The 72,089-nt window shown below is 40.4% G+C and overlaps 4 protein-coding genes across 4 annotated transcripts; 2 read left to right on the forward strand and 2 right to left on the reverse strand.

Annotated features, from left to right (window-relative positions):
- Positions 1 to 4,850: 4,850 nt before the first annotated feature.
- Positions 4,851 to 13,743, reverse strand: LOC129724458 (putative odorant receptor 92a). Its single transcript, XM_055679388.1, has 8 exons — positions 13,508 to 13,743; positions 13,376 to 13,450; positions 12,991 to 13,322; positions 7,141 to 7,446; positions 6,469 to 7,080; positions 6,328 to 6,417; positions 5,049 to 5,201; positions 4,851 to 4,980 (listed from the first exon to the last, which is right to left on the reverse strand). Exons 4-8 carry the CDS (start codon positions 7,420 to 7,422, stop codon positions 4,927 to 4,929), a joined length of 1,191 nt encoding a protein of 396 aa, XP_055535363.1. The 5' UTR covers positions 7,423 to 7,446; positions 12,991 to 13,322; positions 13,376 to 13,450; positions 13,508 to 13,743; the 3' UTR covers positions 4,851 to 4,926.
- Positions 13,744 to 17,471: 3,728 nt separating this feature from the next.
- Positions 17,472 to 18,973, forward strand: LOC129726031 (probable chitinase 10). Its single transcript, XM_055682590.1, has one exon. It carries the CDS (start codon positions 17,481 to 17,483, stop codon positions 18,702 to 18,704), a length of 1,224 nt encoding a protein of 407 aa, XP_055538565.1. The 5' UTR covers positions 17,472 to 17,480; the 3' UTR covers positions 18,705 to 18,973.
- Positions 18,974 to 23,851: 4,878 nt separating this feature from the next.
- LOC129726033 (uncharacterized) lies at positions 23,852 to 24,865 on the reverse strand. The gene has a single exon (XM_055682593.1). The coding sequence runs from the start codon at positions 24,803 to 24,805 to the stop codon at positions 23,948 to 23,950; it is 858 nt and encodes a 285-aa protein (XP_055538568.1). The 5' UTR covers positions 24,806 to 24,865; the 3' UTR covers positions 23,852 to 23,947.
- A 9,930-nt stretch (positions 24,866 to 34,795) lies between these two features.
- On the forward strand, positions 34,796 to 35,975 carry LOC129726032 (uncharacterized). Its single transcript, XM_055682591.1, has 2 exons — positions 34,796 to 35,129; positions 35,190 to 35,975. Exons 1-2 carry the CDS (start codon positions 34,812 to 34,814, stop codon positions 35,904 to 35,906), a joined length of 1,035 nt encoding a protein of 344 aa, XP_055538566.1. The 5' UTR covers positions 34,796 to 34,811; the 3' UTR covers positions 35,907 to 35,975.
- The last annotated feature ends 36,114 nt before the right edge of the window (positions 35,976 to 72,089 follow it).

Consider the following 72,089-nt stretch of genomic DNA (forward strand, 5'->3'; position numbering starts at 1 on the left):
AGGTGTAGATGGGACCATTTTGGCTACCGGTAGAACCCCCTTAATTGAAATGGCTGTACAAATCAATCAATTTGTTTACCAAAAGCTTTTAACCAACACAGTGGCACCTTGGGCACGAGTACATTTCGGTAAAACTAAATGGACATTACAACAAGATTTAGCTCCATCGCATGGAGCGATAAAAACACTGGAACTCTGTAGCAGACTTTTTCCGAGAAATTTAACTAAAGATGAATGGCCTTCAAACTCTCCTGATTTTAATCCAATGGACTATTCCGTTTGGCCTATTCTTGAATCCAGAGCCTGTACTAAATCACACAAATCATTGGAAGCTAGTCTAACCAAAGCCTGGAATGCCATATCTGTGGAAGAACTATCGTTCATCGTCGATAATTTCGCTAAACAATTGAAGGCGTGCGTTACGTTGACGCTAAGGGTGGACATTTCGAGTCCGTGATGTAAATATTACAAACCATGCTAATGTATCTACATTTTGTATAAATATGTTGTTGTTTAATATTGAAAGAATAAAGTTATGACTAAAACATTGCACACGGATAATTTTTCCTCACCCTGTATACTGCCGTCCATCGTGCATAATGTTTGAAGAGAACATCCCGATGCTTGTCCATCGGGAAAACGACAGTACCGATAACAGTAAGGCTCCAATAATGGCAACTGGTCGCAAAGTTAAGGGTATGAGTCGATAAACGTTCCTATACCACAACGTGAGGCTGTCACCTGCACCGAGCTCTCTTGGCAAAGTCGTATGACAACGGCTTCAAATGGCGAGGTGACAAACGGATGCAGAAGGCTCCGTCCCGTAAAACCTGGCAGGCCTTTCAGAACATTCCGCGTTCATTGCCTGATGGGAATCAGACAGGAGAAGGATCAGGTAATGAAAAATTAATCCTAGGACCAGACTCCCTTTTCTGACTTACGCCAGTGCGGGGGCGACCCACCCTAGCCATGACTTCACTGCTTCGGCACAGGCCACCATGGGGCCACATAGGCGACTATTTCGCCATAGACAAGGAAAGCGGCTGGGAGAGGAATCCAATCAAATAAAGTGAATATAACAACAGGAGAAAAGGAATTGATGGGAGAGGCTGCTGGGCTGCTTAACCCTTTGCCACGGTCTCCATCGAGACCATTAGATGCAGAGAAGGTTGGCGCGAAGTTTGGTACGCCTAACGCGGCATCAACCAGAAACGGTAAAGTAGGTGCAAACGCCAAACGCCTAGGGTGACAGCTCAATGGCCGTCGTTCCCGTAGCAGTGAGATGATCCTGGAGCTCCGCAAAGAGGCAAAGGGAAAGGGCTCTTCCTATAGTAGCCCAAAAGGTGCTTGATGACGGCGCTCACCCAAGAGGTGACTCGCCAGCTTAAGAACCTGGACGAGATTATCGAAGAGTGCGACATTGTCCTAGTCTTCGACAAGCAGTGTGGAGTGCTGGTTACCATCGAGGCAATGCGCCTATGTTAGTACCCAGCAGAAAGCTCCCACAAGAAGAGGGAAACAAATCCTTGAAGATGGCCAGACTAAAGGTCGGCTGGTCGGTATACCCCCTAAGTTACTTTCAGCAGGCTGACGTCTGCTTCAGGTGCTTTGAGAGCGGCGATAGGTTCTGGTTGTGCAAAGGGCCCGACCAGTCTGAGCTTTGCAGAAGATGCGGTGGTACAAGCCATGTGGCGAGAGGTTGGGGCTTCCCAAGTGTTTTGACAAACACACCACGAGGGGCCCAGGTGCCCGGCAAACAACCCGGATACTAAACCGCAGGCGTGAGGGTGATTCAACCAAACCTGAATCACTGCTATGCGGCACAATAGCTGCTATATCAAGCAGCATGCGAGTCGCAGTCCGACATTGCCATCGTATCGAACCCGTACCGCGTCCCATCCGTAAACGGTAACTGGGTATCGAAAAACTCTGGTAAGGCGGTCATATGGACGATAGACAGGTTTCCAGTGCTGGAAATTGTGTCTATCTCGTATGAACAGTACGTAGTTGTTAAAGTATACGGAGCATTCTAGCAACTGCAGTGCTCCGCCGCGTTGGTCTATGGAAAGGTTCACCCAGTTGGTCGGCCAAGTGTCAATGGAAGTGACGGGCCGAACGCTGTCGGTTGTCGCAGGTGACTTTAACGCTTGGGCTGTCGAGTGGGGAAGTCGCTGTACAAATCCGACCGGCAGTGATCACGAACTGGAGGGTAGACGACGGTCACACTAATAGCGACCACAAGTCGATGCGCTATAATGTGGATCACAACGTGAGGCAGCCACGATCCAAGTCCCTGGCCTCCGGTTGTTGAACCACAAACTGTGAGTGACGGCAGCCGCGCAGAGATCGAGGAGGCGGTAAGGATTACGAGCGATCATGCAGAAATGCTTAAATGATTGCCTCTTTCCGGATAAGTAGAAGCGACAGAGACTGGTCCTGCTGCCGAAGACCGAGAAACCACCAGGTGACCCATCGACATATAGGTCAATCTGTCTGCTAGACATGGCCGGCAAGGTGCTTGGGAGGATTATCCTCAATAGACTGGTGAGATACACGGAAGGTGAAAACAGTCTATCAAGCAATCAGTTTGGTTTCCACAAAGGTAGGTCTGCGGTGGATGCTATTCTCTCTGTCACCAAGACAGTCGAGATAACACTTCAACGTAAACGGAGGGGCATCCGCTATTGCGCAATCGTCACGCTTGACGTGAAAAACTCGTTTAAGAGCGCCAGTTGGAACTCTATATCTATATTTCTTGAAAACTGCTACCAGAAACGTATTCTCGTTTACAACACAGACGAGGACCAGAAATGCGTCCCAGTCACCGCAAGACTACTGCATGGTTCTATCCTGGGTCCGATGCTGTGGAATACCATGTATGACGGTGTGTCGAAACTTAAGTTTCCTTCCGGAGTGATGATTGCTAGTTTTGCGGACATCATAACCTTGGAAGTCTATGGCGATGCCATAAAAGAGATCGAGTTGGAAGCTGTACTTTCAATTAAAATCGTAGTAGACTGGATGCGATCCATGAAGCTTGCGCACTAAAAAGCGGAGATTTGGTTGATAGAATGTGCGCGGACGAAGCCATCTGGAGAGCGGTCAGCGCGACTGCTTCCCGGATAGTTCAAGCACTACCAGACACCAATCGACGAGTGAACATCGAAGTGCCAGAGTAAGCTAACTTCGTGTCTCGTAGTAGTTAAACGAATCTAAAAAGAGAGTGCATCAAGTACAAAAGCCGGTTCCCTTGAGTAATACCTAACGGTAGTGCCAGGGAGCATATAATCTTCGGGTTGGAGACTGGGGCCACCCCCATAATAAATTTCTAACCACCTTGAAAAAAATACAAGTTCCTCTGGAAACTTCGGGATGCAAAATAGCCATATCTCGAAGAGTTCTTTATCGGTTCTTGATCTTGATGAACCATACCGTTCAGGGACGGTTTTCCATATATCCCATTTATATCAGGCAGCCCATTTCCAAGTCCACCAAAAATTTACCTGGTTCGTCCTGCCTGTAAAAACTTTTCTCTAAATCCTGTGACACAATATTAGGCAAAGTTACTGCATTTTAAAGCTGATCAAAATTGCATATCCTGCAGGGTGTTCAATAAGCTCGAACACAACTTTTCATAGTTGTATAGGTGTGGACCAAGTGCATTCTGTGTATTGGTATAGCATATCCTAGAGGGTGTTCAATAAGTTCGAACACAACTTTTCATAGTTGTATAGGTGTGGACCATGTGCATTCTGGGTATTGGTATTGGTGTCAGGTTTAGCCTGATAGATTGGTTAACCGACGCGCATGGTGTCTTTTGACTCGCTGTCATTTGTTGTTTGTTTACCTCGCACTATGAAGCGGTACCGCCACGTCGTAGTAAAGTTGTTTGCAAGAGGTGAGTGACCCGATGACTTAGGGTAACGAAATTGCATCTATACCACCATCCGTCAGTACCGAAAGACATGCTAGGCCAAAGACCGTGCAAGATCCGGGCGGCCGCGTTCAACAAGGACACCAGCAGTCATCAAGGTGGTGAGGGAGTGGGTTTATCGAAAAATTCACAAGTCGTTCAAGAAACGCAGATTTCACGGGGTAATGGAAACTACAACGGAACAGAAGTTGAACAGAGTCCAACTGATACTTTCGCAGCACGCAGATCGGGAGTTTGTGTTTCCTGATGAGAAACTATTTGTATTACAACAGCACAATGACCACAATGACCAAAATGATCGGCAGTGGACATCGACGTTGCCCAGAATTCCCCCGTCCCACATGAATATTCCGCGGCTGGTTTGAAGGCCGAATCAGACGCGGAAAGCTCCCACTAGTGTTTATTGAGAAACGTCGCGTACTATAAGACCGAGGTTCTGAAGAAGATTGTAGCCCCGGCACTTCGGGGACTTTTTGTATATTCGTGTATGCAGGCCAAGCAAAGCGAACATAAAATGAACACTATGGAGCAATTTAAGACGCAGTTTTCCAAGTACCGCGTGCAGTTTTTTGAGAAACGTCTAGAGTTTGTCATTCAGGGGATTGGGGGAAGGGGGGAGGGTATAGCTACCAGCTTATGCGTCGTAAAGGTTCTCAGTAAGCACTGTATGTATTTTTTGTGTAATACTTCTCTTCACTATGACTAAGATGGTTTCCATCAACTCTACAGTCAACAGTATTTGTCTGTTTGGTCGCAGGGATTGATTGAAAATTTTTCGGATATGATTGCATTTTGGTATGCGATGAGGAGAGTAAAAAAGATATGGGAAGAATAAGAAGAATGAATTTTTGTCGGATAATTTATCTTGCAAACGAACAACGATTCAATAATCTGTGATACAAAATGCAAACGTGATACAAACAAATACTACTAAAATGTGAATTGAGGTGACATGGAAAACGGTTTATAATATTTATATTATTAGTGTCATTTTAAACTTTTACTTGCAGAAGAAACATCCAAAATGAATAAACGGTTTTGTGAATCTAAAAATACAAAAAAGAGAATGGTTATAAAACCATATGAGCTACTCTAATTATTGCTATAGGATTACCTTTAAATATGTTTCCACGTTAAGTATATCCATTACAGCCGATAGTGTGACTGGTGTCTGGGTAGCAGCGAGAAGCAATACAGCTCGTTTCTGATCGTGTACATTAAGTGCGTACCAGGCAAAAGAACCCACCTCAAGCATCAGCTGTTCGTTCTGGAAATGAAACAGAACCGATGTGAAAACATTACATAGACAGTCCTAAAAATTGAAGCGAAACTGTGTAGGAGTCACAATTGGCAGACTTCAAATTTTCAAAGGCGCCGTATGGGAACTTTAAAAATTGGTCGCAAAAATACAGTTCCACCGATCGTTCTGAAAAGTCACACAGGTGTTATAAGACCCATAAGGAACACGTCACAACTGTATGGGTAAGTGCATGGAAGCTAACATTTATTTTTTATCCCACCCTAATTCGCATCCCTTAAGGTACACTATGGTCGCTTTTTACGCGGTTTTTTTATGCGGGTTTTTTCACGTGGCTTTTTTACGCGGATTTCGGAATTTACGCGTTTTTTTACGTGGATTCCGGAGTTTACGCGGATTCCAGATTTTACGCGGTATTTTTTTTTCTGCGGATTTCGGTTTCCCAGAACCAGAATTATTGCGGTTTTTTACGCGGATTCCGGGATTTATGCGGTTTTCACGCAGATTCCGGAATTTACGCGGTTTTTACGCGGATTCCGCAATTTACACGTTTTTTTACGCGGATTCCGGAATTTACGCGGTTTTTTTTTACGTGGCATGTATCCCCCGCGTAAAAAGCGACTTTAGTGTACCATTTGTCAAAAGCAACGTTTAGTTCATGAACACGTGTAATTGACAATATCCGCTCTAGTTATATGCTTTCTTCGCACGTTTGTGTTTTCATAGGGCAAGTTGAAAAAGCACAAAGCTTCGAGTACAGAGAGCTTTATGGTTTCATGCAGAAAGTTTTTTTAATGGGTTTGCATCAGCGAACGTAAAACTTATTCGACAACCTGGTATAAAATAGTTGGTAGTCGTGATTTTTTTTCATAAAATTTAAATCGTACCTAATTTTAAGGCAACGGCAAAAATTCACAAGCTCTATCATTCGTTCAAAGAAGTCTCCTCCTTGGTCATATTATCAATAGATACAATGATGCTCTAGAAAACACGAATATGCAACTAATGCATACAATAGAGAAGCGAGTTTCAAAGCAACAGAATGAGAAAAATTGAAATTTACTTCACCAATTTTTCATTTTTTTTTTAAATTAAAGCTAATTGAGTGATTAGTTTGATACGGATGATTACTTACCTTTGATTCTAAATGAGTTCCCAAAAAGCACATGTAGAAAATCTGTGCTGAAGAAAAACAGAACACTGCCAGACCAATGTACCAATTTATCTGTAAGCACAAATCCTTACTTTAAAACTTATCCTGAAAGTAACACCTTACCAATGTAAAAGCAGCCAGGCTCAAGGACATACAAAAACAGAGCATTGCAATTGCAATCAGGAAGTAGCAGTCAAACACATTTTCCAGCTTTCTTATGTACTGCTGATGATGCTGGTGAAGACGAAGAATTTTTGTTAACTGATCAGAAAGTAGTTGTTCCGGCATATTGCTTCTTGCCATAAGATTCAGTTCTGCTAATAGAGCCAAAATTGCATCAATTTGTTCGCAGGCAGTAAACACATTCAATATGAATAGGGCATCAGAGCTGGACGAAACAAGCCCCGTAAAGTAGGTACAACTCAACTGAAAACCATAGTTGATCCAAAAGGCCGTCCAAGATGTTGAATGGATCACTTCGAACCCGAAAGGAAGTAAAACTTCACCCATCATAAAACCGAGTATAACAGGTACCGTGGCGATCAGAATTACCAGAACTAAGTAGCCTACCAACGTCATCTTGATTAATATATGAGACAAAATAGCACTCTTTCTAATGGCAAGTTGTATAGCAGGATCCTGAATTACATCGAAATTCAAGTACTCCAAGTTCATCTCATGAATATCCACAATTCGCTTTCTTTTAAAAGCATATGTGTATTGTTTGGAGACCATCTGTGAAACCGGGAAAAGAAACTAGTTTATCGTATAAAGAATTAAATTCAATCTATTCACCTGCACTGCAAATCCTACAGTTGTGACGCTCATCAGAATATTTTCAACATTATCTCGATAGTAATAAGTGGTCTCACAAACAAAGTAGAAAAAAACGGTCAATGTGGCGGCTCCGTACAGATAACGAAAATTGATCAAATTCACATACTTCTCAAACATGGAAATGCCAATGAACGCGTTGAACCAATCTATACGTGCCATCGCATCTCGGTACACAGGCTCTGCGTTGGGATCCTTGGGACGAAATATGCGATATCGTTCAAGTCTGCCGACTACCTCCATTCCGATGGTTAGCTTGCACAGATACTTGTGAAATGCAGAGTTTTTCTGAACTATTATTATGGCCAAATTTAATGTATAATTTAAATTAAAATGCAAAACAGCATAGAACATTCCCAGAGATCAAACGCACATAGGTTTATACTAAATAATTAAATCACTTTGGATTAAAGATTCGCTGCTGGCAAGTATTGAAAATGCGTTCTTTGTGCTCTACTGAAATAACAGTAACGACTGTTTGCGATGAATTAGTCATTGCTATACGGTGTTGGTCTGTTACAAACAGTATTGTTTCGTTACATATTTAAAATAGAATAAACTAATGCGATGTACCTTGTGAATAATAGAATCATGGTAAATTTACGCACTATATACGTATCTAAACTTTCCGATTACGAAGTTCGCGTGTACCAACCTAAATCCTGTTTCGCCAGCAATCATTAGATCAAGTTCCCACAGGCAAATATTCTGTTTGGTAAGTAATTGGAAAAATTTCAGTACCATTCATTTTCAACAGTGGTATCCGTACTTATTGACTTTAGTCGAAATAAATAACAATGAATTACTATTAAAATTTACTCTAATTTCCAAGATTTGGATGCAAAAATAGAGGTTCTACGTAAACCACTCGGACGTGTCTTTGGGGAAACCTTAGTGTTTCTCGCATGTGCAAATTCTCTTTTTCTTTACCTTCTTAGAATGTTTTTTCTGGTTCTTAGAATGAATTCTTTGGCGGTAAAAGAAATGCTACGCCAACCCGAGCGTTTTTCACACCAAGAAGGTGTGGCTCGAAACAGCGTTTGTTCTCCATGTCAGGAGGGACTGATTAACGTCCTGCTAGCAGCTTGGAGTTCATAACAGAGCTGACATGATGGTCCTCCGGCGAGACAAAACGATGAAAAAGGCCCAGCAAGCCGCTTTGGAAAACAATATGTTAAAAAATAACGTTAGACAATACTAATTAGAACAATCGGCATGTACCTATGAAACTTACTAAACTCGATACAGATTACTGCAAATCGCTCTGCTTTCCGGGATACGACTGGATATTTTACGATAAGCTATGCGGTGGCGACCGATCCTTTAACTACAACATCATCAAGGTACACTGCTCACATAATGGGAATTCCGGCGACTAGAAAGAAGCGTTCTCCGCGCAGCTGGAGTAAGACGGAAGGCCATGTACTTACTTACTTTACTTACTTTGTTGGCTAACGGACCGTTACCGGTCTAGGGCCGAACGAATTAGAGATGTCCAGCTTCTTATGTCTTGGGCAGCCGTTCTCCAGTCTCCTCGTACACCAGCAAATCGTGCATTTTCTTCCACCGCGTGCGAGGCCTACCACGGAGTCGACGGCCTCTTCCTGGTTTTCTGCTGAAGATAGTTTTTGCGGCTCTCACGTCAGACATGCTGGCTACATGTCCAGCCCACTGAAGCCTGCTCAGCTGTGTTACATTCACTATATCAGCATGTTTGTATACCTGGTACAACTCGTGATTCACGCGTCTGCGCCCTTACTTCGTTTTGGTAGAGGTAATAACAAGTCTCAATCCCCAATCGTCCCTCTTAAAAGGTACGAAGGCCTCCTCCACGGCTCTACGGTCGATACCGATGATATCAATGTGAGATTTCGTGATGATCGTAGCGCATCCCCTTGCTTTGGTCCATCCAACGTTACGAACGCAGCTGTTGTCTCGCCAGCTATCCGCACGCATGACTTCGATCCCTCCAGCGTCATACGACTCAGCTTAATTAGTTTCGTCGGGAAACCGTGTTCCAGTATTATCTGCCACAGCTCGTTTCTTTTCACTGAGTCGTATGCCGCCTTGAAATCCACAAACAGATAGTGCATCTGCAGGTTATACTCCCGGAACTTATCAAGTATCTGTCGCAGGGTGAAGATTTGAACCGTCGTGGAGCGCTCCTGTCCAGCCTGGTATTCGCCAACAAAGGATTCCGATAACGGCCGCAATCTATAAAACAGGATACGGGAGAGAACTTTGTATGCGGCGTTGAGCAACGTAATGCCTCGATAGTTGCCACAATCCAATCGATAACCCTATTTATAGATAGGGCATATAAGGCCTTTCAACCAGTCGTTCGGCATTTGTTCATCCGCTCAGATTCTTAGTATTATCTGCTGCATCGCATAGTACAGCCGCTCGCTTCCCGCTTTTAGAAGTTCGGCCGGGATACCGTTCTTTCTGATTTTCAGCTCACTAATCGCCTTTTTCACCTCCTCCTGTGCTGGTGGCTCTACAGCTTATTCGTCACTCATAATCGTCATCCTGTTCCTGCTCTGCTCATCCGGCTCCTAACCGCTCAATAGCACCTGAAAATGTTCCTTATACCAAACTCCCTGTTCGGGTGACTATGTACAGATCGATAATTGGACCAGATATCCTGCACGCCGTGTCTAATAAAAACGGCCATCGCATCGGTGCGTGAGCTTTGCAGCCTCCTATGGTATGTTAGTCCAAATTACCTTCATTCCCCGCAAAGATAACTACAAAACCATCTAGTGATCATCTGACCAACAGACAGAGAATCAAATCGACCACGTTCTAATCGACGGCAGGTCTTCCTCTGATTTCATCAACGTTCAATATAAACCTATGGCAGTTTGTCGACGCACTTCTCAACAAGCTTTCACAGCTTGGTTACGAGGTCATTGGATACGCCGATGACATCGTCCTCATCGTCAGAGGTAAAGATGACGCAACTCTGTCGAACCGAATGCAAACGGCTCTGAATACCACCATGTCATGGTGTTTACAGGAGGGTCTAAACATAAACCCCTTAAAAACAGTCCTAATTCCATTCGGCAGACGAAGGAAGATCTCCATCACTCCTCCAATACTGAATGGAGTGAGACTGGGCTTTAGCAATGAAGTCAAATACCTCGGAATTATTCTGGACAAGAAACTGAACTGGTCTGCACAACTGGATTATGCCGCTAAGAAAGCGATCTCAGCGATCTGGGCCTGCAGAACTCTGTTCGGTAAAACCTGGGGACTGAAACCAGACTTGGCACTCTGGTCTTACAAGACCATTGCCCGACCAAGAATCACCTATGCTGCCCTAGTGTGGTGGCATAAGGTGAACGAAGTGACTGCGCAAGCCAAACCCAAAAAAGTTCAAAGACTTGCATGTCTTTCGGTTGCCAGTGCTATGCGAACAACTCCAACTGCAGCCATGGAAGCAATGCTCTGCCTACTGCCTCTACATCTTCATGTGAAAAAGGAAGCAGAGCTTGGCGCTCTAAGGTTGCAAAGGAGGAAAACTATACTCGAAGGGGACCAAATCGGCCACCTTCGCATACTTAGGGAGTTTAAACTAACTCCGCTATTAACTACAGTCTCCGACTGGATGGACGTTAGGACCAAAATGGATATTCCGTATAGAGTGATTGAAACAAACCGCTCTATGTGGAACAATGGAGGGCCTAATCTTCCACCTGGCATCGTCGGTTTTTATACGGATGGCTCGAAAATGGGATCCCTAACGGGATCTGGTATATACGGACCCGGTATCAGGGAAACGTTTTCCCTGGGAAAATGGCCCACCGTATTTCAAGCAGAGATGCCATATATATCTGCGCAAAAATATGTCTGCAACGCAACTACGGACATGCGAAAATCGGTATATTCTCGGACAGTCAAGCAGCACTACTAGCACTTAAGTCCGTCAAATGCGCTTCCAAACTTGTTTGGGAATGCATTGAAACTCTACGGGAACTTTCCCGACAGAATTCAGTTTTTCTGTTTTGGGTGCCCGGACACCGCAGAGTCGAGGGTAATGAACACGCTGACTACCTAGCAAGACAGGGATCAGCTCAGCGGTTTTTTTGGTCCCGAGCCGTTTCTGGGTACGTCCATTTCCGCTATCAAAAGCGAACTACTAACTTGGGAAAGGCTAGAAATTGTATCCCAATGACAACAGGCACAGGGTTGTAGACAAGCTAAACAGTTTATCTATCCGAACCCTGGAACCGCCAGAAAGCTACTTAGTCTAAATCGTAGTGACCTACGGATAATCAACGGACTCCTTACCGGACACTGTCCCGCTTTTTATCATTTAAAGAAAATCGGTGTAGTGTTGAACGACACCTGCCGATTCTGCAAATCTGAACCAGAGAGTTCAGAGCATTTGCTTTGCTCTTGCGAAGCTCTTGCTTCCTCTAGGTACAACTTCTTAGGAAGTTACCTTTTAACTCCATACCAAGTGTGGTTCTAATCCCAAACAGGTAATTAGTTTCATCAACTATGTTGTACCTAATTGGGATACAGGTTTACAACAAAACAGCTCTACTCCATCAAAGAGTACGAGCAATCCGTAACCTGTGCACAGCAATCGGGCCCGCCACAAAAGACAATCACGAGAATGTCGCAGTGGCATTTCAGTACCCAGTGCCCTTCAGGCATACATTAGTATGGCAATTTGAGTATAGATTCGGACCCTTACCTAGTAGCTGGATGCATGCGCTCAAAACTCTCGATGGCTTATAATACCCGCCGAAATCAATCAATTCGACCAAATATTGACCAATTACGGGTAGCCAGGGTTGTACAGGAATACAGAATGTTTAAACAGAAATAATTCCATGGGTGGAAAGTTGTAGCGATTTGGAAATGATACTATTAGATTCCCAGCTGGTTTCGAGGTATGATGCTGGTCTAACAAGCCAGTCGTCGTAGGCTCGAGCTTTGGCTCAGGAGAGACTGTTAGTGTCAGTGGAACAATTACACCGCATCAATACATCCAACATTAAAAGAACCGCGTGAATGAACTACAAAAATAAAACAACTTAAACCAACATTAGCATACCTACATACCCAGTCAACCACAAATCGTATATCAATGTGTGAAAATTATCGCAAATATATCTTGACGAAGTAGAAATCGTATACCACGCTTGTTATCATGCGCAGAAATACAGTTTTGATTGCATATCATGCTGGAGTCTAACCGATTTACGATTGTAAGCTTAGAATTGTACTAAAGTGTGAAACAAATCACTTTCAATCGGAAACTATCGTATATAAATACGTATATCAATAAAGTGCATACCATTATTCCTCAGTACGTATATCGCCTCCAAAATAGTACGCATATGCTGTTTTTGTGCATCAAATGCGAGTTTGTATGATATATATGGGTGCGGATATTGGAATTGAAACATTATTGTACGTATGAAAATGTTGACTGGGTATTGTAGCTGGCCCACAACACAACAACAACGACATAAAACTACACGTACGCGAATGTGAGAATTCTCCTAGACAAGATTTACCTGTTTGGGAAGCATAAAATCGAGCATAGTATATAGTATTTACAACGATTTACATTATTGCATGAAGCGGGATTTACTTAAGTCTAACGGGTTAGTGGCGTGTACAGTCAATTATCACATTTTTATTTCCTCGTTTCTGTGTGCTTCCCTACTTTACTCCTACAGTGCGATCAAAAGAACTCGTCCAACAGACGGCTGGACGGCGAAAGCTTTCTATCAAGAAGGGTTTTTTTGTGTGTCTTTATCGGGCCCGGCTCATAGAGCTATTTTTACTCACGGTAGATAAAGAAGTCCCGTCGGTGCTATTAATAGCCCTACCGTCGATGACTTGTTGCGTTCGCTGCTGTTCTGATTGGCGTCGTTGGCGTCGATCGATGAGCTGCGATGGCGTCACTCGATGATAGCGATGGCGTCGATCGGTGTGGAGCGATGGCGTCGCTCGAACTACTTCGACAGCGTCGTTTGCCGGCTGATCGCAAGTGCCGACGTTTAACCAAAGCAGCAACTTCCAATCCCGTCGTGGGTCAGCAGCGTGAGGGCGGCAGCGTCGCGCCAGTGCAGCGGCTAGTAAAGGGCGAAAAGAAAGCCCAAAAAAGAAGCCGACAACGGCTGATTTGGGTTTTCAGCATTTTTCGTCGTACACACATTTAAACTTCTCTTACCTTCTTTTTTCTACAATAACACACGAAAAAGCGTCCGTAGACCGCACTCCTATATTTTACCGCACTAGCTAAACCCTAACGAAACGGAAAAACTTAACTAAAAAGAACACTCACATTTAACAAAAGACTTACTATAAAACGCACGCGAAATAAACTAATCACACTACTGCCTCGTTCACGATCAGAATTGAAATGGACGAGTAGTAGTTCCGAAAACCCTCAGATAAGTTGCGCGGTATTCGGTTTCCGCGATCGGAAGTAATGAACCACTTCAACACGATCATTTATGGCTTAAGCGTGAATGATTTTATCTCCTTCTTTCTTCCGTTCTTCCAATCGCAGATTTGCTTCCCCACCCGCTTCGGTATTTAGTGAGACGGAAAATACTAAGAAAAGTGAATTTGAAACTGCTGAATTCAATATAGTGGAGTATTTGTATACAAGCGTCTGATTTTCAATTCTATCATGCAATATTGAACAGTGAAACTAAGTGAAATTGAGTGATTTGAATTCGTATAACAGTGACCATGCTACAATATCAGTAATGTCCTAGATTATTGCATGCGTTTGTCAAATCCGATAATTATTGAACCAAGCACATTTTAGCAAATGCACAAAGTATACAGAGCCGTATTTTCCGGTGCGAAGAAAATGCAAAAGAGCGAATGGGGAGAAGAGAACCCGATCAGTCAAAAATATCAGGATTATAATAAATCTCAATATTTTGTTACGAACTTTTTGTATCAACTTGTGTTCTAAACTTGGGCTCGTTAATAGATAAAATATCAAAATTTCTATCAAAATAACTTACTGATTATTACAAATTATAGCAAGTTTCGTAAGATTTTTGGCAGAAAACAGATCAGAATTAGTTAGAATGTTCAATATTTTGTTAATTGAATAACAAATTTTGTTATAAATGTGCTTTAAAAACACACTGAAACATTCAAATGTATGATAACAAATTTTGATATAATTCTGTACTTTTATCATTCTGGCTTATCAAGCATATTACAGGCTTTGTTATTTCTATCAAGTTCAGATATATCTGTGGTACCCGTTTGTTATAATCGTATGATGGAGAACACAAAAGAAATATCGCGAGTGGCACACACGGTTTGATGGCAAATGTGTTGTGTACAAATTTGTGTGGCTCTGTCTGCACTGAGGTGATTTCCAGTCCTGCTAATGAACATTAAAATAATTTACATCTGGTTTGGAAAGACTTGTGAAAAGGACCAGAAGCTAGTTTTAGAATATACCATGTTAGAACGGCTAACTCAGCCGGGCTGAGTCCCATAAGGTCGATTTTCGGTCATAAATTTTTTTTCGAGATAACACTAGATCTCGACGTTTTTTGCATTTTTAAGTTATCTGGCATCGAAAAAAAAGTTTCGATGATGAACTTTTTTCCATATAGTCATTGCCACCCTATACACAGCCTCCATGCTGCCAGTGAGTGATGAGAATGACCCGCAATTTTTGAATTTCGCCGCCGACAGAAAAAAATTAATCTCTTGCACATATTTTGCAATACCCTAATGGCGAAGCCCATATTCTTATTCACGGATGGCATTTCTCAATCGTCATCGATGTGCGGGTCCTCCAAGGCTCATCCGTCGATTAAGACTCGCATGGCTGGCGAACGTTGATCTCTTCGAGGAATATAAGGCTGAACATTGAGCGGTTGCAACTGACGGAGTTGCTACACTCAGTAGGTTTACGGCGTAAACTTTGCGCTACACTCAGAAAGCTTACGAACGGTTTGGAGCTAAAAAGCCACAAAGCAACTGGAAAAAAGCCACCCCAGCCGAACTATACTTATTCGAGAGTGAGCAGCTTTTGCATTGCCGCAAACAAAGACTTTCAAAGAAGCTTCTCTCATTGATTCAAGAATGAAGGTGCTCCGTATATGATTGATTTAAATAAGTGTTCCGTCAAGTGAAAGACATGGAAATCTTACAGAATCTGTTAATACGTTTTTTTTTATTTTTGTCAAACATACCGCACGTTATTATCCGATAGGATATCCGGATTTTCGGATAGTCGGATATCCGGATTCTATATCCGCACATAGTTTAATGAAACTTATTTACATAAATAGTTACGAAGGGGTGGGAGGTTGTGGAAAATGCCATTTTCGCGTAACATTTTATATAAATGGCCTTCAAAAGACAGAAAAAAAATCGGATATCCGGTATCCGGGTATCCGACTATTCGATTATCCGTATCCGAATATCCGGACACCCGTATTCATTATCCTATCCATGATCCGAGCTTCGGGTAACCGGATCACGAATATATCCGCTTAAAAGTCCCAGCACTAAATACTACCAGTGATGATAATGGGCTGAGGTTGGTAAACTTCACCGCAGCCAGAGGTAAGATAATCTTTAGCATATATTTTGCAAGAAAAGATATCCGGAAACACCAATGGCAACACGCTTTTGACGTAGCTTGCTCTCAGGTTTTATTCTCGCTTATTTTGCATCGGTCTAGTTCCGCCACTGTTGCTGTGCCAATCACTCGCCCGGGGAGGCGACTCCACCCAGGACCCTAACTTACGACCCGTTGATTAACGGACCAGCGTCAACGGCTTCATTTCCTCATGCGAAGGAAGGCGTGATTCCAGAGATTTTTCGTCTCGGTGTCGGCTAGGATTGAATCGAGACCAGTTGGGTTGGTTGTAATTGGATCACGCCACCCCACAACCATCGACACCTATGTCGACGTTGGAATTCAAACCCAGCAAACCGCTTAGACGTTATCAACCACGCTAGGCCCCCGCCTGTTTGATGGACGGCATTTCTCAAACGTCATCAATGTGCGGTCCATCCGAGACACATAACATTGCTGTAAATAGAATCTTCTACAGAAGCTTCTCTCAGCGATTCAAAAAGGCAGGTGCTTCACCAAATATTTCTCATTTTTTTTCCACCGAGTGAAAAATGTAAAGAGCTGATATCTGTTTGAACATCTGATATCTGAAAATCTGTTTTTTGCTGTTGGTTTTTCGGGGCATTTGTAAATGCTTCCCGGAGCATCAAGTGTTGCGCGGAGCACGATTGAGAAACCCCTTATAGTTTTTATGCCACAAAATATGAACCTTATCTATTTTTTTGCACAATAACTGGTTGTAACTTGAGTCCGGCATCGCAAAAAAAAGATCTTCACACTTCATACCCTTTTGAAATAGCTGCAAGCCTATTTTTTTGTGTTTTGACAATGGAAAAGATAATGCTATCAGAGTAAATCTTGTACACAGTTTCAAATGCTTGCTTGCTATTTCGAGCGACCAGTTGCTATCTCTTTTTTTAAAGTTACACGTTCTCGTACTTAACTATCAAAGCACAGCAGACTACATATATGACAATGGCGACAATCTTCGTTTTTTGTTTCTCATCAATGAATTATTTCTTTTGTACTTTAACAAGAAAAATTTAACTTAATCCACCTAGCGGTGCCATCTGGCCTTTTCCATCCATAATCGATTATTTTTCAAAAGATTAGCACATACACTTTGATTCTCAGAGGAAAAACAATTCCATAAAAACAAAGCGTATTTCTTAAACCCGGTTGTCCCGGTTACAGTCAACTAGCTTATAACAAAATTATCGAAATTATCAAATCGGTTTTACATTTAGACATATATACACACACATAAGAACATAAATGCACACTCTCACAATCAGTCATGCACATATACGAACAGAGGATTATGGAAATCTGTTCAGTTATTACACGCACACCCATATACACGCTTTCAGGAATTGGTCAGTTCGCCGTAGTTTCAAATGAGTCGAGTGACAGATGACATTCGGGCCGTTGGATCACTTTCAGAGCTTCGGTTGTGCCAGTGATTGCTTGACCTTTCCAGGAGAAAGGCAAAAAGGTATGTATCATTGAGCCCAATGGTATTTTTTGTGCTTTCATCTATTCAACTGTTTCTGAATGCGAAATCTTTATTGGCAATCAACACTTATAAAACACTGGCATAGTTGTATAAAAGATTGTTATCATTAACCAAATATTTCTCGAGAGGCATAAAAAGGACCGCTCTTATCATTGTTAAACAGTTATACTTCCGTAGCTCGTTAAGAATAACATGCATTTCGTTTTGCTTCTGTTTTGTTTGTGCTGTTCTGCTGCAAAAGCTTGCACTGGAGGTGAAACTTGTCCACAAGAAGAACAATGTGATTTGGACATACGCTGCCCTCGAGTTGACGACGGAGACTCGGCGGTACTAATTCCACATGCTGATTGTTCCAAATTCTACAAATGTGCCAGTGGAAGAACGTGTGTGTATCGATGCCCCGCCAATTTACACTTCAACCCGGTAGAACTCGCTTGTGACAGGCCGGAAAAAGCGTGTTGCGATCGGTCTCAACCTTGCAACAGTGGAGGCCACATGGGACTGACATACAATCTAGATTATTACAGCATGTATTCAACAAATTCAAACAACAGCAATCTAGATTATTACAATATATATTCAACATATTCAAACCACACCAATCAGATCAAACCACCAACAATTAATAATTTGGAATCTATAAATCAACCCATTACGTACAGCAATGATGGTTCATCTTGCTTCGACCACAACCAATGCCCTTTGAATGATAATCCTAATGATCCAGTTGCATTACCATCCACAAGTTGTCAACAGTTTTACAAATGTTCACTCGGAAAAGCATGCTTATTGTCGTGTCCAACAGGGCTTCACTTCAACCAACAAACGAAATACTGTGACTATCCTGAAATTGCTTGCTGTGACCGATTAGTTCCATGTACAGGCTCGATACACATTTCAACCAATTGCCAGAATGACACCCGATGTCCTATCGGCGAAGATCCGAATAACCCAACGCATCTACCGCATTCGAACTGCGGCATGTTCTACAAATGCTCCTACGGAAAAGCATGTGAGCTACCTTGTCCTCAAGGACAACACTTTAGCCCGGTCCACAACCGGTGCGAATACCCAACCGTAGCATGCTGTGATCCAAGTATACCATGCTCGACAGCTGCGTCACATTTATCACCGCAGAATCCATCTGCACCACAGAATCCATCTGTACCACAGAATCCATCTGCCCCGCAAGTTTGGACAGACGATAGAAATACTATCCAATGTAACCTAAACTCAAGGTGTGGATTGTCTAATGAGAAAAAAAACATTTACCTCAGACATGCAAGTTGTTCCAAGTACTACCAATGTAATGGCGGGCGTGCCTGTGAATTCCAATGTCCGCAAGGGCTCCATTTTAACGAGCGAGAAAAAGTTTGTCAATGGCCACAGTATGCAGCATGTAGCACCATTTACTAAAATGAATCAAAGATGTACTTTTATATCTGTTAATTTTCAAAATATATATCAATTAAATACTAATGCAATTCTAATTAGATAGATAATGACTTTGATTTTACACATACCAAACCTTATATGCACAATTTGGTGCAATGTTCAGCTCGATGCTGAACGATCAAGCTCCAAGTAACAAGGTCTAAGTAATTAGTTGAAACTCTTTCAAGGCTTTCACCAAGTGAAGGCAACGTGGTAATGAGATGTGTGGCCCTATGACTGGACCCAACAATTTACGACTGTTGCAGAAGATAGGTGACAGAAATCCGCAACATTAAAAAAGTAAACCAGTACGATAGAAACGATTGGTAAACAGCTGAGCAGAGAGTACCAGTAGAACAACTCGTGCAATTTCGTATAAAATAGACCCCAGTGTAGTCCAAAGTATACTGCCCAGCAACTCCTTTCCCTGTCTCACGTGGTACTGACTGGGATACGAGCAATCAAAACGTTGGAAGAAAGAAAGCTGTTCTCCTTGGAAGGCAGATTGTCTGAGCGTCTATTTCTCATATCCAAGGCAGCACGGAAAGTGACTGATCCGGAGCAGACAGCTGAATTGTCGCGTTGTCTTGCCAGCTACACCCATGATGACAGCCCCGTCACCTAGACTAGGCATTGTAACCCTTGTAAGGTAGCATGCTAGAAGAAAAATATCTACTACGAATAATTCAAAAAATAATGCAATTGGGAACAATCGGTACAAACCTAGGCAAACGAAAAAGGACAACGATTGGAAACTTGACACATGGAAAATTAGCACTCTGCTTGAATTGGCACGCTCGGATGTCTTGGTCAGAAAGCAGCGAAAGGTAAATCAAAGAAAGCAGCGAAAGGTAAATCAAAGTCAGCAGCCATACAAAAGATGCTTTGGTCAAAAATCGGAGAACGTAAAATGCGGGCGGTAGATCCGACCCCTACCAATTTTTTCAAATACTACACCTACTACAGTGGCAACGACGGAGCGAAACGGGGCGTAGGTTTCGTGCTACTAGGAAACCAAATCAAGCGTGTCATTAGGTGGACTCACAATAGTGATCGTCAATGTGTATTGAGGATCAAAGGCAGGGAGGAATTCGATATTTGTAGAAGATACTACAAGGTATACAGCCCTAGGGTGCGGTTCTTGTTGAGTAATTTATGGTAATCTTATTCATGAGATAAACTTTTAATCATCATCAGCAGAAGCAATGAAGTTTTTCCTCGATGACACACGTATAGAAATGTACGAATAGAAGTGTAACGCTGCAATACGAATAGTACCGCTGCAATACGAATAGTACCGCTGCAGTACGAATAAAAGTGTACTGCTGAAATGTACGAATAGAAGTGTACTGCTGTAATCATAGACGACGAGAGACCTGGTGGCTCTCTGCTACACTTATTCTGTACGGTACTGTTGCTTTCACCAGCATGTTTTCTCTCAAGACATCAGTTTTTATTACGTTCTAACAGCAGATTTAGAAATTGTTCAAGAAGAAGGGTTGTTTAAAACTTTTCGAAAAACCTTTACCCAAATCATCACATCAAATAAGTCAAAGTTCATGGAAGCAAACATAAATTAACCTATTGGGACGAGAAGACGCTGTAAACTTTTTATTTGATGTTGATAAAGAGAATATCAGAGGGAATGGTTGGATGCTAGGAATGCTCGCATGTGATTGGTTCTTGTTCGCCTAAATTTGTCCTTGTAACTTTTCATCAATTTTAAGCGCTGAGCAATGAAATAATAGCAATAACTAGTGTATTACAAAATTATCCAACATTTTATCTATCCAACAACATATTGGTTATTGTTATCCTTCATGTAGTTATGCTTATATTATCGTTCAAAATCTGACGCAACATTTTCTAGTTTCATATCCTTTTTTACAGAATGCATCCCAGTATAGAAAACAAAGACGTAGTCCCACGTCAAAACCTTCACTCTACCACAACGGCTTAAGGCTAGCTATTTTCACTGCAGCCATGGTAATGACCGTCTGTAGTACCTATTTCGCATGTCGAAACATTCAGAAGCACAGCTGGAGACACCCCAATGGAAAGGTCTGCTCCCAGATCGAACAAATGCTGATCGACAACCGGCAGTATTCAGATGTCATCGATGTACAGTATTTGCGGGGGCCAGATCACTATCTCGTGTTATGCAAGATTCGCGCCTGAACTAGTTGAAGTGGACATAAATGAGCAGCGCAAACTCAACCACAACCCGGCCAGTGGAACAACGCGAGAGGTGGTAAGCATGGCAGAGGAAACGACGCATAGTGGGTAGGTTGATGCTGAGTAAGAGATATGACACAGGAAAAAAAAACGGGCAACACGTTAGGAGCAGCAAACCGTGTGACGTGTCAGATGCGGAAGAGATACCGGAAAACTAGAGCCTAGAGAAAAGTAAACACTCCTGTCATACGATGTGTAATGACAGAGAAGGGGAACCTTACCCATTTCCAACAAGTTCCAGGTGACGCAGGGCATTAAAAATAACACTTCTAAGCGATGTTGAACGGCGAGAAAGGTAGAAGAGTTGTTAAGGGAAACAAGGAAAATATTGCGGAGAATGGACAAGCTGTGGATCCAACAACCTTAAGTGAAGCGATACCTGAAGAACCACAAAGCCGTCAGGAAAAACGTCTTACCAGCCGAACTTTCCATAACTGGGAACAAGCTATATAATGCAATTCACCAGATTATCCTGGGGGTATAATCTGAGGAAAAACTATCTCCGAACTAGTTGGAAACACTCATATGTCCTATCCATAAAAAGGGACACATAAGGGACACATTCCGCTTAAAGGTTTCATCCTGAATCCTGTTTAATAGACTGAGGAAGCCTTTGTTGGTGAATTCCAATGCGGTTTCTGAGCGGAACGATCTACAACGTACCAGATGTTCGCCTTGAGGCAGATCTTCGACATGTTATGGTAGATAACTATTGAATATGGCTTCCCAACAAAACTGAATAAGTTTATACATACGACTCTTTACGAGTTAACATCAAGTGTCAGGACAATTCCAGACGAACTTTCGACGTTGGATGGATTGAAGCAAAGGGACGGGTTCTCGAACATGCTGTTCAACATAACCTTGGAAGGAGCTGTAGGTGCAGGTGCTATCACGAAGCCTCACATGCATCTAGGTTTTGCGGACGACATTGATATCATCGGTGTTAATCGTGAAGCTGCGGGGGAGGCCCTTTACGCTTCGCAGAATGAAAGCTGTAAAGATTGGACTCACCATAAACACTGCCAAAACAAAGTCCAAAATTAAACCAAGCCATTTATTTTACATTTTTCAATATAGTGCATCAAAACATATTCTCCAATCTCATAATACAATAAAAAGTAAAGAAATTCCATTTAAATCATCAATCTTCACTTCTACACGGCCCTCACTTATGTTGATTATCGCTTTTGAAAAAAAACTATACCTACAGGTCACCATAACTAACTATGGCGAATACAAATTGTTAGCCTAACCAAAATAGATCTGGTTCGCAAATTCAAGTTGACATCTTTTTCAAAAAAAAAATGTTGCCTAATTATTGTTGGCACTTTATAGAATATTAGTCTAATGCATTGCGATTGGGTTTTCATCATTTTGAAATGGCAAAGGATAACCGAACAAAACTGTAAGATATTACAGTAACGCAAAGCACAAATTGAAACTCAACACCTATGGTTTGGAAATTCATTCCAAATTTTCACAACCTAATACCGTACTCTGTACGTCTCAATCAGGTAAGGTTTGTTCCACTTAGTATTTCATCGTTTCTTTTTATTTACTGCAGCGCCTCCAGTTGTCGTACCGAAAAACTAATCATAGTGTTTTGGTCTGAAAGGTTTGTTTACTTAGTGGTGAAAAAGGCGTCAGGAATGGAACACGCATTGAAAAGTTATTTAAGATGAAACGCGAGAGATGAAAAAAAAATTGTGCGCTTCTAAGTTGAAAACCTAACATGATCAGGAGGAATGATCGCCAAGGCTCTCAAATTACCGAACTTGACTGTGAATACCGTGCTCAAACGTTACCAGGACACTTTGACGGTGGATCGCGCTAAACAAACCAAGCATAGAAGCGAAATATTGGACCGGAAACTACGAGCGAAGGTCATCAGGGCAGTCCGGAAAAATTCTGTGGTCTCCCTCCGTGACTTGGCTGAAAGGTTCAATGCAACACATTGTACAGTTCGTCGAATCTGTATGCGTGAAGGATTACGGTCGTATCATGCCAGCAAACAACCCAACAGGACGCTGAAACAGAACCTGGTTGCCAAAATCAGAACAAGAAAGCTATACGAGCAAGCCCTGACAGAGTACAACGGCTGTATTTTGATGGATGATGAAACATACGTCAAAATGGACTTTGGAAATTTTACCTTGCTAACCGTAAGGGGAATGCTCCCGGTAGGTTCAAATTTGATTTCACGGATAAATTCGCCCGCAAGTTGATGATTTGACAAGCCATCTATAGCTGTGGAAAGGAGACAAAAGTTTTCATTACTGGAGCAACCATGAATGGACAAGTTTACAAGGAGAAGTGTCTTCAAAAGATAGTTTTGCCGTTCATCTAGTCACACGAAGGCCCCGTGAAGTTCTGGCCCGATCTACATAGCTGCCATTACGCTCGGGATGTATTGGAATGGTACAAGCAGAATAATATTTATGTTATCAAAAAAAGGATTAATCCACCAAACTGCCCATACTTTCGTCCCATCGAAAGATATTGGGCAATAGTCAAGCGTTAACTGAAGAAGTGTGGCAAATCAATCATAACATCATCTGATACAAATGTTGTGAAAAAAAAAAATCATCTGTGAAGTGGTGGAAAAAAATGGCCGATACGGTTGATGTTGCCACCGTGTAGAAATTGATAGGCGGTATTCGACGAAAAGTTCTAGAATTCATTAGAACAGCAGACAAATAATTTTTCTTCAAGTTTGATAAAAAAAAACCTGCAAAAACATATTTTTACGAGTTTTGTACGTTATTTCCTCATGGAGAAATCGGAAATTGTATGCGGCCAAATTCTAAATCAAACAAAGCTTAGTAGCAAGAAGGAATAACAAATTGTTCCGTGTAAATCTTGTAATTATTGCCCCGTAGGCACTAACAAAGTTTATGCTAATTTGCTTATTATTTTATTGTGATTAATTATTTCGTGAGAATAAACGCTTCCCAATAGCGGCTTTGTCGACAAAACTGACGTCACATTCAACAGATCCATCCCACGCAGGTTGGCGGTGTATTTACTGGCGGGCAGATACCAAGGTCGCAAGGATTTGGCCGGCACTCGATTGACGAATCGCAGCAGGCAAACCAGGGCCAATCACAAACTTGTCTGTTTACGTTGAAGTGAAGTCCAGCTGGGCAATCCATTTCGCAAGCGCGACCGGTTTCGCACTTGTAGAACTTAGTGCACAGGCGATGGCGTAGTAGTTTCGGCGTGGGTGGATTGAAAAGAGGACACTCAGGGTGAGGATCGCAGTTGTCGCAATTATTTCCACCGCCACTGCATGGTGGTGGTGGGCAGATAATTGGTGGACATGGTGGCGGTGGTGGAGGTGGTGGAGGTGGTGGAGGTGGACACCATACAGGAGGACAACCCGGTCCAACGGGTGGGCAATGGGTCGGTGGACATGTTGGGGGACGAGGTGGCGGTATTGGGCACCAGATTGGTGGGCATCCAGGTCCAGTTGGTGGGCAAGGTGATGGTGGACATGGTGGTGGCGGCGGCGGCGGTGTTGGTACTGTACATCCGTTTCCGGGGTTGCATGGATCTGGTCTGCAGGGAATAGATGGATCGCAACACGCTTGGTTTGGCCAGTCACAGGTATTCTTAATACGATTGAAGTGTAAGCCTGCGGGGCAATGGTATGGGCAAGCACGTCCGTTATGACATTTGTAGAACCTAGAACAATCAGTGTGTGGTAGCAGCACTGGTTGCAACGGGTTGGTGGCAGGACATCTTGAATCAACGGGACACTGGGACAAACAAATTGACGTTGTACACGGCGCCTGTGCTTTGATTGATATCCCAAAAAGGGCTATCGCTAAAACTATAACTTTCATTATACGACTCTGAATGAACTCTTTGTGTTAGCTTCTCTGCCCGTCAGAAATCAATTAAACACTGCCATTTACTGTATGTCAGTTTCATTTATATACTGGTCACCATTTTTCGTAAATTGCCCGTCAAATCTATTACAGATATTCTGGGTTTCGAAGAAGTGATTTACACAACAGTTCTCGACCCCTGTTAACATCGGTTGTAACATGTTCTGATATGAACACGGAACTCGCAAAATTTCATCTGGTGAAAGTGACTCTGTTTGCTGGGAATGTACGCATACGGATATTGGACCACCCGGAATAACGGTGTTGTGGCTGATAAAAATAACAGTTGTTCGATTGAAATTGATAGGAGAAAAAACGATTACATTATAGTGGGGCAATCTACACTCAGCTACCACGATAAATTCGATCTATTTTACATCCTGCTATATAAAAATTTATAAGAAATGTATTATATTTAAAAAAAATGAATTGGTAGGCTACATGTTTACAAAACTACAATAATATCTTGTATGCTGCAAGTAAATAAAGAATATTAGGATGCATGATTCGGAAAAATAAAACAAATATATTTATAAGAGATCACGAAACTTTTCACGTTGAAGCAAAATTGCTAAACAGGCATAGAATAATCAATAGCATGAAAAATAATTAGTAATAACGAAAATAGTTTATCAAGACGCTAAGAAACATAAATTTTTGATAACGAAAAAATTGTCGCAGTATCCAGAAATGTTGAATAAGGAATATCTTGAAACTGGAAACAAGTACTAGAACACTGAAAAAATGTTTGGAAATTGAATCAATGTTACCAGAACAAAAACCAATTAGGGTAGATTAGATATAAATATAGGTAAGATATTATAACGTCTTAACGTTGTATGTTCGCAGCTGTATAAGTGTACGATCCAAGTTTGCACAGCTCAAAACCCAGCATTAAATCAAATTTTACACAAAGGAAGCAGTTTTATCTTTCGTGGCGTACAGCAAATTTTTTTTATTTACTCAATCTTAGTTTTTTGTCGGTTATGCATGGTGTTTGACTCAGCATACCATGTGAACTATCGAACTGTCAGAATCTAAACCAACGCCGTTATCGTTACTAAACACATACCATTAAGATAACACGAAACTGTTGGTATCATCACTAAAGGCTGTACATATTACACTCTTTGACCAAATATTTGTCACTCTTTGGCCAAATATTTTGTCACTTTTTGATAGATAAAAATTTGGTCAAAGATGTTTTTTGTCACTCTCCAATTTTTGAATGTGGCAAACACAAAATTTCATGTTTTATATTTCAACATTTATTTTTTTTTTAAGAATTACCGATGATATTAAATGGTGTCAACTTCCTAAAAGCGTCCGGTTTCAAAATATTTCGTTGATTTAACCGATTTTTTTCCTCAACCTGCAATTTTATAACGCAACATAACTTTTTGCAACACGTTCTCAGAGAGTTTTTTTTTAAATTTGGTGAAGGAATATCGGGGCTAAAGATGTGATTTTAGATTCTATACTGGGGAAGTTCTTTTTAAGTCTAAAATCACATCTTTCAGCCCGTTTACATTTTTCGCATCCTCGAAAATATCACATACATTGCCTACTTTACAACATAAAATGTAAGTCATAGGACAAAAAAATGTAATTAGTGCATGAAGCAGATTATTGAGTTTTATGAATTTCCCATTGAAGAAGGGGTGGGTGAAATGGCTCTTTTGCAAGAGCGGCTCTGAACCGCTCACTCACCATTCCGAACCGACTCATATGAACGGCTCATGATTCACAATGATTCACGTTAACAGTTCGTGTTGTCTCGGTGAACTTCGGGTTCACACGAACCATCACTTCTGGTGCTTTCAATGAACCGAGGTTCTTTTTCGTGAACCGTTCGTTCTTTCGCATCCTTTTGTGGTCCCCGTGGCTCTGTGGTTAGTGATACCTAGGCTAGCTCTCCCACACGGTCGTGATATTGGGTTCGATTCCCGATTGGGTCGAGGATCTCTTCGCTCTAGAAATTTTCTCGACTCAGCACTGGGGTACGGTGTATCGTTTTACTTATCCTGCACATGCAAAATGTGCCAAAAACAATATCGATAACGAATTTTCTCGACTAATCTAGTTGATCGAGACCGCTATTAGCCCCTAGGCTAGCATGCGATATTGTTGTTGTGTCATTCTTTCGCTCTTTTCTAAGAACCGGTTCATATGAACGGCTCGTGAGCCGTTCGCCCATCCCTAATGGAAGTTAATTATGTTGGCTCACTTGCAAACACATGTGGTCCCCGTGGTTCTGTGGTTAGCGATGTCGGTCGGCTAGCTCTCCCACACGGTTGTGATATCGGCTTGGATTCCCGATCAGGTCGAGGATCTTTTTGAGCTGGAAATTTTCTCGACTCAGCACTGGGGCACGGTGTATCGTTGAACTTATCCTACACATGCAGAATGTGCCAAAAACAATATCGATAATGAATTCTCTCAACTAATCTAGTTGATCGAGACCGCATAAGGCCCCCAGGCTTGCGTGCGATATTGTTGTTGTTACTTGCAAACGCTACAAGGTATACAGCCCTAGGATTGTATGAATAGGTAACGTGGGACTGAAACTTTAGTTAGAGTAAAGGTCAAAAAGGCCGCTGAGAGAATCAATCTGTTTGTTCACTAACTTCTAAATTTTTATTCGAAGTCTCCGCTTAATTTTTTTGAAATATATTTAACAACTCTCGGAAGAATTTCGTTTACAGTTGGCGAAATTGTGCCTGCAGTGCTTTTTTTGTGCGAACAACATTCATTTGACAAGGCACAAGCGCATCGTTGTTGTTGAAGAAGCACCAAGAATTTTTCGTAATTCGTCTAAATCAGAATTAACTATATTTCCTCTAAACCCAATTACAATAATACTTACGATATAATTTTTTTTTTAACAGGAGGAGATGTTTTGTGATGAATTAATTATTTACTAATATTTATTCAGAATTTATATTGTATGTTCTGCCACAAACGGTGACATATCAACACTATTACATATATTTTAATTTTTATTTTATTAAAAGATTGCAATTGCTTCCGCAGTTAAGCGAATATAATTGTAGGAAAATTGAAATTCTACTTGTCAAAAAAAAAATGAATTTAAAATTAAACCTCAATCTAATCTTACACCTGTCCTACTGACTACAAAGTGTGCCAATCGTTGTAATTGAGGATTGCAACGATTTTTTATTTGGTTTGACATATTTTCTAATATTTCCACATTAGTAAGCTTGTGTAGTTCATTCGTGCTAAACCAGCGAGGACGCTTCAATATCATTTTCAGAAGTTTATTCGGAATCCTTTGAAGTATCTTCTTTCTGGTTGTACAACAACTTGTCCAGATGGTCGCTCGTCTTATATTTGTTTCTGAGATGAGATTATGTATTGCGTTGTAACTTTTTACTGAGGGTCATACTGATGTCCATGTCTTCAAGGCAAGGCGAGCAATTCACATACGGGAATGTTGCTGTGATGATAAACCCCGGTTCTTCACAGCGCTGCTTGCAAATCTAGATAATCATTTCAAAAGGTCCTGTCTGGTTGCATCGTTTTTCCGGAGCGTCTTTTTATTTTGGTAATGGTTCAGCTTTAGTAACTTTCCCAAGCGTGGTTTTCGTTCAGAAGGCTAGAGTGATCCCTCCACTATCAACTTGTGCAAATAACGTGGCATAAAAAGTGTTTGATAAGTTGTGGTGATTGAATGAAAATGATCGATCAAAAAATCGATCAAAGCAGATAGGACCTTTTGAAATGTTTCTCTAGAAATTTTATTATCTTCACAACACACGAGAGGGAAATATTACACCTTTGTAACGTTTTAAATGTTAGATAAAGTAATAATATTGCTCAGGTAACTAACCAATGACCTTTTATTTTATGGCGCCTCTGATACTAGGACGAGAAGTCATCTAAAAACCAAATGAAATAAATTGATTTGAATTTCCCCTTCACGCTGAAGTGCTGATGAAGCCATAAACTTGCAAAAGTTTCTACAGCAAACGACGTAAATAGTAGAAACGTGACGCCGTCCGGCAGTTAACCGGAACATTTGCCACGGCGAACGAAAACATGCGGGAGCAAGATCGCGCGAAATGACCTATGGTCGAATATCGACCATTTTTGATTTGAATGAAACTTTGCACACGTATTTGGCTTAGCAAACTGAGCATTTTTCACAGACGGAAAGATTTTTTACACCCATAAGTTACATTCCAAAAGGGGGGTATGCCTTTTGGCATAGGTTTCATTCGAAGCATTGTAGCCCAGAAACCGTTGGTTGTATAGAAAAACTGTCTGAGAATGAGTTGTAGGGAATTAAAAATGCACCATAAAAAAAATATACACTGTACAAAAAAAATTTTTTTGACCAAAAAAAATTAGAAAAAAACATTAAATTTCAATTTAAAAAAAAAAAAGTTGAATTAATTTTTTATTTTTTTTTTTAAAGAAACTTGACGGAGAAATGAAAAGTAATTTTTTTATGGTAGATTAATTTTTTTTATAAAAAATCCAAATTTAAACATTTTTCAAAATATTTGTATTCTAATGATTTAAAAAGATGCAGAGAGTCATTTTGAATCAAAAAGCTCTTGGTAGTGAACATTCTAAAGGCATCGGTTTTCGAGTTATTTTAAATTTAAGCTTAATAAATTATTAATATTTCGGAAAATACACGTTTTTTTCAATCGGTCCATGGTTCTCCAGCAAAAACCATACGTTCATTGGAATGCTTCATCAAAAATAAACAATTCATTCTTCGACAACAAAACGATTGGGCGAACGGTTCTCAAGTAAAGAGTTCAATGTTCTAAGTGATATAAATATATAAATAAGAATCAAATATTTATTTTCGAGTTTTATCATCTAAGGAACATATTTTTTTATGACATAGATATTTTACAGAACTAGTTTCACCTTATATTTTATATACATCATACGTTTGTTCGAATGTTTTATAAAAATGTTTTATAAAATAATATGTTTGTCGTGCAACACTACCTACTTGTTTACTAATAATAACTGTTTGTTAAGTACGCAACCAATAACTACTGGGTCACCTATAATATCTGTTTTCGTATATAAATACGATTGCACTACTCCAGATGTGTGAGTAACAGTTTGCATTTTGTGAAGATGAATAAAGTGAAAATGGAATACACCAAGCCCAAATGCTGTAAAACCTTTCCTGATCATCGGTGCTCATCAAGCTTTCGCAAATGAAACGAAAACGTTATTGCAAAATTAAAAATATTGAACAGTCAAGCTCATTTTAATACGTCTTTATCAATTTGTGATTCGTGTAGTTATTGGAATGATAGTCAAGCCACCATTCATCCCTTCGTTGTTTACTATTCAGAATCTGTAACACTTAAGAATATCAGTTTCATCATAATATCGGAAGTACTCCCTCATGATACTGTTGCGGTTCAGGTGTTCATTGCCAAATTAATGAGTTTTTTGAAAACAACTATAGAGTTGAAAAAAGCGATATTAATGTCTGATGGAGCTGCCTCACAATATAAAAATAGAAAAAGCTTTGCAACAAAATATAACGTCGATGCAGAGTGGCATTTTTTTACGACTTCTCATGGTAAAGGCCCATGCGATGCAATTGGTGGCATATTAAAACGAATGGCAGGAAATGCAAGTTTAGCTAAAGAACATGAACATCCCATTACAAGCGCAAAAGAATTGTATGATTGGTCTAACCAGAAAAGTAATAAATATTCATCAAAAATGTCATTTAGTTGGGTATCATATGAAGAATATGAACAAGGAGTAACATAATGGAGCAATATTTTCAAAAAATCTATAATGATAGCTGCCACACAAAAGTATTACTCTTTTGTTCCGACTTCAGAAAATAAGATACAAACGAAGCTGTTTTCAAAAGATGACGAATCATTTACTTATGATGTATATAAATTATAAGGTGAAACTAGTTCTGTAAAGTATCTATGTCATAAAAAATATGTTCCCAAGATATTAAAACTCGAAAATAAATATTTGATTCTTATATATATTTATATCACTTAGAACATTTAACTTTTTACTTGAGAACCGTTCGCCCAATCGTTTTGTTGTCAAAGAATGAATTGTATATTTTTGATCAAGCATTCCAATGAACGTATGGTTTTTGCTGGAGAACCATGGACAAATTAAGAAAAACGTGTATTTTCCTAAATAATTATAATTTTTCGAGCTTAAATTAGAAATAACTCGAAAACCAATACCTTTAGAATGTTTACTACCAAGAGCTTTTTGATTCAAAATGACTCTCTGCATCTTTTAAAATCATCAGAATACAAATATTTTGAAAATGTTTATATTAGAATTTTCATAAAAAAGTTAATCTACCATAAAAAAATATTTTTCATTTCTCCATCCTGGACTTTTTTTTAAAAGTTGTGTATTAACGTCAAGTTTCTTTAAAAAAAATAAAAAATAAATTCAACTCTTTTTTTTTTAATTAAAATTTAATGTTTATTTTTAATATTTTTGGATCAAAAAAAAATTTTTTTTTGTACAGTGTATATTTTTTTTATAGTGCATTTTTAATTCCCTACAATTCATTCTCAGACAATTTTTCTATACAACCAACGGTTTCTGGGCTACAATGCTTCGAATAAAACCTATGCCAAAAGGCATACGCCCTTTTAGAATGTAACTCATGGGTGTAAAAAATCTCTCCTCCTGTGAAAAATGCTCAGTTTGCTAAGTCAAATACGTGTGCAAAGTTTCATTCAAATCAAAATGGTCGATTAAATTTTCGCGTATTTCCAGGCGATTTGAAATGATTCTGCTCGCGTGTAGGTATGTTTGTGAGTTTTTTCTTCGTTCTATTTATTAATTCCTTTTCAGTTCTCACGACAAAATTGTTGGAGTAGATCTAACGCCTTAGGTTTGCCCAGAATCTTCAATAGGACGCAACTTGGGGACGATCTCCAGCCGCTCCATCTTCTCCAATGATCGCTTCAAGTAATGGCTCGATGCCAGATCCGGCCCAGACACCGCGTCTTCGGCCTTATGGTACTTCTTGATGAACGACGCAACTTCCGGCAGGCACTTCGTACTATAAATTTCCCCCTTCACGGCAAGTCTAGACCAGTGTTGCCACACTACGGACGAAGTAATTTTCTGTTATATTATTTAATTTGTTTTTCAATCTTGCTCTCAAAACTTGGCTGTAGCAATCAAACAAACCAAAATTTAATTTGAAACTTGAACTAAGTTGAGAACCGCTGCCTTGGAAAATAAAACAAAAGCGTGTGAATGTGAAAGGTTAACTTGTGTATTCATACAAACGTTGCTGATGTCCGGCATCCCTTTTTGGAAAACTTGTAAACATATTCCAAATTCAATAGAAATATGTTTAAGCATCATCAACTAAATGGAAAATTTGCAACTTCTGCAATTTGTTTGAGGTTAGCAAAAGTGATCCTAATATACAATACAAATTTTACAGGTACAGATCTTGGTACAGATTTTCCAAAGAAAAAGTACAGATGAAAAAGATTTTCATCCTTCCAGTACAGATGAAAATGTGGCAACACTGGCTCGAAACTATTAGGAAACACACTGGCTATGTGAGTTGTTTCGTTCCTCCTACCAAGTACAAATTATAATTTAGCCTTGGTATTTGAAGCAATGCTGAATTTATAAATGAATACCTTCCTTTCAAATTATGAAATATGCAGTTCAACATCTATCCTTTTCCGACCGAGCAGCTGTGATGTTGACACTAGGACGTTCAAAAAGCGAGAGAGAAGGCTTTGTTTAAGTCACCTTCTACCTACGCAATTATATGGGCCCGGTCAAAAAAAAGTTTTTTAAAGCGATTTAAAAGTGACACTGGTTTTTTTTGCTAAATGCGATCATATTTAAACAGTCGAGCAAGTTTAACTTATGTTTTGAAATTTGTTTGTTGTTATTATTGAGTCGTTGAGTAATACAAAATACTATACAACTATACAACTCGGAAAAATAGTTTGATAAATAAGTTAAAAGATTACAATAGTTAAACCAATGGGGTGACATGATATAAACACAATATAAAGATGAAAACGAGGAAATGGTGGAGAATTTAAAACATTTCCGATCATTGCTTTTGCCGTAGAAGAAGAAAAGCGAGATTTCAAAGTTTTCAACATTATTAGCAACATTCTGGCGAGTTGCAGAAAAATAACAACTTCTTCAATAGTTTTGATACGGAAATAAAACAAGGCATCTTCCACTACGAAAGCTTGATATCAAACAAGCATGTATTGTAGCAAAAACCATACAAATCGTCGCCTTTTGCGCTGCGACAAGTCTGCTTGCTACCGGTCGATCCGCTTTCAGTAAATCATCCTTTTGCTACAGTGATCGGTTGAACAATGAAGACTTATTTATTGCATGCTAGTTTTTTTTTGTTACTAATCACAGTTAAACTTCCGGTGGAAGTGTCATTGTGCAATCGAGCAAACAAAGCAACGAACAAATCGTTTACAAAGTCAAATCGTTTGTATACATTAGTGTTGGCTGTGCTAGAGAAGTGCTCAGATTGCATCTTTGCGGGCACCCGATTGGTTGAATCATAAATCAAATTAGCTATGAATTTTTACCTCTCTACTATGAAAAAGTGTTTCTAAAAATGATTTCATAAACTAGAACAAATTATTCTCTATCCAATGAGATATCAATGACTAAAACAGTTAGTGGTAAACAAATGGCGAATTTATTTACTCCACCAGCTCACCTCGTTTTTAACCTGGATTGCTTTCAAAACCCTTTATTCAACCAATTTTGACCCAGTATTCATCTGGCGTGCTGCCCTAAGCGCACTGTAAAATTTGTCAGCTTCAACCCACCACCGCACGTGTTTAGTTCGTAAACAATTATCTGACATCCTTATTCCTCAAAAGATTTGCCCTGACTCAGTGGAATAAAGAAATTCGCTAAAAGTTGTAACCATTTGAAATCTTTCACTCTACCGTTTCACTTCATTTTCGACAAATCAGCGCAATGACTTGCTTCGCTTTATCGTCATCATGCAGCTGAAATTAAATATGAAATGGTGAATTGGGTCATAAAGTTTTACACGGTTTTCTGATTTTTATATATCAGCGGAAAGAGTGCAATTTTCTGAGCAAAACGTGATTCTTAAAACATGTTTATCGTTGTCTTTCGATTTTTAAATAAAGAATAAAAAACTGCTCGAAATGCCTTAAATGACAGTTCTCTCATATACCATACATGGGCGAAATGTCATTTAAGACCTATCGAGCGGTTTATTAATCTTCATTTAAAAATCGAAGAAAAACGATAAACATTTTTTAAAAATCACGTTTTGCTCAGAAAACGTGGCTTTTTCAAATGATATATAAAAACTGGTATAACTTTAGGACCCAATTGACGATAAATCTGCTCGAATATGTTTTCTGCATTGCCGCCTTGAAGCACCAGTTCTAGCAGTTCAATCTGAACTGGCGATACCAGTAAACCGACAATGAAACGACGAAACAAAAGATACCTAGTAAAGGACTATTTTTCATGCTTATTGAGGGGAAGAGCGAAACTTCTTTCATTTGAAGACGAAGTTGTATTGCGTCATCGTCGCTTGACGACGTACTCATGAAGGTGAATTTTAAAAGGCTTGCTCGGCGGAGAATGTTAGTGTCAGCGGGATCATAGCGCTAGCCCCGCAATTGTCCTGCACATTAAACAGTTGGCTGTGAAGTCCGTGTAAACAGAAGGGCGAGTTCTGAATCGGAATTCAGCACCAAGGCTTTACTTTTTAATACACATCAAATCAATAGCTCAAGCATGTGATCGCCATTTAGATATGAGGTGCCTTGTTGTACCATTAATGGCTGATAAATAACACGACACTTCATTAATGCGTCATGATGATATCCGTTCACAATTTTTATCGTATATATAGGACAGAAAATGAGCAGCAAAAATCAATAGCATTTCTATTAGTTTTGAGATGAAACTTATCTTACTAACAATTTTGATAGCCTCGGCTGTGGACGCCAGAGATCCCCGTTGTGTGCAGTACAAGCTAAATGCACAAGCGTTGACATTACCGCATAGAAGTGACTGTACAAAATTTCACATTTGTGATGTACAGGGAAATGCGCTGGAAATGAAATGTCCAGCAAATACTTACTTCAGTGCTGACGATGGTGTTTGTTCGTTCGATAACTCCGCTTGCAACGGAGCTGTGATTATACCTGATATCAAACCGAAGCCTGAAGTTGTACCTCCTGAAGAAACGGAAAACGAAAAAAATCCTTTGAACACGGTAGGCCAAGATCTAACGCAAATAATGCCTAATTACTCATTTGAATTGTTCTGATTCCAGGCTTGCAAAAGTTTACCATCTGGGACAACCTTGCCATTGGACGGAGATTGTATTTCGTATATAGTATGCCTCTATGAAAAACCAATTGTCGTACATTGTCCTGAAGGATTGGCATACGATAATCAAAACAGTAAATGTGAATTCAAAGAAGCAACAGCCTGCAATAACCAAGCGAGGCCCTATTCGGAACAAGACTCCGATTCAACAAAATATCAGCTGCCCACTTTCGAATTCATGAGCAATAATGATCCCTCACCAATTCAACCATCTAAGCCGGATAGTTCTGCGACAGATGCACAAATCGTACCCAATGTTCCACAAAAACCGATATTAGTTGCACCACACGATCCAGATCCTAACGTTCCAAAACCCGAACTAGAGAAACCTGATCCAATTATTCTGGTAAAGCCTGAAACTCTACAACGGCCAATTCTAAACTTACAACAGGCTCCAAACGTGTTTCCACTGCCTGACATTTCCATCGAACCACCGAAAAATACAAATAACAGATTTGAGTTTTTGCCTTACAGTCAGCCAGATCCACGTTGCCTAAGCCGAACGGATAACCTTGTAATGTTTCCTCATTCAACCGATTGCGGAAAGTATTTTGTATGTGTTGGTAATGTAGCAATAGAGAAACAGTGTCCCGTTGGGCAACAGTGGAGCACCGAATACAACTGGTGCGATTTTCCGAATCGAGCAAATTGCAAGTTGTAATGCCATTAACATACCGACTCATTCAGTTTTTTATGAATAAAGTTAAATTACCGTCATCCGGAAAATGTATTGATCGGTTTTCACACCTTTATAAAATTCGAGCGTTGTTAAACTTTCTTATATTTGGCTAGTCGCAAATTGATCCAGTAACTGTTTTCCATTTGTATTCATCTTGTTCATGAAAACCAGCACACGAGGATCAACGTAACCCGAAATAAAAACAAAAATGTGCCTTACTTCTATGACCAAGTAAAGTGATTCTCAACAAACAGACTTAGTAATCTTTTTGAGCATTTTCGTAACAAAAAATATCATTTTAATTAGTTTTTTATATCAGGGCCGGGTTTGAGTGCTGGGGGCCCGGTCCAGCAGAACTAGGAGGCCTCTCGTGTCGAAAGTCCAGAGTATTCATTCCAATGGTTCCCCGACCCATCCATACAAAAATCAAAATCAAGGTTGCCAAAGCGAAGTCTAACAACGTTAGAGTGCTCAAAGATGATAACTCAGCTTCATAACGCAGAACGAGACACTGTATGCCTCAGAGGTGATGCTACAGAAGATTCAGTAACGTTGTTTGGGTATCGCTCTCGACTACCATGCAATCGGAGATGGGCTAATTACGAACTAATAAGAAATGTTTTGAAGTTGTTCAAAAACCCTGTATGTCAGTATACCAGCCGTTCAAATCTAAGGAGATAAACCCTTCCATACCGTGAGGTGTTACCATCGCTCAACAATTTTTCTGTTGTTTTTTATTTGTCGATGAAACAAAGCAACAGTTGTGCCATCAATATTCTACGCAAAATTCGGTTACCTTTTTGCAGAGAATTCCTTTTTCACGGACGGATCTGTACTAATGGACATTTCGGATACGGCGTCAGATATTTCGGATATGGCGTGGCAATGGCACAACCATGCTTCATATATCTAGCTGAATTGGCTGCCATACACAATTCGCTACGAATTATCGAGCTCAAACCATAATATTTTATCATTTCGGACAACCTCAGTTCTATCGAAACCCTCCGATCGATCAAATCGATTGGGGACCCGTACTTTTTCCTTCCAGAAATCAGATGGATAATAAAAAACACTAGCTGATCGGACTCTCATTATCTGCTTAGTGTAGTGAACCCACACATTGTTCAATCCCAGGCAATGAAGATGAGGATTTACTGAAAAAGAGAAGGGCCATAGAAAAACTTATGTTTCTAGACCGATAACTTATACCGAATAAGTTCACCTGCCAGACAACTTGCACTGGCAAACTGGCGGGAAAAGTGGGATAGAGACAATCTTGGGCGATGGATGCACTGCATCCCGTCCAAAGTTTCTACAAAAACTTGGTACAAAGGGTTAAATTTAAATCGGGATTTTATCCAAGTTATTCCGTGCCTAATATCCAACCACTACGTTGTCTTCGCCGAAGTCTAGAACGTTTCGATTGGGCGAGCTCCAGGGCAGTTGGGTATATTCATCTCTTTTGGTACATATGAGACATTGTTGGATTTACAGGGTGCGGCGGAAAAAAGGCAAAAATTTATGGTGTTTCTGCCAAACATTATTTGAAGTATTTTTAGGCTGTAATAACATTTTGAATAAAGCTATCTGTGTAAGGTCCTATCCAACAAATTTACTCGATGTGATCCTTAGCAATAACATCCTTGAGACGACGCCGGAAGCTTGAACACGCCTTTCGAACGTAGTCCTCCGGCATCGACCGCGCTTTGTTAGACTTTAGGGTGTGATGGTGTAGTAAGTTGGTGAATTTTGAATTGCGAAGTTATTCTTCGTCAATTTTCGAATTTCTAGCTGATCTACTATAAGGATCATGGATAGTTGGCTAACCAGGCGCAATTACACCTTGCGTACAAGTTAGCCGTTTGAATATTTGCTCCTCCTTCAAAAATTCCAAATCCAAAATTTCAAGCACGAACCAGCGACTCACTTGCTTGTTCTTCTTGGTAAAAACCCTAGCCAGTGCAGGTCATTAAACGCGGACAATGAAATCGTAAGATGCATGAATATGATGGGAAAGGAGGAGTAAACTCGGGTTTTAATTTGCTGTTCGTTGCGAAATTTCCAGTTTCAAACTCAAAATCCCATTTGATCTGAGGAGCAAACCGCAAACTCGCTTCGATCATAACCGAACGGCGAAAGAAGCCAGAGTGTGTGATTTTGTGTTGTTCGCGAATTTGTTCGAGGTTTGTTTTAGCGTGAGGTTGTCTTAGATTAGCTAGTTGTATTATGTGTCGTTTCTCTGATAGAATGAGCGCATGTTAGGAGTAGCTCAAATTTTAGTGGAGACTTCGCCAGCAAGTGTGGTAAAAACAAAAAGGTAAAGTTTGTCTGGGTTTGGCTGTAACTGTGAAACCTAGCCGCGTTGAACAGCGGATGGTGCGGTAACTGCGAAGTTCCGGAATTGATTCCGATCGCCGACAAGTACAAACAGCAGAGGTTTGAGTAGCCGCCGAAGAGTAAGTACGCTAGTTATAAAATCCTTGCGCAGGGTTAAGCCAAGACTCGCACCACTTGAAGAGCTTTATGGCGTAGCCATTAGATACTCCACCCACGCAAACAATAGTCAAGTAGATAGTGATAGATAACCAAAGTTTAGTTAGTAGTGAAACAAATAATGCTTGTAAATATATATATGTAAATTTCCCTGTTGTTGAAGTGATGTTTTATATGTAACAAGGAAACAACTTTTCCGAAATTTTAAATCGTGTATTTTGCTCACTGCGATTAAAATTTTCCTGGAAGAACGAATTGCGTGTGTTACTCTTTTTTTTTTTGTTACATCACATCACAGAACGGAAGGTCAACTTCAGGTATATGATCGAACAGAAAGTGCACACAAAAAGGACTGAAAAATGACAATTGAATTTTCTGTGCTCTCGGGCAATATATATTTATATTTGTCGTGTACGTTTATGCCGCTTTGCCAGTGGTATAATGTGGCATAATTTATCCGATGTTTTGAATTGACGTTTCAACAGTTTAACCCGTTTAATACAATCTATTACGTTCGATGCAAAAACGTTTTGGAAAAAATTCGCAATTATTCACATTTGTGGAGTTTGTCATAATACAATAGTGTAACGAAGGTATTGTAATCGACAAATGTTGATTTGAAACACGAACAACAATAAATGTTATTGAAAAATCGTGCGTTTTTAACCGTTAATGTTGCAATTCTTCCTTTTACAACTGTACCATGTGTTATAGACGGTTTTTTTTTTGAAAATTGGTAAAATATGAAATGCAGCTCGTGAGTTTGTTTTACAACTCAAGAAAGTACTTTGAGTTTTTAAAAATCATGGCACAGATGGATTTCTTAACGCAGATTTTCCGAATATCTTTCTATTAAATAAAAATAAGTTGGTGTCTGTATAACGGCGTTTCACTCGAAGTAGAATCAACGAATTTGAATGATTCTTTTTGTGTTTGTTTTGTCTTCACCTTCGACGAGTTAATAGGCCATAAAAATAACAATAATCAACTGATGAAGTTAGAAAAAAATTGAAATATATTTTCGGTTTTTCCCGCCTTTTACTCCAAGAACTGTCAATGATCTAAACATTTGCTCATGCTGCAATGATTCTGTTAGCTGGTAAATGAAACGTGTAGTTTTTGCTTCTCAAAAAACATTGATTTCTGTTCGTGTTTCGTTAAATAGGCACTATTGCATTCCTACAAATCTCTGGATTTACAATTAATTGTTGAACTGAAAACTATAATGTTGCGAAGTGTCAATTGCACTGTGCTTAGGCAGCAGATTTGCCTCAAAAAGCAGATGAAATATTAATGTCATTGAAGCGAAAATTTCGAAGCTCCGTGTACCTACCAATTTACCATTAAATTTCAAACGTCTGTATGTACCTTCGCGCTCCGCAGTTGGGTGATATTCGATAATGCCCAAAGCCCTGATAACTGGTGGCATTAAACCTAAAACATGCATATTCTCGCATAAACAGCTTTATGTCACATGGTCACGTGAAAAACAATTGGTATCATGTATGTTTGAAAAAAAAAAAGATACCCGAAAAATGGTTGGCCTTCAGGTTTTGCGAGAATTTTAGTTCAGGACAAAACCATATTGTCACTATGCCATGGCAATAACGAAAATCAACTGGAAAAGTTATAAAACGTTAAAAACCAACCCTTGATATTTCCCGCCCTTCTGAGATTCTGAGAGGTTTTCTGTGAGTTTTAGTGAGTAACGATTTTTTGTTGCCTCTGATCGGAAAAATTCGAACAAGTTTTCATCACCGGGGCGTACTAAAACGATAGCCTTCATTTTTTTAAATGTTTTATGGAATAGTTCTATGCGATTTTCGTATTGGTTTCTGTTGATGCCACTTAAATTCAACGTCGGTTTCTGTTAATTTGTGCTGTGACTGTTTTTCAAGAAAGAAGAAGACACTGTCGGTACGTAATAAACATAATAGATTAAAAATAATAATGTGTTTTTGCGAGAATTCTGAGGAGTATTCATACTGGTTTCAGTTGGTTTCGAATAATTTTCTTCCACATGTAGTGGGAATGCTTCCTAACGAAAATGCCGCTAAGGGTATTTTATAAAAGGAATGTTCCCTAATCTACATGATCAAACTGATTCTTGCTTATCTTCCAGTTGACTTTCTGCTGTGGTCGAAGTGTTTTTTGTTCAGATGAAGTTGTTGTAAGTGGAATGTTCAAATACTTAACATGCCGTTGAATTAAAATTAAATTCGTTTTTTTGTTCCAGTTTTGCGAGTTAGGACACGAGTAGTAGCAGGTCAATAAAAGTGTCAGGCTCCGCAACACTGAAGATAGAATATTAAAAAGTCAGGAAATATACGAGTCCCGAAGGGAAGTTGATCGGTTAAGGCCAAGAAGAGCTCGAAATGCGACGTTCGACGTTCGACACCCCATATATCTCAAATCGTCAGTTACACACTTAGTTCCCATAGTCTTTAAATGAGTCTGGAACAAAAGAAAAAAAAAGTATAGTAACTTAAACACTCAATTGAGAGAAAAATGCCAATCAAATATTTTCATATACTACTACTCTATATATTCAAGGTCAAATTTACCACCGAACAGATGCATTGCTGCCACTACCCGATGGCAAATGTCCTTGAAGTGACAATTCTGACAGAAAACTACAAAGGAGAAGTCGTAATAATCCCGCGTATCTCGATTACTCCTACCGATTTGCCGTTAAATTTTAAACGTCTGCAATTTCCCGTGCGTCGCGCATTCGCGATGACTATTGATAAAAGCCAAGGACAGTCACTGAAAATTTGAGGCATAAATTCCGAGTATTTATGCTTCTCACATGGACAGCTCTATGTCGCATGTTCACGTGACCCTGACTCCGACATTGTGGAATATATAAAATTTAGTGGCTAGGACCGCCTTGACCACTTTCACATGTTTCGTATATTTCGAATTTTATGCTTGAATTATTTAGAATTCTGAAGCTTTTTATAAAATCTGTTCCAGTGAGATTGGCCAGGCAGAAGGGTATTACTATATTTGCATTAAGCCAAGCTTTTGAATAATTGAAAAAATAATGTAATAATTTCCTTCAGAATATTTAAAAGAATGACTGTTTATTTTTAGAAATGTATTGAAATGATTTGATTATGATTTAAAGGTGCTTCATAATGTTCAATGAAATAAAAACGTAGATTTTTACGAGCGCAGGATTGAAAAAAAAACTAAAAACAAATCAGAGCCGAAACATATCGTAGGTATGTTTTTTAAGCAGCAGTTAGATATTTCAGTTTTTGCAATAAAACAGTCAATAAAACTCAAGGCGGCGGTACGAAGTTTGCCGGGTCAGCTAGTTTATAATAAATGACTCACATCTTTATTCGGAAAAGAAATTTTTAAACTAGTTTCATTCTCTTATTAGATTATATTAAATGTTTTGCCGATTGACTCAAGTCCATTCTGGAGAATATAGATTTGATGCGACATGCGACATGCCATTTAAATAAAAATAAGCAGAATAAGGTTAAGTAAAATCAGGTTAGCTTCTAGGGCAACGAATAATGCGATTGTAAGAGGTACCGGTTTCATTGTGCAGTCTTTTTTTTTAAATCTGATAAAAATCTAATCGTGATTCGAAAAAATGCGCTCGAGCAGGCAGTGTCTGTAAAAATCTGCACACATTTTGAGAAAGTCATAGGGAAAAAAATGTAGTTAACCATCCCGCATAATCAATAACCATAAAACGTGCCTAACAACTAGTTCGGGATATAGTTTCGACTGTATGGGGTATCGTTAAACCATATGGATTATCATCCGTTTATGGTTATTGATTATGCGGGATGGAGATTGAAAAAAACCGCACATACCTGCGAATCAAAACAAATCAGCGTTTTGCTGACAAATCTGGTATCCCTGCTGACAACCGAAAGTGACAACCTTACAGAACACTAAAAAAGGATCTCAAGAGGTTCGTTTCAAGGGGTTTCGAAATGCATCGTAACCTAAGATTACTCCGAAGCAATCAATGTTATTTTTTTCGAGTAATCAAAGGTAACCATCAACAATCAATGACAAATAAACTCAAGCACGAGTAGTCAAAATTTATATTATTATTTATTCACTTTTCGGGTTTCTTGCATGCATTTGAATGACGTTCAATTTTGACATAAGAGCGCTTTTTAGATGGATGAGGGCCCAACTAACAAACCTCTGACTAAGGAGCAACCGGTAAGCGAATCACCATTGTATATCAATAGTGCCTTACCCCTAGCGTTCGTTCATATATGGAAACATTCGTATAATACATAACGCGCTCAGGGGAGAGGTGGAGGAAAGGTATCCAGCGAAGTGTTACACTGCATAAGACCACCATGCAAATTTGCGTTACTTAGTTGATGGGGATTTTGAAAATTGCCAAATTTCACGTTACGTAATATACGAATATTTTTTAAGAGGACTCTAAACGAGATGGTAAATAGAGACTGGAAACAAAAGATGCGACTCTCACTTTATGTAACTCGTGTTAATAATCTGAATTTTTACAGTTAAAAGGAGTAGATTACTGAAAAACAATAAACGAACAGTTCTACAATTATCTATGCCGGTATCTAAGTCAGCTGTTTTGAAGTATGCTAGGGGCAAGACACTTCGTAACCCAATAGGTGATTAGTAATCCTAACAAAAAGAAACAACCAGTGTCATCTTGCAACCTGGATAGCTCAACCCAACGCGTGAAAGTCCTTCACTATTTGGGCTACGAATTTAGTGCAACGAGCAAAATTCGATTGTATTCATTGTTACTAAGTGTTTATCGTTGCATTTCCAGACACTCCTCTAGTTACATCAAAACTCTTTGAAGTCTTATTATCGTCGTTGTGATGTTGGTGTATAGAAACATAGTGAAACGGTATGTCAAAAGTACAACCGGCTATATTGCAAAAAAAAAAAATACCAAAGACTAAAGTTGTTTATTAAAACAACCGATGACCAAAATTCATCGCATCTTATAATATACTATTTCGATGCATTCAAATTATAAATTCGATAAAGCTACATACCTTGCTACTGATATTCATTCATTTTAGAAGCAATTCACAACTTGAAACACATGAATTTGCGATTTTCATTTGCTTAGTTGGTATGAATCTATTAACAAGTAGGAAAAGTTATTCACTGTCGCTTGGTGATGCTACGTCTCCAACCGTACAAAAATAACGCTTCCCCGCTCGTGCCTACTTGTTGATCAAACCGTTTCACCATGTCCTATACGCTATGGTTGGGAAGTTAATGTGATAAATAAATGATAGATATTCAGTGGTGGGCACCGCTAATCGAAAATTTAGCGACGCTAATCGCTAAGTCGTTAACCGGTAATTCCAGCCCGATAATCGCTAAACGCTAAACGCTAAACCCATATTAGCGGAACTTTCGCTAATCGCTAATCGCTAACTTTTTAATATGTAAATAGTCATATCGCTATATTTATTGCTCGTGTTTTGTAAGATTTGGACCACTTTGATCTTTTTCGGTTAAACAAACGAAAACAATTACTTTTTAAAGCTATTTACAGTAAGAGGTTCACGAAACGGTATTCATATTTGATTTTGTAAAAACAAGAATAACAAAAGTTATTTAGCTTGCATTGAAAATAGATACTCATAGGAAAGTTTTCATAAGTTTTCATTCAATTATTATCTGAATCGAAAAAGTAGAACCAAAGTTGTCATAATTTCAAGCGCATTGCAATTTACCAAAGTTCTTGGTGTGCCGAAAATTCAATCTAGACCTTGTGCTTGTTATTCAAAATGCTCCGGTGGCTTGTACGATAACTGGAACTCCATTCTAGGGTAAAAAAACTGACAAAAGCACTTTCGCATTAAAGTATGTTCATCTTTCGAAGCAATTTACGTACGCCATCAGCAATTCACAGTTTTTCTAAATATTTCTATTGTCGCTTCTCTACAAAATTTAGCGAATTAGCGATTTGCGTTTCAAAGGCCAAAATTTTAGCGACGCTAACAGTTTCGCTAACCAGCTTAAAAATTAGCGAAATCGCTAAGTCGCTAACTGAATTTTAGCGTCGCTAATTAGCAAATTAGCGAATTAGCGGAATGGTGCCCACCACTGTAGATATTTATATATATCAACCAATATCGTGTAATATTACCGAAAAAATTTTCATGAAATAAAGTTGTCAAGCCCCTAGAAATAATGTGTTTTCCTTCCTAACAGATGCTTAGCAGGGTTAACCTGTAGTGTTTTCGCCGACAGATTTATACCAGTGTGTTTGATTGATTTCGATAAAAGTAGTATAAATTCTGTTTATTTTTCGTGTAAAAAGCGTTCTTTCCACCCTTAGGGAGCGCTGCAAAATTCACTGAGCACTTAGCAGTTTTCGTATCACACATGACCTTCCGTTCTGTGCTCACATGTACTCACGTTTGTACGTTTCCTACTTCGTAACGCAAATTTAATCAGGATGTTTTAAGTATAACAACTCTATTACAAATGTAATTAGCAATTAGGTGCAATTTAGAATTAAATTTTCTATCAGCTTACATATGAGCAAACAAATGCATGAATTGAATCCTTCGTATAGTAATCTTTGACTAACCTATAAATTTGATCATTTGATTTTAGTTTTACTATAAATTTGACTTTTTAACATCTTACCGCTTTTGAGCAACTAGAAATTTACTATCAACTTAGGCACTAAAAAGAATAAATTTTTACTGCCCTTTAATTTTGTAAGTCTAACACGTTGCGTAAATCTCTTCTGTCGGTTATCGGCTGCAGTCTGCTCCCCTCCGTTATCGCTGGCCAAGTGACAGAGATGTCAGTCCGTTCGCTATAGCAGTTTGCTCGCCGTAGCTTGCGGCGATGAAGCACCGCGTCGGCAATGCAATAGAGGAGTAGGTGCGTCGTCACCAAGGTGTCTCGCGTTCGACTTGTAGAGTTTTGTTTGTTACGCCAAGTGGACGGCTTGGGAATACCGTCCCCGTACTCTGGTTTCGCCAAACTGGGCAGCAATCTGATCGTTCAGAATTGGTCCAGTGATGAGAATCACGAAGATGGTGTTTGAGGCTTTAGGATTATTTTTGCGAAATTCTGCGGTATAATTTACTTGAGGGTTATACTATCATTCGGGACAGAGTACCTTAAGTTAGTGCATCTGCCTTTCTCGTTTCTTCTAGGTCATTTTCCTGAACCGACCTGGGGCAGAGTTTCTGGCCGTGCAACCCAAGACAGGCAAGTGGTCCTCTTCGAGGTGACGCTTGAGCCACTTGCTTGAAGATAAGGGGAACGGAACCGCAGGTTTGAGAGTGTGGTATTTCAGGCCCGCCCAAATCGAACAATCCAATGGGTTAAGGTCTGGGCTGCTAGGGGGCCACAAATTTTCCGACCAAAACTTCAAATTCTCCATCAGCTAGTGTTGGGTCCGATTAGGCGTATGACATGGCGCTACATCTTGTTATAGCACAACCTGTTAATCGTCAGAGAGAGAGAAGTTGTCCTTCACCCAGGCTAGCTCTGAAAGATGCGTGCAAGTTTAATTTGATGATTCTTCGCATTGATTTCTCTGAAATGCTGACATCCTTGGCAAGTTTCCTTGTAGAATGTACCAGGTTGCAAGCAATCTTTGCACGAACCGATTTGATCACGATTTGCGTAAGTGCAAACAGAGGACGTCCCCTTCGCGGCTTTCGCTACTTAGTTCCATCCTGTAGAGACTTCTTGAACATCCACCGGCCTTGGCAGTCTATTTCGGCGTCTTTTGGGCGAACAGTAACTCGTAATCACCTGTTTGGTGTACGTTTTCACTTGCTTGCAATCAATCAACTTCGATGTTCTGTTATAGCACTTGAAAACACTTCAACAAAACTGGTCATCAGATACACGAACTAACCCAATACCAACGTTTGAACATTTTCGCATTTTTCTGCCGCATACTGTAGGGTTAGAATAATGAATGAATAAAGAAGAAAGTTCTGGCCAAAAGATTGTGCGATTGTTATATTTTCTAATCAAGAATAACGACCTATTTTGCTAACACTCTTTCACGTCGAGTCTGCTATTCATTGTGAGATATTCTACCACATTCGTAAATGGCTTGCCACATTATGATCTTCTTATCGAATTTGTCGGTGTAAATGGCTTTCTTTGAATTGGGGACATCTGATTTGTCATACCCTGATTTCTTGATCAGAAATTTGTCATAAAGCTGTTTGGTGCTTCGTTTTGGCTGCTTTAGCTTCAAACGAGTCTGTAGACCCATTGTTTCCTGGGCACGCATAACGTTAGTCGATGAGGTACTTAGCCACATCTCGTACAGATTCTAAAGAATGTCGCTTGTAGTAATCTTTTATCTGCCTGTCCACTATGGGATCAACAGGCCCGGGTTTCCTACCACTGCCCGGGGCATCCGCAAACGCATACTCTTCACCATGATTCCATAATGCATTTCGAACGGCTGGACACTTGTACCTTCTTCTTTGGCTGATTTGCTGACCGAAATGCTAGGCATGGTTCCCCATTTGTGAACATCTCGTTTTCTTTGGTCGGGTGGAGGGCCACATTATTTTTCAAATCTCCGCGCAGAAAAAGAAGAAAAGAAAAGATGACAACATTTGTTTCGTGTAAACAATAGGACGCAGCCCAAGTTTGGCTGAAAACTGCACGTTCTTTAAAATTGCGGTAAATCATGAGTGTATTTATCATTTTCGGAACAGTCTATAACACCAACTTTTAAAGTTGATAACGTTGTTACTATGATGACGTTATTATAGAATTTTCCCTACAACCTTCTCGTTTTTATGGTGGTGTTTATGTACTGCTAAGTGCTGAAACGTAACTTAAAATTGCAATGGGAGAGCTTAAATATTTATGGAGAAATCCATCTTGTCGGCAATTCAAGAATTGATGGAGACTCATAAAATGCTCCTGATAGTGAAACAAATAATGAAGTTGTAATATTTTTTAAATAAAATAATGAAACATGTATAACATAAAAAAAAAAATTTTTGTTTCGTTTATTTTCAGAATGATAACTTACTTTACTTTTACTTTGAAGGCGACAGACCGATTATCGATCCAATGCCGAAAACAGAATACGTCGCCGTCTTGGGCTGCTATCGTCCAATCGCCCCTAACACCTATTTCGCGTGCATCCTCGTCGACAGCACACATCCAACGAGTGAGGGGTCTACCTCGGATCGACGACCTCTATCGGGATTCCTGCTAAATATAGCCTTCGCTTGACGCTCATCCGGCGTCCTCGCTGCATGCCCAGCCCACTGAAGCCTGCCGTGTTTTATCCGCTTGACTATATCCGCTGATTTGTATGCCTGGTACACGGTTCATGGCTCATGCGTCTGCGCCAAACACCATTTTCTAGTTAGCCGCCGATCAGCCTCTTTCAGTATCCATGATTCATGGCCGTAGAGAGCCACCGGAAGAATCAGTGTTTTATAGAGTGCAAGTTTAGTACGGATTTGCAGACTGCGGGACCTTAGCTGGTTACGTAGTCCGTAAAAGGCCCTGTTTGCGGCTGCTATCCGCCTCTTTTTCTCACGGCTAACCTCGTTGTCACATGTCACTAATGTTCCCAGGTAAATAAATTCGTCGACTACTTCAAATGTTCCCCCATCTAGCACCACCGCAGCACCAACCTCCGACGGACTACCACGCACTCTGCCAGCGACCATGTATTTCGTTTTGGCAGAGTTTATGACAAGCCCTAATCTCGCAGCTTCCCTCTTGAGAGGTCCGAAGGCCTCTTCCACAGCTCTACGGTTGATACCAATGATGTCGATATCGTCCGCAAAACCGAGAAGCATGTGCGACTTCGTAATGATGGTGCCGCTTCTCTGCACACCAGCCCTCCGTATAGCACCTTCCAGTGCGATGTTGAACAATAAGTTCGACAGCCCGTCACCCTGCTTCAAACCATCTAACGTCACGAACGAGACCGATATCTCACCGGCTATCCTGACGCTTGATGTAGAACCTTCAAGGGTGGCACGTATCAGCCTAATCAGCTTTGTTGGGAAGCCATGTTCAATCATAATCTGCCATAACTCGTTTCTCTTGACTGAATCGTACGCTGCCCTGAAGTCTATGAACAGATCTCTGCAAGTTGTATTCTCGAAATTTATCGAGGATTTGTCGCACGGTAAACATTTGGTCCGTCGTTGTGCGTCCCCCTCGAAAACCGCATTGGTACTCGCCAACAAAGGTCTCCTGCAACGGCCTCAGTCTGTGGAACAGGATGCGGGAGAGAATTTTGTACACGGTATTGAGCCCCGATAATTGCTACAGTCCAGGCGATGGCCTTTTTTGTAGATCGGGCATATGAGACCCTCCAACCAGTCCGAGGGCAATTCTTCATCAGACCACACTCTCACCATGATCCGATGGATGGCACGATACAGCTGTTCGCTCCCGACTTTGAAGAGTTCGGCGGGAATGCCGTCCTTCCCGGCTGCCTTGCAGTTTCTCAGCTCTTTCACTGCTTTCTTCACCTCGTCCATGAATGGTGGATCCACAGCTTGATCATCATTCTCAATAGTCATTCTGCTCCTTTCGACTCCACTGTTTCCCTCACCGCTCAACAGCACACTGAAGTGTTCCTTCCAACGCCTGGCCACCTCTGTTTTATCGGTTATCAGCTTCCCCTCCCTATCGTTGCACATGACAGGGGCTGACATGTTTCGATTCCTGATTCCGTTGACCTTCTTGTAGAAGCTTATCGCATCGTGCCTGGAGAAGCAACCTTCCGCCTCCGCAAGAATACGCTCCCAATGCTGTCGTTTCTTCCGGCGATGGAGTCTCTTTTCAGCGGCTCTTGCATCTCGATATCTACCCATGCTCTGACGAGTCACAGCCGTGGCCAACATGTGACCCCTGGCGCGGTTCTTCTCTTCCGTCACTCGCTGGCACTCAGCGTCAAACCACTCATTGGGCGCAGCTGCCGCAGTTGTACCCAACACTTCTCGCGCTGTAGTGCAGCTAGTTTCAGCACGTTGGACAGCCAGGCGCGGATTTTGGCTACTACGAGATAGTGATCCGAGTCAACGTTCGGTCCTCTGAACGACCTCACGTCTGTAACGTCTGAAAAGTGCCGTCCATCAATCAGAACGTGGTCAATTTGGGAGCAAAGCTCTCAATTCGGGTGCATCCAGGTGTGCTTACGTATGTTCCGGCGTGCAAAATAAGTGCTACAGATAGCCATCCCCCTAGCTGCAGCGAAATTAACAAGCCTCAGGCCATTGTCGTTCGTAGTAGAGTGGAAGCTTTCCCTACCAGTTACGGGGCGGAAGAAGTCTTCCTGCCCGACCTGTGCATTTGCATCTCCGATGACAATCTTTATATCGTGTCCTCGGCACTCATTGTATGTCTTTTCCAGGAGCTCATAGGACTCCTCCTTTTCGTCATCGGGTTTCTCGTTGGTCGGTGCGTACACATTTATTAGGCTGTAGTTGAAGAATTTGCCTTTAATTCTCAACACGCATATACGGTCACTGATCGGCCTCCATCTAATGACACGCTTCATCTGTTTTCCAATTAGCACGAAACCGACTCCTCTTTCTGCTTTCACGCCGCCGCTATAGAAGATGTGGTACTTAAATGAAGTGTCCGCAATAGGACCTACTGCTCGGAATTCGCGTTCTCCCGATTTCGGCCACCGCACCTCTTGGATAGCTGCAACCTCCACATTCACCTTCCGATCTCCGCTAAGGTTACTCGTATCCCGGTCGGCACCACGTGGAGGTTGGGATAGGAGTTGCTGGACAGAGGTGAATGACCACAATAGGATCTCAAGTGACACGTGTCCAACCATTCGCCAACCTCGGAATGATAACATAAACCGGTAAAACCATTGTACGACTCTGCGAAGAATTCTATTTTTTATACCTTTCATTTTTTTCAGTTTCATAACAATATGTCTAGAATCTTCTTAAATCAACCAATTAAACTGCTAAACCAGGGTACTCGCATCGAAATCATTTTCAGCAGTTTATTCCAAATCATTCGATGCATCATATGTATCATACTTTTACGTGGATGTGAAACCCACCGATCGATTTCTGAAAGTTTTTTTCTGAATATAAGACATAATTTCATAACCACACTTAGAGAATAGCCGTTCCATTAATGCTGTACTGTGATTGTTTTTGCAACAAAACTATTTCAAAAAACTATCATAAAATTCGGTTTGATTTTCGAGCAGCACATGAACCTTTTGTTTTCAAAACGTAGTACCAGAGTTTTTCGAATTTTGTTCGTAGCATGAGAACTTTACTTTTTAAAAACAAAAATCTCAAATGCGAACAGTATGCAGTTTGCGGAACAAAAGTTCGCACTGTTTGAACAGTGTATTCATTACTATTCTTACTGAAGTTAATCTTTTTTTTTTTTGCTTATTTTGCACCGATTCTTGTTAGTTGCGTTAGAGCGATATCCTGATATATTCTTTTTTACTGAAAATCCGTGTACCATGGGGATATGTTCCGAAACAAAGGAATTTAATGAATATTCGAACAGAATTCCACAATTATTGGTTCAAAGTTCATAAAATTACTTAGACAGGCTGTTTTTATAGTTTTGGGTGTTTCGGTGATATGTCCCGAAAATGGACCTTCCGGTATGATTTCACTTGGGCTTCTAGGGTCCATAGAAATAAGTAAATGAAACAAGGTCAAGTACCATCCAGTATGGGTATTTTCAGACTTCATTGCTTACAGAATTAATAAAAAAAAACACATCACGGCCATCATAGATGTCTTCATCACTTGTGAAACGTTGAAAATCTGCGTGCTTCTAATTCACTCTTTGGACGACACGGCGGATACAACACATTTATTCAAGGTATGGATCAGAATTTTTAACTCTTATAACATAGGAAGATGGACTAACAAAAGTTTCTCTCTAAAAATATTGACAAAATCATCAGTTTTAAATTATAAATTTATAAGCACGATAATCGACAATACGGATTACGCTGCAAAGGTTTTTCTAGCTGTTGGTGGGTTGTGGGATCCTAGATTGGTGATACTTTGATTTGCAATGTCTGCCATCAAAGTAGCACAAATTAACATCCAACACAAACGAACAGCAGCCATAAATCTTTGCAGAATAATTCAAACAGGTACTGCCAACATTGCGTTGGTCCAAGAACCTTACTTTAAACATGGGAACTTCTATGTTGGTAATCTAATAAATCCTAACTTTGATATTTTTAGCAAAAGTGGAATGAACAATCCTCGAATTATGCCACGCGCATGCATACTCATAAATAAAATAATAAATGCTACTCTTGTCTCCAATTTAACTACTAGGGACATCTGTGTTGTCAAAATAGATGTTAAAATCGAAAACGTCAATAGACAGTATGTCTACTGCTCTGCATATTTTCCACACGATGAGGCCTCTCCCACGGAAGACTTCAAAAAAGTTGTGGCTTATTGTGAAAATGAAAATTTACCTTTTATTGTGGGCACTGATGCAAACGCCCATCATATAATTTGGGGTAGTTCAAATATAAATCCCAGGGGCTCTGACCTGATGGAGTATCTTTGTTCTACGAATTTGAATATTTTAAATATAGGAAATGCTCCAACTTTTTCAAGCCACTACAGAGAGGAAGTGCTAGACTTAACACTCTGTACAAATAATGTTATTCATGAAGTGAACAATTGGCGGGTTTCTAACGAAGAATCATTGGCTGATCATAGATTTATATTCTTTGAGCATCTAAATGATTGTTTAGAGGTAACTCGTTTCAGGAATCCAAAAAATACAGATTGGGACGCCTATGTCGACGCTCTAGCGTCGAAATTTCACGGGTATGAATCTGTTTTGGAAAGCCCACATGATCTAGACGATGCTGTTGAAATCACAACATCCTACATCATGGAGGCTTATGAAGAAAGTTGTCCCTTACGTACAATTAAATCAACACGAGGCACGTCCTGGTGGAATACTGAACTTGCAAAATTACGCAAGAATTGCAGAAGGGCTTGGAACAGACGGCGTACAGAGGGAATCATTGCTTTTAAAACAGCTCGGAAAGCCTTTAAAAAAGCTCTGAAATCCTCTGAACGACGGGGTTGGAAAAACCACTGCACAAACATTTCTAGTGTGAATGAAACTAGCAGACTTAATAAAGTTTTAGCGAAATCTAAAGACTTTCAAATTAACTCAATAAAGAATGAAGATGGAAATTTTAGTACAAATGATGGAGAGGTTCTAGAAAACCTCTTTAGAATACATTTTCCGGGGTGCTTAGAGCTGGAACAATATGACGTTCCCGATCACTGTTCTGTTCCTTCGGACACATGGGTGATAGCTCGTCGGTTGATAACAATCGAGTCAATAAAATGGGCTTTGGATAGTTTTTTGCCATATATGACTCCTGGAGCTGATGGAATATACCCATGTTTGCTCCAGAGGGGCTTCCAACATTTAAAAAATATTTTAAAGCAGATTTTGACTTGCAGCCTTGCTACAGGATACATTCCAAAATCCTGGAGAGAAATAAAAGTCAAATTTATTCCAAAGGGGGGACGTGCTTCATATGATGAAGCAAAAAGCTTTAGGCCAATCAGCTTGAGCTCGTTCTTCCTCAAATGTTTGGAGAGAATTATCGATCATAACATCCGTAATGGAATTTTGTCCATTTATCGTGACGTGGATACATGAGATGCTAAAAAATCGTTATTTGAACTCATCGCTAAGAGGAACGTTCATAAGAAAACAATGCATCAAAGGATGTCCCCAGGGAGGCGTTTTGTCACCTTTTCACGTGTGTGGTCACACATGCTCTCGTGGGACCAACTTATAGTTGCTCCAAGTGATATGACTCTTCCTGTGAGTTTTCCTTATGGTGATTTCAGTACTTCTTTACCTGTGCGTAATGATTGGATATCAGGCCGCATAGAAAGAGAAATTTCGGATCATATTGTTATTTATACGGATGGATCTCTGCTTGAAGGAAAAGCTGGAGCCGGAGTTTACTCGAGTGAACTAAGATTGCAACAATCTTTTTCATTGGGTATCTACTGCACAGTCTTCCAAGCTGAAATCTTTGCTATTATTTGTGGAGTGCTGGCAGCCCTCCAACAAAAGGTAATTGGGCAAATAATCTATATTTGTTCTGATAGTCAAGCTGCTGTCAAAGCACTTGGTTCTCACAACTCTAGGTCGAAGCTAGTTATTGCGTGTCGCACTTGTCTAGAAGAACTTAGCATCATGAATACTGTTAATCTTCTTTGGGTCCCTGGACACTCTAACATTGCTGGCAACGAATGGGCAGACGAGCTTGCCCGAAGTGGTGCATCAAATAATTTTGTGGGTCCTGAGCCCGCGGTACCTATTCCTGAGTCTTGGATAAAACAAAAGATCTGCTTTTGGGCTTTATCTGAGCATAACAGGTTGTGGACAAATCTTGACTTCTGTCGCCAAACAAAATTGTTTTTACCAAGCTTATCTGTAAAAGTTAGTAACTATCTTTTGAATTTATCAAAAAAGAACTGCAGTGTGCTGATAAGAGCTCTAACTGGCCACTGTAGTTTGAACTATCATTTAGCAAGCATGCATCGTTCGAATACTTTTGGTTGCGACCTCTGTGAAGGCGATTATGGGTCTTCTTTTCATTTAGTATGTAGTTGTCCCAGACTTGCCCAACTGCGTTACAGGATTTTCGGTCGTCATCTCATAAATGAATCTGAATATAGATCTCTTGATTTGAAAAATATCCTTCAGTTCATTCTCAATTGCGGGAAAGAACTCTAGTGCCTTCTAAATTTTTGCTGGGACTAGGACTAGGAAGACGAACTTTATGGTTTGTCACTGATAATTCCTAGAACACAAATATCCCATGCTTTTTCTATGTTTTCAATCCTTTCTTTATCCTTTTTCTCTTCTACCCTTAATACTTCCTTCTTCTTCTATCTCTTTTTTCCCTTTTTGTCAGGTAAATGATGAAAAGGTTCCTGCGGTTAGGCACAAATCCTCCACATGTGAGGGGAACGTGTCGTTATAAGCCATGGCTTTTTAGCCGACCTACCTGATACCATCCAGTATGGGTATTTTCGGAACCGAGATGATGCCCAGAGACCCGGAAACATCGCATGGCGACTTCCGAAAAACAACCATATAAGATCAAATACCACCAAATATGGGAATTTTCGGAATCAAATTGGCGCTAAGTTCAAAAATCAACTACAGATGCCATTTTGAATTGCAAAATAGTGTCTTCCGGTTTTCGTGAAGCACCCTAAATTAGCTGTATACAACCCAATATGTGTATATCAGAGATCAGGATGCACGCAGAAACCAAAAATTAACACTAACGCGATTTTTGAATTCAAGATGGTCACTTCCTGTTCCTGGATACATCCAAAATCGTCCAAATACCATCCCACATGAGTACTTTAGGAATCGGAATAATGCCAAGAAACCTCAAAACGACTACAGACGAACCGAAAATCATCCTTTTGAATTTGAAAATGGCATCTGAAGTCGATTTTCGGTCTCAGGGCATCATTTTAATTCCAGAAATGTACAATTTGGGGGGTACTCGACCTTGCTAGATTGTTTTCTAAAATCCGGAAATCGCCATCTTGAAATCCAAAATTGCGTCTGGGGTAAATTTTTGGTCTCACCCCGATTCCGGAAATACCTATATTATTCAGTATTTGGTCATATTTTGTTTTTTTTTTTTTTTCAGATACTGGAAGTCTCCTGTAGAAATCGAAAATGGTGTCTGGGGTCTTTTTCATTCTCTGGGCACCATTTCGAATATGTAAATACACATATTGGGGGTATTCGACCAGTTAAGGTTGTTTTCTAGAAACCGGAAATCACCATCTTTGAATTCAAAATGGCGCCTGGCCCTTTTTCATATTTCTGGGCATTATCCCGAAAATACCTATATTGATTGGTATTTGGCCTTATTTTTCCATTGTTTCTATGGCCACTAGAAGCCCCACGGAAATCTGTTCAGGATCAGGAAACATTCTTAAGGCATATCACCAAAATCATTGAAAGGTTCTGTGGGGGTAACTTTGTGAGGTTTTTTAGAAAAAAAATCCCAAAACCATAAAATTCCTCAATTCCAGAGCATATCCGCGGAATACCGGAATTCCGAGAGTAAGGAAAATACCTTTGAAGAAACAATTTTTTCAGGTTTCTTTTTATCCCTAGTTATTCTCGAGTAATTACTCTGCAAAAAAATCGTTATTAAACACATTTTTTCGTTTCGGTTACAAAAACATAGTGCATACTTTTGTCCCGGGGTTGCGTACAAATTCACCCAGATTAAAACGAAACCTTTTACGTTTACATGTGTGATTAACTGACATTTTAAAACTGCAAAATCAAACAATGTTGCCAGTTAATATTGCTAGCATGTGTCGAAGAGACCAATGCGTACTTTTACCCCGTGCGTACTTTTGCCCCTCACTACTCTATATTAAAACCATTCCAAAACTGTTTTCGTAGAATCACCTGTTTGAGCTCAGTTTATGTCCGATTTGAGATGGGTTATATATAAAAGATGGGTATGGAAATGTCATTATATGAACAATCTTTTAGAATCTTGATATTTGGTCACAAAACAAAATGACGTCAAAAAATATCGAAAGTTTTTGATTTCTTAAAAATTCAAAATGGCGCCATTGTCCCCTCTTAAGGTGAAATGAGTCAGAACTCGGGGAAATGTGCTTTTGGATAGAAATACATAAAAAAATCATACATGGAAGCCAAGGCAAAAAAAGTAAATTTTTGTTGCACTGTGTTATTTATTATTATCAAATAATTTGCATTCATCGCAATAATTCAGATCACGGACAACCGCCGCAGTCACGTGAAGGTGGAATTGTTGGGTCGCAGCCAGCGCAATTTGCCCACTCTGACTACATTTAAGAAACAATTCGCAGTCGTCGGGGTGTGGGAGCAAAACTGGTTCACATTCGTTGCAGCTTATCGGACAACGGTCATCAGGCTTGCAGACGCCAGGTGGCATACTGGGCAGTCCGTCACGGGAGTAGTTGGTGTCCCGATCAGAAAGAAAAAACAAAAATGTAACAAAGGATGTTAGTTTGTTGTTTGAAAAACCTTTCAGGTTGTGTTTTAATGTTGACCCCGTTAGGTGTTAAAATAACAGAAATCATAACAAAAAATATTCTACTAATATCAAACCCATATCAAACTTTGTTACTATCGTATCAGCTTTCTAACAAAATTAGATAGCACATAGAACAGTATAATAACAACCATTGTTATAAACAACTGGTTTTGACAGATACGAAAAAATTGTTAGATTTGTTTCAGAACAACTCCATTTCATGATTTGTTATTATAACTCATTCAGATTCAATTTTGTTATTAAAAGCAAATGGGAAAAAACAAAATCGTATCGAAATATGTTATTTGTATCTCCCGTTGATAGAATTTTGCAATTTTTCAGTTATGCTCTTCTGATCGGGGTGTTTGGTGTGGTTGGTGTGTCTGGTGTGGTTGGTGTGTCTGGTGTGGTTGGTGTGTCTGGGTCTGAGGGCTGAAAAATAGAAATAAGTCAATTTCAGTCATGATGTATATTTTAAATACCACAATTAAAATCGAGACTTACTCAAACCTGAGACATTCTTTAGGTATCTATGATAGTGATATAGCGTTACTGGGTGACACCCGGAGCTAAAAATTTTGAGTGTAGACCATCCAGATTGTAGTAAAATTATCTTGTAACCAATCACTATGATTTATTCTATTTATAATCAGAGAAAATAAGCTTATTAAGCTTATGACAACAAAACCAACAGCACTTATTAAGTTTATTACCAATACATGGTTTTAGCGGATTTTACCACATTTAGCAAATCACACTACATAACAAATCGACTGATAAGAACGTTAGTTTACAATTGACAACAAAGTCAATCAATCCAATCGATTGAGAATGACTCGATCGGATGGACGATTGTGAAAAAAGCGTGATCTAAAGTCCAATTCTATCAAATGTAATGTGTATTCCCGATCATCCAAATATATCACGATTATAGCTTATCTTGATATTTTATTATGAACTGTTTTTGTTTGTAAATATCAACTTGTGTTCTGAACTTAGCCTTAAACACATTTATGTGTGTGTGTGTGTGTATATGTGTGTGCCTGTGTGTGTGTGTGTGTTTGTGTGTTTGTGTGTGTGTGCGCGTGCGCGCGTGTGTGTGTGGGTGTGTGTGTGTAGTTACGACAAGCAGTTGTTTTGATTTTTAGCTCCATTTAATCTCTAATTATTTAATGAATTTTTCGTCGTTTTTTCGTTGATTTTATTGCTGGTCATTCTTTTGTGTGCGAAGTTTTATTGATCATTAAAAATTGTACAAATTTCAAGGTGGTTTAGTTCTTTCGCTGTGATTTATATTTTGTGTTCAATCCATCCGCTCATTTCGCAAACAACAGACATTAGCTGTGATGGATGCGAAGCAGTGCGGTGCATGTCAGCTGTTGGTGAATGATTAAGAGCCACTCGATGCGGCTTTTCTGAATTTTATTTCCACATCAGTCAAAAGTGCTGTGCTGTGGATTTATTAATCGTGCACAAACAGAACTGTTTGCCGCCGGCCAAGCTATGTTTTTGTGTTTAGAATGCAGAGACGGACCGTTACCGGTCTAGGGCCGAACAAATTATATATGTCTAGCTTTTTCAATCTTGGGCAGCCGTTCTCCAATCACCCCGTACACCAGCAGGTCGTGCATCTTCTTCCACCGGGCACATCCACCGAATGTGAGACCTACCACGAAGTAGACGGCCTCTTCCTGCTTGTCTGCTGAAGACAGTTTTGTCGGTTCTACCATCTGGCATTCTGGCTACATGTCCAGCCCACTGCACTCTGCCACTGCACCCTGCCACTCTGTATTACCACTATATCAACATGTTTGTTTATTTGGTACAACTCGTGATTCTTGCGTCTGCGGCACACTCTTCTAATTTACCGCCAAGTATCGATCGCAGGACTTCACGCTCAAGAGCTCCGAGTACTCGTCGATCAGTTTCCTCCAGCGTCCATGCTTCATGGGGCCGCCGGGAAGATCAGTGTCTTATACAGCGCTAGTTTCGTGTCAATTTTGCGAACTACGGGACCTTAGCTGGTTACTTAGTCCGTAGAAGGCTTTATTCGCAGTTGCTACTCGTCGTTTCATTTCACGGCTCATATCGTTGTTACATGTCACAAGCGTACCAAGATAAACAAACTCATCACTTCAGCACCAATCCCTCCGAACCTCTCACGCTCTCTGCCAGCAACCATGTACCTAATTTTGGCAGAGTTTATACTGAGTCCCAACCTCGCTGCTTCCTCCCTAAAATGCCTGAAGGCCTCCTCCACGGCCCTACGGTCGATACCAATGATATCAATGTTGTCCGCAAAGCCAAGGAGCATGTGAGATTTTGTGATGATCGTACCGTTTCTTTGCACGTTGGCTCTTCGTACTGCACCTTAAAGGGCGATGTTGAACAGTTGGTTAGAGAGCGCATCCCCCTGATCTAGTCCATCTAACGTTTCGCACGCGATTGATCATGGGCGTAGCCAGAATTCCGATAAGGATGGGGGCAAGTTCTTCAAAATTTTAGAAGTAAAAAAATGGTATTTTGAATAATAGTAATAAATACTAGTTGTTAGTGATCAACACGGATTTTACGGTACTTTTTTCGCTGCAATGTCCTTAGAGGATTAACTGAAAAACCTGTGCAATTTCACGCAACATAGGCTAAGCATTTCAATCAATTATTTTCGATCTGGCTGATACTTTACACAGATGTTTTAATGGGCTAAAAATGTCCATTTGTGCTAAGGGGCTGTCCACATACCACGTGGACAGATTTTCAACGATTTTGAACCTCCCCTCCTCCCCCCCGTGGACAAATGCCCATATAAATTAAAATATTTTGTAATGACCATGGACATCACACAACCCCCCCCTCCCCCCAAGCTGTCCACGTGGTATGTGGACAGCCCCTAACGTATGCATTAAAAAAATGGACTTCTTTCGGATGGTGGTAAAAAAATAACTAAGACAGATAATTGAGTTTCAGAAACCTGTGCAATTTCACACAACATAGGCCAAGCATTTCAATCAATTATTTTTGATCTGGCTGATACTTTACACAGCTGTTTTAATGGGCTAAAAATGTCCATTTGTGCTAAGGGGCTTTTTAACGATTTTGAACCTCCCCTCCTCCCCCCCCCCCGTGGACAAATGCCCATATAAATTAAAAAAAATTTGTAATGACCATGGACATCACACAACCCCCCCCCCCCCCAAGCTGTCCACGTGGTATGTGGACAGCCCTCAACGTATGCATTAAAAAAATGGACTTCTTTCGGATGGTGGTAAAAAAAATAACTAAGACAGATAATTGAGTTTCAGAAATTTCCTATGGAAGGTAATTATGTCAGCTTACTTGCAAAAAAAATCTACGATCTTGCGTGCGGCCTTCCAGCAGTGAACCGGAACATTCGCCATGGCGGACGAAGACATGCGTGTAGGCATATTTTTTTCAATTCTTTTTTCGTTTTATTTATCAATTCCTTCTGAAGTTTCGCGACAAAATTGTTGAAGTAGATCTTACGGTTCAGGCTTGCCAGAAATCCTCGATGAGACGCAACTTGGGAGGGTTCGCCAACTTGGGTACCACATCGACATTTAGCCGTTCCATCTCCTCAAATAGTGAGCCGACTCCAGATCCGGCCAAAACACCGTGTTTTCGGCCTTACAGTATTTTTTGGTGAACTACGCAACTTCCGGCAGGTACTTCTAACTATAAATTCCCCGTTCTCGGCCAGTCCGGAGCGAAAGAAGAGCAGCTTTGACATCCCCTTCTCGCTGATTGTCAGCCACAGCAGCACCGTCTTGGGCAACTTGGTGTGTGAAAGTAATTTCACCTTAGTACTTACTTTTTCCGTGGTGGAAGAAAAATACAAAGTGCCCTACCAGTCGTTGCCATCCAGGGTGATACAGGTCTCGTCGTCCATCACCGCCGCCACGTCGTGAATTGCCGGGAAAATCGATTTGACCATCGTATTCAGGCGCTGCCGCTGCTACATTGCCTGCAGCTCTGAGACTAGTGAACGGGTATTGACCGTCCATGTTCGCCTGACATGTATGTGCGTGTTCGCCAAGCGCCAGGCCAGTGGTGTCCAATAGTGCCAAGATGTTGTAGGTTTTCTGATGACTCATGGGTAGAGACAGTGGTAAATTATTCGTATATTCATGATTTCTTTGCAATTCGGACTACAGTGTCAAATTGTTTTCAATCCTATTTTGGTGTCGGAAGGCACGAATTATTCAAGTTATTCTGACTCACGCTGCATTCCACATCTACCAAGTTTCCGGGAATCGATAAATATTGATTTGCCAACCGGAAAAGTTCAAGAAACTGTCCGCATTCCGAAAAATTACCAAAATTATAATATCCATCTCTCTGTCGCGTATTTTAAAAAATGCAAAAATGCTTGCTACTTGTACTTTGTAGGAGCGACATCTTTTTGGTTGCGTAAAAAGGCCTCCCGTTGCCATCGATGTGCCCATAAATCTTTAGATTTGTCCGTGTTGCTGGTTTTCGCGGCAATTCGCGGATTTTTTACTAATTTTGCGGCCAATGCTGGATTTCGCGGAATTCGCGGTTTCCGCGAAATCACGATTTGCCACTGTCCCTGCTCATGGGTTAATATGATTGTTGCCGCATGCGTAGTTTCGTCAGTGCGTGTAAAGGAAAACCCATGAAAAATTTGTAATTTTTGTCCATTTTTAGCGCAAATGTTATTAGAGTTATTCAAAACAAAATTCTGCATCAATTTCAACAATTAGGGGGGCAACGACCCCCCCCCCCGGCCTGCCCCCTCTGGCTACGCCTATGAGATCGATGTCTCGCCAACTATCCGCACGCATGATTTCGATCCCTCCAGCGTCATACGACTCAGCTTAATTGGTTTCGTCGGGGAACCGTGTTTCACCATGATCTGTCACAGCTCGTTTCTTTTCACTGAGTCGTATGCCGCCCTAAAATCTATAAACAGATGGTGAGTCGGCAAGTTATACTCCCGGAACTTATCGAGGATCTGTCTCAGGGTGAAAATTTGATCCGTCGTGGAACGCCCCTGCCGAAAACCAGGCTGGTATTCGCCGACGAATGATTCCGTTAACGGTCTCAATTTGGAGAACAGGATACGGGAGAGCACTTTTTATGTGGAGTTGCAAAGTACAGCCGCTTGCTTCCCGCTTTGGAAGTTCGGCCGGGATACCATCCTTGGCAGCGGCCTTGCCGTTTTTCAGCTCCCTAATCGCCTTTTTGACCTTCTCCTCTGTTGGTAGCTCCACGGCTTGTTCATCACTTATAATTCTCATCCTTCGCTCATCCTGCCTCTAAACATTTCATAGCGCCTGAAAATGCTTCTTCTACCTGACTGCAACCGTCGGCTTATCGCCTTTTTGACCTTCTCCTCTGTTGGTAGCTCCACGGCTTGTTCATCACTTGTAATTCTCATCCTTCGCTCATCCTGCCTCTAACCATTTCATAGCGCCTGAAAATGCTTCTTCTACCTGGCTGCAACCGTCGGCTTATCTGTAAGCAGCTTTCCGTCCTCATTATTACACATGACTGGCGCAAAGAAATTTTTTACTTCGACTCTGTAGACTATTCTATAGAAGCCCCGCGCATCGTTCCTAGCAAAATTGTCCTGTGCGCTGGCGAGCACTTGCTCCTCGTTCTCGCGCTTCTTTCGACGGTGGACTCTATTTTCTGCAGCTCTTGCCTCCCTATATCTCTCTCTGTTCTGACGCGTAGCCGCAGTGAGCATGTGGCTCATGGCACGGTTCTATTCGTCCGTCACTCTTTGGCACTCGGCATCAAACCACCCGTTAGGCTGTTTTCCACGAGTCGTGCCTACCACCTCTCTCGCAATCGTTTTGATTAGGGAACCTATACATTAGATAAATGACAAGACACTCACCGTTAAGGCAACTGTCAACATCAAAACGGGCGAGCTGTATAATTTTGCATTGCCGTTATCCGTTTTGATGTTGACAGTTGCCTTAACGGTGAGTGTCTTGTCATTTCTCTTATGTATAGGTTCCCTAGTTTTGATGGCACAGTGAATACTATTCCACAGCCCATTAATGTCTTCCTGTCGCTCCTCCTACTGTTCTGCGATCAGTTGATCCAGCTCTCTGGCGTATTCTTCTGCTACGCCATCAGCCGCTGTATGTTAAAACGCGTCGTCCTCTCTGTGCAGGATTTCAACACGTTCGACAACCGTGCGAGGGTCTTACAAACGAGAATCAATGTTTGGTCCCCGAAAAGACCTAACATCAGTAATATCCGAACACAAATCCAGCAACTAGACCCCGCACAATACCTGCGTTCAGGACCCGAGGATTACAAGCCCCTGTCCCAGTTCATGACATCGTGGCTCAGCAGAACATACCATACATACTGCATATTCATGGCCATTCGAAGATCATCCGACGCCCATTGAAAAATCCATGTTAGTTTTAAGTTAGACTTAATTTCAGCTTGTAGTTGGCAGCAAGAATAAAAAATTTGCTTTTAGTTTCTAAGATACTTTAGAAAGTAAGATACCAGGTATAATTGGTGCCGTTAAACAACAAATTTTATTTGTGCCGTATCAAATAAATGATATGTGAAGAAAAAAGCAATATCCGAAAAGTGCCGACCGACAATCAGTACGTGATCGATTTGGGAGCAGGCTTTGGATCCATTTGAATGCCTCCAGGTGTGTTTCCGAATATTCAAACATGGAAAATAGGAGCTACATATGACCATTCCTCTGGCCGCGGTAAAGTTGATCAGCCTCAGGCCGTTTTCATTGGTTGACGAGTGAAGGCTGTGCCTTTCAATGACCGCACTGAAGAAATCCTTCCTCCCAACCTGTGCGTTTGCGTCTCCGATGACGACTTTTACGTCGTGTTTTGGGCACTCGTCATAGGTTTGTTCTAGCTTTTTGACTTTATCGGATTTGTCGTTTCTCGGTGCGTAGGTGTTGATTGAACTGTAGTTAAAGAATTTGCCTTTAATCCTCAACACGCATATACGGTCATCTACGGGCCTCCACCGGATGATTCTTGTTTTCTGATTTCCCAGCACTACGGTCTCCGCTGCTTTGCCGCCTCTGTAGTAGATGCGGTCCTTGAAGAAAGTGTGTGCAATTGGGTCTACTGCACGGAATTCCCTTACTCCGGAATTTGGCCACCGAACCTCCTGAACCACTGCGATTTCGACTCCCTGCCCCTGTAGTTCTCAAGCAAGCAAGCCAGGTTAATTGAGAGATCGGACGTTCTAAGTACTAGAGATGGTCGGGTACGGGTATTTTTACCCGAAACCCGTACCCGACCCGTACCCGACGGGTTCGGGTCGGGTTTCGGGTAACGCCAAAAATATTTTACGGGTTCGGGTCGGGTACGGGTAATTTAAAAACCAAGGCTTCGGGTTCGGGTCGGGTACGGGTTTGAAAAATTCTCGATTGGTCGGGTACGGGTCGGGTACGGGTAATTTGATTTTCGTGCATTTTTTTTGGTAAGATTTGGACCACTGCGACCATTATTTTGATCTTTTGTGGTATACCTCTTCTTTAGTCTAGGTACTCGTGGTAGACATATCACTATTGATGGAAGTGATGGAAGTTGTCATATCGCACCCTCTCTCCCAATTAGGAACTGAATTTCGTATGAAATGTATTACCTCATTAGGATTTGCAGACCAGACCTCAAAAGGCTCCAAAGTTCCTTTTCCAAAGGCTCTTATTCTGCGCTGTATTAGTGCACTGCAGTGGCAGAGCAAATGTTCTGCGGCTCCACATTCGAACATTCGAGCAGAGACGACAAATTTCGTCATCTGACTGACCAATTTGTTTCAGGTGATGCTTACTTAGACAGTGTCCTGTAAACAGTCCGGTAATTGTCCTTAGTCCCTTTTTATTTAAACTAAGCATTTTCGTGCATTATGTGAATTTAATTTTTAACATTTCAAACCTAGGTGTTTTCTTAGTGTCGATATTCGGAAAGATCGGAGAAGAACTTGCCCATTCTCACTCAACGAGAGATCGGCCAATACCTATTCTGACAATTGTCGGCAGTCTTTGCACCAAGGGAATGACATCGTGCTATCTTTTTCTAATGTGAAAGTAAATAGTTCTTCCTGCAACCGTTTTGAGTGAATTGGAATTTTTGCTGGGCTTTTTTCATATCTGTCAGGGAAACCGCGGAGCATTGTGCAGTAAGGTAACTTAATACAAAGGCTGGCTAAGCAAAAAATGTGTGGATAAATGCGACAAAAATATGGTATTTACTTAATTTTGGGGTGCAGGAAAAATGGAATGGAGATTGGTGTTCCTCCATTCCATTTTTTATTTGAGGCCGTCCATAAAGCACGTGACCTAATTTTTATTGAATTTGGCACTTCTCCCCTTACTTTTTTTTTATTAAATAGAATTTAATCTTCAACCACAAACCCTCAAATCAACCAAATTTTGCAAAAAATACCTAAATTAATCCACCTAGCGGTCAGACTCAGCCTTTCTCATTATTAACTTATTATATATAAAAATAGATTTACATGAATGCTTAAATCCAATAAAGGTATATTCACTCTTTGGGTTCTAAAATATTGATGTTGTAATTGAAGTATAAAATATGAAATTTGACGTAATGTTAGTGCTTAAGAAATAGCGAAATAAAAGAAACGACTCTCAATTTCGAACAATTTAATCACGAGCGATACCGGGAACGTTCAGATGGTACGATACCACATTTAAATCATGTTAAGGCCATATATATATTGATCAAATCAGGTATAGTTTTAAATAGTCTTTGAATTTCTTTTCGATCCATAACTTTTGAACCTCATATCAAATTGTTATGAAGTTGTTATTTGTGAGTTTGATTATTTATGAAGAAAAAAAAATTTGTTAGTTTGAGAAATGACTCGTTTGTATGACACTAGTTATGTTCAAATAAGTCGTGCAATACTTGAGATGATAAACTTTCGTTGTTTTACAAATTAAAACATAACGGTTGCTTAAGTTTGATTACAATCAAATGAGAAGGTAACGTATAGGGCAGCCAAACTTTGAAACCACGTGTTCAATCATAATTCATCAGTAAACCCTTAACTAGCCGGTTCATCTGATATCAATATTGTCCAAATCGATTGTGTAGTTTCTAAGATAATGAAGTTTCGTGATTTTCACATTTCGATACATTACAGACGAAGTTACAGTCCGATTACAGCAAAATTTTAGTAGGGTGTTATGAGGCAGCTAGACCTTTCATTTGATACTAATTCTGTGGAAATCGGGTCAGCCATCTCTGAGAAAAGTGAGTGAGTCTTTCTTATGTTTCTTTTCATAGCTGGATTTCACATTTTTAAACATAACAGGCAAAGTAATAATCCGATTGCAAAATAAATCAATAGGGTCTTATGAGGCAACAAGACCTTCCATTTTACCATTGATTTTATGAAAATCGGTCCAGCCATCTCTTAGAAACATGAGTGTGATTAAATAGTCTCCAGAACACGTTTCTTTCCATAACTTCTGAACCACTTGTTCAATCTCCATGAAATGCAAAAGTTAAAGGTTGTTTAGGTAGCCCGTTCATTTGAAACTAATTTTGTACAAATCGGTTGTGTAGTTTCTGAGATATTGATGTTTCGTGATTTTTACATTTTGATACCTAACCTCTAAACTAGAAATCAGATTACAATAAAATTCAATAGGGTCTTATGGGGCAACTAGACCTTTCATTTGCAATTAATTTCATTGAAATCGGTTCAGCCATCTCTGAGAAAATCGAGTGAGATTGGGAGAGCGTTACGCACACACATACAGAAAATGCTCAGCTCGTCGAACTGAATCGAGTGATATACGACATTCGGCCCTTTTGAGCACTTTATACCTTTAGTTTTTGCAGTGATTGCTATACCTTTCTAGGAGAAAGGCGAAAAGTGAAATGATAGAAATGACTTTTAATTTCAAGTTCAATCCCGAGTAAGGCCGCAAACATTGAAATAGTACAATATCAAATTTAAATGATGTTGAGGCCACATATTTTGATCGTGGCTGTAGTTTTAAACAGTCTGCGGGTTATGTTTCTTTCTATAACATTCAAACCACATGTTTGAACATTATGAAATTCATTGTTTAAGGGTTTGAAAGCCCATTTATTTGAATTCAACTATGTTCATAGCTCCTGAGATATAAGAGCGTTTTTCACATTCTGACGCAGCGCCAAAACTAAAAGTTTGATTACAATGAAATTCAATAGCAACCTTAGCGGCAAATAGACCCTTCATTTGACACCAAGATAGAAAGAATCGGTCAGACCATCTCTGAGAAAAGTGAGTGTGAAAAAAAGGTGCACATACACACGTACACACCCACACACAAAATGCTCGATTCGTCGAACTGAGTCGAGTAGTATATGACATTCGGCCATTTGGATCACTTCTCTACCTTTTAATTAGCCAGTGATCGTTAGGAGAAAGTCAATATGTTTACTTTCATTAAATGATTTCACATTTTTATGAACAACGGACAAAGTTACAATCCGATTGCAATGAAATTCAATAGCAACCTATAGGGCAACTAGACCTTCCATTTGACACTAATTTTGTGAAAATCGGTTCGGCCATCTCTGAGAAAAATGAGTGAGTTTGATAACTTTTCCTCAGGATAACTTTTCTTTACATAACTTTTGAACCATAAGTTCAATCATAACGAAATTTAAAAGTTAAGGGTTTTGAAGACAGCCCGATCATTTGAAACCAGTTTTATCAAAATCGGTTGTGTGGTTTCTGAGATATTGATGTTTCGTAATTTTTACATTTTGATATATAACCTCTGAACTAAATATCCGATTACAATGAAATTCAATAGCAACCAATAGCGCAACTAGACCTTTCATTTGCAATTAATTTTATTCAAATCGGTCCAACCATCTCTGAGAAAAGTGAGTGAGAAAAAAAAGTTGCACATACACACACACACATACACACATGCATACATACATACAGAAAATGCTCAGTTCGTCGAAAGGGGTCGAGTGGTATACGACATTCGGCCACTGGGACCACTTTTATACCTTTGGTTTTTCCAGTGATTGCTTTACCTTTCTAGGAGAAAGGCAAAAAGGTTTTTTTAAATTAAAACAAAATAGGTAATACACACTTGCTACAAATCAACTTTTTCTTGACGCCAAAAAAAAAGTCCAGGCGAAGGATTACACCCCGTTAAGCGCCCGATAGCCTTGGATTGTGCTAGTGGCCGATCAAATAAACAAATAAATAACCCCGTTAAGCATACAGACGCGAGGCATGCGGACGCGAGGCATAGTACGCTTGGCATAATGGACGGCAGGCATAAGGACACGAGGCATATGGACGCGAGGCCAAATGGACGCGAGGCCGAATGGACACAAGGCCAAGGGGAAGTGATGTGGAATATGTTATTATAGTCATCATCATCACAGCATTCGATAACATGTATTTCGCTTCAATGTGTCATTTGGAAAGCAATACACTCGCGGCCTTCGGCCGACTCGCTGTTCGAGCGAATGCTGTCCTTACTCGCTACCGCTCGTTCGGACTTAACTAAGGGAAGAAAACTCTGTTTGAGTAAACCTAGCAGACCAGTAGATCAGTCGTTTGGGTGCGAGAGGCCGCCGCTTCCGACGGCGGGTCGGCGGCCGGCTCGGACTGCGGAAACCACGGCGGTTTGTGCCGCCTCGTTTCCTTGCCCTCGATTATGCGTCTTCGCCGCATGATCTCAAGAAAGGTATTATACCCAACTTAAACTCGTTAGGAATATAATAACACCTGAGCTACATTATTGGATCTAATGCGATCGTACAACATCGCATTTGGCCTCGCGTTCATTCGGCCTTGCGTCCATTCGGCCTTGCGTCCATTCGGCCTTGCGTGCATTCGGCCTCGCGTCCATTTGGCCTCGCGTCCATTTGGACTCGCGTCCATTTGGCCTCGCGTCCATTCGGCCTCGCGTCCATTCGGCCTCGCGTCCATTCGGCCTCGCGTCCATTCGGCCTCGCGTCCATTCGGCCTCGCGTCCGTTATGCCTTTTGGCAGTATGCCTCGTATCCATTATGCCTCATATCCATTATGCCTCGCGTCTGTATGCAGGCCCATAGCTACCGGGGGAGCTAGGGGGGGGCTTAGCCCCCCACGCGTTTTCCTTGCCCCACCACGCAATTTTCTCATATATTTGATTGATACTAGGTGAAAAAAAAACAAATGAAAAATCTGAAATATGACCAATAAGCATTATTGAATAGTCTTCAGTATCTCAATATCTCAATATCTCAAAAGAACCGTGTTTAAATCCGAACAATCAAAACGGTCGAACTGATATGACAAAAAGGTTAAATTACTCAATCTTTTGGTGAGCCCGCTTAATTCGCGGCGAAGTTGGAACTGACGATCCGCATACTTCCGTTTCGGATGTCCGGACCAGCGTTTGGGAGTGAAAATGTCAGTTAAATGTGTCATTTTAATGAGAGAATCAATCACAGTTTTATATGCTTGATTATACATATAAGAACAATGCAAAACAAGTTTTGCTGCAAAATTTGACCAGTTTTTCCAGAAGTTTTTATTGTCCACTTTTTGATTTCTCGTGGGCAAACAAATCGTGGGCAAAAAATGACACACAAGACTAGTTTTTTCAAATATTCAATATTCAGACAATATCTAAACTTCCTGCAGTGTGCTTCTTGTGATTCATGTTTATGTTCAGTTCAATTTATTTTGGCCGGACTTTTTCACACCTCGGAAGCTTAACTCAATCCGTTACCTAGCCCGGACAACTATGTTACAGTTCGGTCCAAAATAAAACCGGACATAAACATTGATCAAACAATGCGAATCGTCAAATTTAGATTTTGGGCTAGCGGTTGAATCGCTCCATTCTTTCTTCGCGAAAAGAATCTCTCAGTATCGTCGATTTTGTATAAGGCGACCCTCGAAGATGGGTTTCTAACGCTGTAATTCCTCCAATGCATTTATTGTTTCAAATTTTAACTTTTTAGAACTCTCTTCTGTTTTTAGTTTTTCGAACGTTGTGTAAATGGCTCTATTAAGTGTCATAAAATCGTTGTATTCCATCATTCGTCCTTGCATTGTTTCTCTTGCTGGTTTGATCATTTATTTAATGAATATTGAATTGGTCGAATAGCGGCTTCGTCACTGTAAGGCAGAAATTATAAAATTTTTATCCCCACTTTTTTTTTCAACGATACGCACATTCGCAGCTTGGTTTTTTTTTCGGAATATATACCCGGAAAACCAGATTTTCGGAAATAAGAAAATTCTTATGGGACACCACTAACGCTTATTTGAAAATATATAGATGATCTTCTGAATCTGCAAAACTTTTAAGAATTTTAATTTGTGAGTACCCGGGTACTCCGTTGGACGCGTAAAGGTACTTTTTTGTCGAGCACATAACGGTTTTAAACGGCTTTCCCTCCAAAAAAACTTTTATTTAAAAAAAATTCTCTGCCCCCCCCCCACGCAAAACGGAGTACCTACGGCTCTGTCTGTATGGCTAGCATACTATGCCTAACATCCATTTGCCTAGCGTCCATATGCGTCGTGTCCCGTCCCCGCTGCGGAGCGTTTTAAAGTAATGAATTTTTTTTAAACATATGTCAAAAAACGTCAGTATGCCAAACTTTGAAAAGTCATAAAAAAAACCAGATTTCATGATATTGCACCCAAATTTTGGATTAAAGCCCCCGAACAATGGAAAAATATTACAGCTGACGTAAAAAAAAATTTCAGGCGGGTGGCCACCGATTCCCCACTGTGCATTGAGATGTTTGGTACGAAGCAAATATGTATATGAGATATGACAGCGATAGCATAGTCTTGGTTTGCACTGTGACCAGGGATGCCGCATGTACAGAAATATCTGTGTTATACCGATTGAGTCGATGACATCGAATCTATACTCAAAAATTAAAGGTTTCTGGCACATGCAAATGAATTATTACATATTTCTCAAGTTACAAACAACTTTGACCTTATTATAATATTTGGATTTTAGTTTGCTGCGATGTTTACATAAAACTCGACGTTTTTTTAACTTTACCAGACATGCACTTTTAATAGTGGACCCTTTCCTTATAGTGGACCATCTGCCTGGAACTCTGGGTTCATTAACATTCGTTCACATTCACACTCGAGAAACCACATATGACAATCAGTGCATATAACGTGCGAGGTACGCAGGTATTTTTCCAGGACGGGTCGGGTACGGGTCGGGTTCAAGCAATTTCGGCGTTTTTTTCTTTCGGGTACGGGTCGGGTACGGGTTGTAGGAATAGATATTTTTCGGGTTCGGGTCGGGTACAGGTATTTTAAACAAACCAGACTTCGGGTTCGGGTCGGGTACGGGTTTGAAAATTTTCGATTAGTCGGGTACGGGTCGGGTACGGGTAACAAATTTCCCATACCCGACCATCTCTACTAAGTACCCAATTTCCAATCGTTTACCGTTTTTTGTTTCCGCATTCCGGCTTAGCTCAAATCTTCGTGCAGGGTTCTACGGGTAAAACTCAGTTCAAGTATATCATAGCAATTCACCAACAAGTCAGGAGTTCCCCAAGGAAGCAACATGGGGCCCTTGTTATTAGCACTGTTTTTCAATGACGTGACACTGCTGCTAGGTGACGGCTGCAAGCTAGTGTATGCAGATGATTTGAAATTGTTTTTGGCAGTTCGGACTATTGAAGACTGCCGCCGTTTACAAGAATTTTCGAATGTGTTTTCCTACTGGTGTCGAAAGAACTGGCTCGTGGTTAGTATTTCTAAATGCGAAGTTATAACTTTCCATCGTATCCTAAAAACGATTCTCTTCGACTATCGCATCGACGGTTTGGGACTGAAGAGGGTCGATCATGTAAAGGACCTTGGTGTTCTACTTGACAGTACATTTACATTCCACCTGCATCGCGCTACAATGATTTCAAAAGCTACACGCCAGCTCGGCTTCATTTATAAAGTCACCCGCGATTTTAAAGACCCACACTGCTTAAAGGCCCTGTACTGTTCATTAGTACGTCCACTGATTGAGAATTGTAACCTGGTTTCCCTATCAGCTAACTTGGAACCTGCGGATTGAGCCCATCCAGAAACGATTCGTCCACATAGCATTACGGGAGCTTCCTTGGCGTGATCCCGCTGACTTACCACCGTATCCAGACCGCTGCCGCTTGATTGGCTCTCGAGCACCGCCGTAGATTGCATCAAGCAGTGTTCATAGCCAAACTGCTCTGTTGAGAAATCGACTCACCGAAGCTTTTGTCTCTTGTCAACTTTCGAGCTTCACAATGCGCTTTGCGTTCAATTGGATTTCTGCAGACCCCATACTTTCGTACAGCGTTTGGCTATAATGAGCCCATCACCGCCTGTATTCGAACTTTTACTCGTGTTGAACATCTTTTCTACTTCAACGAACCCTTGGATAAATTCGTGCAGAAAGTAAAAAGAACGAACATTTTATAAACTTGACACACAAACATTGTTATATTTCTTAAGACTCGGGTCAGATAAATTATAGGAGATAAATAAATAAAAATAAAGCTGTATTCAAAGCCTAGGTCTTTGCC

Source organism: Wyeomyia smithii, chromosome 2, assembly GCF_029784165.1.
Source record: "Wyeomyia smithii strain HCP4-BCI-WySm-NY-G18 chromosome 2, ASM2978416v1, whole genome shotgun sequence".
Classification (NCBI taxonomy): Eukaryota; Metazoa; Arthropoda; class Insecta; order Diptera; family Culicidae; genus Wyeomyia; species Wyeomyia smithii.

Coding starts and splice junctions, on each gene's coding strand:
- LOC129724458 (XM_055679388.1), bottom strand. CDS start 7,422: ATGGAGGTAGTCGGCAGACTTGAACGATATCGCATATTTCGTCCCAAG. Junction 6,418..6,468: donor GCCTGGCTGCTTTTACATTG/GTAAGGTGTTAC, acceptor TTGTGCTTACAG/ATAAATTGGTACATTGGTCT. Junction 4,981..5,048: donor ACGTGGAAACATATTTAAAG/GTAATCCTATAG, acceptor TTGTATTTTTAG/ATTCACAAAACCGTTTATTC.
- LOC129726031 (XM_055682590.1), top strand. CDS start 17,481: ATGCATTTCGTTTTGCTTCTGTTTTGTTTGTGCTGTTCTGCTGCAAAA.
- LOC129726033 (XM_055682593.1), bottom strand. CDS start 24,805: ATGAAAGTTATAGTTTTAGCGATAGCCCTTTTTGGGATATCAATCAAA.
- LOC129726032 (XM_055682591.1), top strand. CDS start 34,812: ATGAAACTTATCTTACTAACAATTTTGATAGCCTCGGCTGTGGACGCC. Junction 35,130..35,189: donor AAAAAAATCCTTTGAACACG/GTAGGCCAAGAT, acceptor TTCTGATTCCAG/GCTTGCAAAAGTTTACCATC.